This window comes from Apium graveolens, chromosome 11 (assembly GCF_009905375.1).
Source record: "Apium graveolens cultivar Ventura chromosome 11, ASM990537v1, whole genome shotgun sequence".
Taxonomy (NCBI): Eukaryota; Viridiplantae; Streptophyta; class Magnoliopsida; order Apiales; family Apiaceae; genus Apium; species Apium graveolens.
The window spans coordinates 45745198-45817286 of NC_133657.1; the positions used below are offsets into that span (position 1 = coordinate 45745198).

Consider the following 72089-nt stretch of genomic DNA (forward strand, 5'->3'; position numbering starts at 1 on the left):
TCTAGATTTAATTCTGGATAATTAGAAGTTAAAATATTCACATTTTCATCAGAAGTAAACATCCAAATATTAATATCAGTTACCAAATAATTCACCAAAATTCACATAAAAATCACATAATAATTATTTATTGATAAAAATAATTACATAATATTTCCCAGGCGTTACATTCTTTCCCCCTTAAAAGGATTCTGTCCTCAGAATCATGCTAGAGAACAGACACTGCTATATTTCGAGTATCTACTTAAAACTTCTCAGGACTCACTACTTTAATCACGTTTCAACGGTCTCCTACTATCATCAGATTTATCAGTTGTTCATGCAACTCCTAACTCAATCTTTTATTTCATATATTTGAAGCTAAATTACTCTTCATAGTCATACACACATAAATGCCTTATGGACTCATTACACCTGTGGCAACAAGACCAACTCATTCACAATCGTTCTATCTATCTCATTATTTCAAAGGACCAACTTAATATACACTAACCTTCTTTTCTTTCCGATTCTAGTAGTTTCCTGTTCATGAAATTTCTATTTTCACTAACTGTTCTACTTTACGTTTCATGTCTCCCTTTGTTCGGGTAGTCTGGCATATGATTAATTCTAATCGTATTCGAAAATCTTTAATCGGTCTCTTGCATTTTCTATTTGTCTGCACCCGATGTCCTGAGCTCATGACATCTGATGTTTCGAAATGTTCTACATTTATGCAAAACTGAAAAGGAAAATCTCGGTAATTGCATCTACTCACCATTTGGTAGCATAATTCTATTTCTTTTCAATTACTATCAAGTAGATTCATCAAGCGAGGATCCCTTACTATCTGAAAGAAAGTACATTAATTTGGAACGGAATGAATTCAAAACCCGGTCTCTTGGTACTAATACTCATTTTGTTGTCATATCAAATTAGATATCAATACGAACTTTGATGCTCACAACGTCCCAAACTGAAGTCAACATCAATCATCTGTATTAATACCACCTTTGATATCCAACAACAAAGTAAGTATCAGCATAACCCAGAAGGCGGATCAAAACTTATGCTTCAATTCCTAACTTTTCCAATACTTTTAACCATTTCCGAACAATCTTAATGGTGTTTACTCTTTTCTGTCTATGTGAACATCTGTTTCTAAATGGATCTTTCCTGTTTGGTATTTACCCACACACTGGAACTCATAATGAATTATAATCAGAATTCATATCTTTGAGGCTGAGAATACAGCTGCTATTTTCCAACTCTTTGCAAGCATATCTTCAGGCGTTCAACTTGGTCTTCCTTAGTCCTTGAATCAGCGAGGATGTTATCAATAAATACAATCACACTATCCCAATACTCCTGGTATATTGTGTCCACTTAATCTTCAAATTTAAGATTTCTGATAATTGATGCGTAACTTCATACCTCCATTCTCTTTTCTATGACCGCTTTTGTGCACAATGCACGGTACCCTTTATTTCATTATTCTTTCATTCCACATTTCTGAAGTTTTCCTTCACTTATTATTTTATCCCTATTGAGTTAGACGATACAGGGCTTTTGACACCAGCTTGACTCTGTGCAGTAACCGACGAGAAATTCTTACCTCATTCCCTGAGGTACCCTTGGTAAATCATTTGTTCGATCCTCCGGGACTTTACTTTAATTTTAAAGAATTCCGACATGAGATTCATTACAACGTTCTTTTCTAGTAGTTCTCCATCAATACCTTTGTGTAATCATCCCTGCTTACACGCATTTTTGGAACGAACTCCTATTTCCAACTATCGACATTCCATCTCATTCTCCTAAAAGTTCTGGCACAACCGACGTTCCCAACTTGCATATTTTCTGGATTATTTTATAAAATTTCTTTATCATCCTTTTGATTCCACTTCTTGTCTTGATTAGTTCTTCATTTTCGTTATTTATTATCTCTCTTAAACATAACAAATTTCTTTTTCTTAGTAATACTACTCTGTTTATTATTAGATAAGTCATTCCTGCAGTTTCCACTGGAATGAAGGCTTTTATTTATACTATTTAAATTCTTACTAACAAAATTGCCGAATTTCCTCGGTAGTTATTTCCTTAGCTTTGCTTGACGTATCACAGATTGTGCGTTTGACTTCTCTTCATTGACCATCATCTCTTTTTCCTGAGTTCACATGCGGACTTTATCCATCTCCGTCTTACCTTAAATGCTTGAATTTGTGAGCTTTCCATTATTCTACGACCACTTCCATTCAATCGCCATTCAAAAGAAGTGTACATTCAAATCTTTCATTAATTCGTCATTCAATATGGGTATACATTTAAGTTCTTCCTGGAACGCTATTGCAGATGATATAATCCCTTTGCTTTATCTTGAATCTTCAGATCTTAAAATATTCTTCTGAATCAAACCTTGCACCTGATTACAGTAACATCACGTTAATTAAACTAAGCCTTCAATTTACGTTAACGCCATTACTTTTTCTCAAATTTCTATATCTTTCATTTCGGATCTGGAAATTATGTTAGAGCTTGACTCAATCTAATTGGAATCGATCTCCATTTAACTAACCATTAATTGGTAAAGTGGATCAATCAACTCCTTTAAATGGTCACTTAAACCAAGTGTTGACTAGCTAACTGGAATCAAAGACCAATTACATAAAGTCAGTTTGGTCATAAAAATTTTCTCAAGAACCGAGATTGCAATTATCTGGAACGCTGACGAGAATGACGATATACTTCTTTGTTCTTAACTATAGGGTAATTTCTGAAAATTTGGGCAGCACTTCCCCTACACCATTGACTACCAGTCGGACTCAAGCCGACACCATTAATCAACCAAGTCATCCACAATCATATACATCCACTTCCATCAACCAAATCATCAATTCTCACAATTCACCTTTGATCAGCATCTAACTAGTATAGCATATCTCTTTTTAATTGGGATTGGATCTGAAACCCACAATGATTAATAGAGCCATACCTTTCTCAAATTTTTTTTTTTTTTTTTTTAGAATATTACGAATTGTTCTTAATGAATTTAAGGTTTGATTTCATGATTCTGTTAATTTATTTCTGACCATTATTAATCGGTTTATCTTTTAATAACTGCGCATGGTCTCCATTATTACCATCACAATCTGGTAGAAACTCAATCGTTAGATTATTATTTCTTGAAAAGTTTCACAATCGAGTCACCATTGCTTCATCTCTATTTATGGCTTCACATCGAACTTCCGTTACTGACCCGGGTATGAGCATTGGATTCATCATCCCTTACTTACGCAAATTAGAAAATTTTACAGTTTCTTGAAGAACACGTTCGAAGTTTGATTACATTTAAGATTTCTTCCATCTTGAGTCTTCACAAACAGTATCTTCCAGCGACGAAGGGATGTTTCACATCGTAATTACATGTCTGAGTCATTGTTCGGAATTTCCTTGATCTTTGATTATCGTCCCGATACTTGTTTGCAGCGTCTGACGCACATAACTTTGCTTCCTTATTTTGTAATTAATGTACGATTCACTAACCATTCATTTCGCGTCGAAATCCTCTAGTTTGAAGTGCATTATTTATCAACTTACAATCATATTCTCCCTTGACACGTAATTCTACCTGTTGCACTGACTATTCTATTTCTTTTGGAATCATCAAAGAACAGACTCGATGCAAGAGGAGAGTTTGTAAACATGATTTTGATTGAAAAACGGAATAAGGAATAACAATGCGACAACTGATTGAAGGAAGAAAAATGAGTGAAGGATGAGACAACCATATTCATACTCAAGATGGCCAGTCTTTCATACTATATGGCATACAGCACATGATTAGGTGGCGTCCCACCCGACTTTTCGTCATTTCGACAAAACGTCATATCACAACACTGTTGTCTCAATCAGAAATCAATAGTTTGAGAAGAGAAACAATTCAGAAAGGATACAAGGATGTTCTTTCATTTTTGCCTCATATAATTTATCAACAGAAGAAGCTCCTACATATTCAAAAATCAAGAAAACATATACTGTCGTATTAGAAGAAAGAATGTCAATGCTGATCACCTCCACGCTTCACTTACGTATGCCTTTAGGATCATGCGGATACAGGTTAACGATTCAAGTCACATCATTGCTTCGGAATGCTTCCTGGAATTGCCTTCACATCAATTACTTCAATAATTTAATCTTAATCGCGTCGTTCTGAAGTTAAAATCACGGCTTCAGATTTCATCTATGACGTGTAAAATATCCGTCGATCACGCAATGCCTCAATTCCGTCGATAGAATATGATTCCTCTTTCACCATCTAGAAGATTCTGCCATTTCCTTCAATCATCCTTCATTCGTTCAATTCACGAATCTTGTTAAATTTTAGTAATCTTATAAAGTGGGGAAATAATATTTTAATACGTTGATTCAATTATTGATTTTATTAAACAACGTTTACTTTCATTCTTCACAGCAACCTTAAACCTTCTTCCTGCTGATGGGTCTACTTGGCCCTTTGAATAACAACACTGAGTCTAATTCCATTCTTCTTTTTAGATCATTTTCTCTTTATAATAACAAGAACATAAGTAGTAGTTTGACAAATCATTTGTAAAACTCATTTCATGCAAAAATCTTCTGAAAGTTGATTAAGAAAATCTTTTCCGAAATCTCATTTTTAAAGTTTTGGAAATCAATTATTTTGGTCGTCATTACTATATACATTACTTGCTATTTTTATGGTTTACCACTAAAATATCTAATTGAAAGAATGTTCATATAAAGGTCCTTCTACTTCGGTACGCCTTCTATACTTTTCCTTCTATTCGCATTTCTTAGTCGATGAAACCTCATTTACCGTTGTATATCATTTTATTCATAGATCGACCCCAATGCTAACGCCTGTCCTGGTCTTTCATATTCTTGTCATCGTCCTTGACGTTATGCTTACAACCACGCATGCAATTCGAGGTTCTGTCTATAGATAAGGGCGCACCTTCTTGCTAGTCTTACCTCCATCTAGTAAGGTAGATATTATTCCTTGCGCAGTTCCCGATAAGTGATAAGAATCTTCTCGCAATGGTGATGCCTTCAAAACGTGCAACGTTGGTTCTTCATCAGCTTCCATTCACTGGTTGCCTCCGACGATAAGCTTTCCTTCTACCTAATTCTAAGTTAAATCATGCCATCACTCACCTAGTTTCCCTTACACAAATGCTTACGAGATCACCCGCATTTCCTTCAAACCACATGAAAAGTAGGGTAACATACCCAGTCTTCGTCGATTCCTTATTATTGTATGATCTGAGGTTTCAATGTACCTATAATGTTGTGATATTTGCCTTAAACTTTTTCATCAATCCTATCTTACCAACTCCTTATCGGATCTGCTAACCCTAATTCGCACTCAACTCAATTTATCCTGAATATGTCTAGGGTCTTTCCTATCCTGTACGACCTATCATTCCTATCTTACTCTAACCTATTCTTATTTCAGTGACCAATAACCTGCGGCTCTGATACCAAACTGTAACGCCCCAAATCCGGGGTCAAGATTTGGTGTTACTGAACCATTATTACATAAAGTAAAGAAATAAATAAATAACCCCTTGAGTCCGGATCTTTTACAGGTCATGGTATGAAACAAGAATCTAACCTTCTACAACTCACTTCAACTATAATACAAGTATATATACCTTTGAACTAATGCTCTTGTCACATTCTTCTAACACCTTCAACCTCTCGCAACGGAAACTTCTCTAACTTCTGCAGTCTATCAAAGCTATTCACTTTAATCCTTATCTGTTTCTGGCAGAAATAAGAATTGACAAAGCAAGAGTAAGCCAAAAATGCTCAGCAAGTATATAATTTGAGTTTCAAACATTAATTTCAAAGAAAACTTCCAGACAAAATCTCTGAAATATTTTGAAGGGCGAAACACGAAATCATTTAAAGGATATATCTCGTTATCTTAAAATCAATTTGATTTGCATTGCTATGAATCACTTAGGACATAATGACATTTTTGTAAGAACTTTAGAGATCGCGTGTTTTCAAAATAGTTTCTGGTATCATTTCATAATTGAGTAGTGAATGCAATAACTATTCGTAAAACGACGTTCAAGAAATTCCTAACTATTTAGTATCCATCATTATCGACTAAGTTTCCATAGACTTAGCCTGCTAAACCAGCCTGATAAGGACGGGTTGAATAATTAAGAAGATCTCAATTCATTCAAGATCCTAATTATCACTGAGCAACTAATGCTGCAGCAATAATCCGAACCTCGAATATATTTAGAAACATTGTAATTTCCCGAAACTGAGTGCTAAGAAAGAATAACTTTAAACCATAATCATATTTTATTTCAAGAGGGAATGCCATTAATGGCGAACAACAATAAATTGGACTGAACACTAGAAACCAACATATGCACTATAACCTGCTGATCAGTCAGGAGATAGTGCGGATCTATACCCAACTGCATAGACCCAACCAACATATGGGGCACCCAGGCAACTATGGCCTAAAGGGGTCCGGTCCATCTCCGGCCCATAGGATCCAGCTCATCACTGGTCCTCATAATAATCGTCCAGCCCGTAGAGTATTTTGATATCAAATCATTTTGATTTCAAAACATCCCAAATCAGGGTTCGCAAATAACCCGAACGAATGGGTATTTGTGAAAGAGAGCAATCGAATTATAGGAACAATAATGAAAAGAACTGGCATAATAAGAGTAATTGCAGCGAAATATAAAACAGTTAACTATTCTGAACTTAGAATAGGAGCGAATAAATATTTGCAGTATTTAAGGAGAAAGGTTAGGAGTACTTGCAGTATTTTAAAAGAAAGTTCGGGAATACTTGCCTTAATAAGCTTTAACCGCTATTGACTTTGGTTCGACTTTGATCGTTTGGCTTTATCGTCAAACTACTATCCTAATCTGGATACGATCCCAACATTCAGACCCTTCTGTTGGAACCTCATTGATCTCGACGTCTAATCACTAGATCGTTCCTAGTCCGATGTCACGTCTCGGGTCTTCCGTCTAAACCTACAGGGTTAAAATATCCTAATTCAGATAACCGTTTAAGCTTAACATCAAATCACTATTCTGTCCTACCCGTACGATTTCATAACAGAATTCATATTTATATGTATTATCGAAATACACATAGCAATTATGGTTCGCATCTTCGAAAATCGGTTCGGTATTTAATTTCGGAAAATACGTATGTTTGTCGTTTTGAAAAATAGGGTAATCGATTATTCACAAAATATCTTATCACAGCACGCAAGTCAGTTTCATAAAGTTCAATTATATCCTTGTTCGACATTTTCCGATAACTACAGGTTACGTTTCCGTATTTTCGGAATTAATTTTCCCGAAAATCGGGCAGTGTTTCCTCTATTTATCGGCATGCCCGTCGAATCATTTCGACTTCAAATCACAACCACAACACAATCCACAAAACAATCCCAACCACCGATTTGAATTCATTTATTATATACTGTTATTCGTAGTTTATTTTTCATTTCGTTTAAAAATTTATTTCTCAAATTAATTTTATTTCATTCATAAATGTAGGACTCAGATTAAAATCATCACGGTCCACCGTCGGCTCGCCTAAGCTCATCGCCGACGGCGATAAAATTCGCGGGTTTTCGTTTATTACGGACGTCCAACAAGAATTCCATCGATTGATTATTAAGAATTTTCCGCACGAATTTATTTTATTTCACGAATCATTAATCAATTTTTTTCCTGCAGAAAATCATTAAAATTAATAAAATAATTCCATTTTACAATCGGGAAAACAAAGCAGGCCAAAAACAGAATTCGATAGCACAGAGACACGCGCATATGCGCTGTAACAGGACCCACAACCAGCTGCAACGCCGGAAAAATTCAGCGGCAACTGGAAGCAGGCGACAACGAGTACGGCCGGATATAAAACAAACCGGAAATCATACACCGCAAAGATTCACATACACGCAACATACACATATATTCGTATGTACATAAATATATACCGAGAAACAGAAATCAAGCCAAGGCAATCGCCGGAGACGAGCTAGAGGAACAGGACTCAGGCGGCAACAGACTCGCCGGGAAAGAAGACCAACAGGAAAAACAAAAACCGAAGGAGGAAGGAGAATAAAGAGAGAGAGAGATTTGAGAGGCGAGGAAGAGAGATAATAGAGGAAAATTGAAGAGAACGAGAGAGATTGATCGGGTGAGCTGAAAGAAAAACGGGTTGAACCCGGTTAAATAATCTGCCCCCCCCTTTTGTTCCCTTTTTTTTTTAATATTTTATTACGATAGTTCTGACTTTGGACACCGAAATTTCAAAATTTAATGAGCGTTTAACGGGTAAAATCAGTTAAAGATTCTCGGAAATAATTTTTAGAATCTCGGAATAATTAGAGGTTATCAAAATAAAGTTTCCATAATTTCTAAATCATTTTTGAAACGCAAATCAGACCCGCGTTTTATGATTTAACGAACAGGCGGGCTGTTAAATAAAAACCAGAAAATTGTCGGAATAGTTTTAAAATTCTTGAAATATTTAAGAGTTAATAAAATAAAATTTTCATGATTTTTGAAACATCTCGAAATTAGATATTGATTTTACAATTAAATGGAGTCGGAAAATCATTTAAAGATAATTAATAAATAAAATATTGATTTCTAAATTTTATAAACTCCTAAAAATAATAAATAAAATTATAAAACAATAAAAATAATTTTAAAAACAATTTTAGCATTTTTAAGAATAAATATTCAATAAAATCACTTTAAAATAAATTAAATTCATACAGCTCGATAATTAATTATAAAAGTAATCTTCGCGTTCAACAAATCACAACCAATAAATAATACAGCAACACATAGTTGATAGAACCATCACATATCTTATTTGTTTAATAATTCGATAGGTATATTAACATATCAGATCCGAAAATAGGTTACTTAGCCGCTAAGTTACTGAAAAGACGATACGATTTTAATACCAGATTTGAATAATTATCAAAACAGAGCTTCCTATAAAATACTTTGTACGAAATTAAGGTAATAATGTCTCGCCTTTTGAGAATATGGATTCTTATCGATATATAAAATGATTCGCGTATTAGAAATTTCACACCGGGACTCATACAGGTCAAACCGTACCCCGGATCAAGAAAGTCAAAACATAAAAAGTGTTCAGAATTATCAGATTAGGTTAGGAAGGAGTTTTCGGAAGAGTTTCGTGTTGTAAAAACGCAAAAACGATTGAAGTGGGACAATTTCTGATTCTAAAAATAAATTTATAATTATGTAAGAATAATCATTATTAATTCTATAAATCCTTATAAAATCATATGATTATTCAAAAATTACCAGAAAAATACCAAAATTATCTAGATTTAATTCTGGATAATTAGAAGTTAAAATATTCACATTTTCATCAGAAGTAAACATCCAAATATTAATATCAGTTACCAAATAATTCACCAAAATTCACATAAAAATCACATAATAATTATTTATTGATAAAAATAATTACATAATATTTCCCAGGCGTTACAAAGATGACAGAAGAATCTAAGACAACCTCTGACATAGCTCAAGTTGTTCAAAGTGAAGAAGTTCAGAACTTAACAAATCCTGAAGAAATTTCAGAACATCAAGCTACAGATGAAACTGCAAATCCTGACCAATTGATCAAGACATCAACCTTTGACACTGCTCAAGTTGACAAAGAAAACATAACATTAAAAGACAAGAAGAAGCTGCTATGGAACAAGTCTATTCCAGTTAAGCCTAAGACACATCAGATGTTGAATCAACTTGCAGCATTTGGGGTAAAAGCCAAGCAAGTTAGAGACACTTCTGGATTAGGTTCTGACAGAGAGAAATTCCAGACTGGGATAGAAGTTGATATTAGAGATCCATTCATATTATCTGATAAGCCATTTGAAGAGATCAAACAAAAGCACCTTGACAAAGTGTTTTCTGCTCAAGTAGTGATGGATACTCATGATGAAGATGAAGTAAAAGAGATATTGATCCTATTTCTGAATGATGGCAAAACTTATAGATTATTTAAATCTGATGTGCTGAAGAAATATGTCAAAGAGCTCCAATACATTCATTATCTACTGGAGGTAAATTCTGATATTACCAGGAAGTGGTCAGAATATATTCTAAAGATAATAAGAGATTTACTCAGAATTTCTAGTACAAGAATGATAGAGTATACTTCAATGATGACTGGGGATGATGGAAGAGAAATTCCTATGAGGAAGAATTCTGCTAAGGTAGAAGTAATTCTGAAAGGAAGATTTTACACATCCAAGGGTAATCAGACTGAGAGATGGACTTGAAAGAAATCCAATTTCAGCACTCAGAGCTGCCATATATCAGATTGGTGATTCTGAAGATGAAGAACTATAGCAAGTCAAAGCTCAGTTACTTGAAGTTCAAAGAAATGCAGAGACCAAGCTGGTATCAGACTTTGTAAGGAATCATTTTGGATTCGGGTTGATTCAGTGAAATTGGTAAAAGTTGCATGTACTGTAAGTTATATTTAGTTGTGCATATAAACTCTCACTGCATTTGTACTTAAATGTTTTTGACATCATCAAATCTATAAACTTGTATATTTTTATAATTCACAAGTTGGATGAGATTGTTAGATATATTTGTGATGTCATGTCTAATCTGATTTGTTTAGTTTCAGAACTTAATATCAGAACTTAACTGGAAATCAGAACTTACTGAAGACAGGAAGTTATCAGAACTTAAGCCATTAGGACCTACATCAGAACTTAAGTGCGGATACACTTCAGGGATGAAAATCGGCTGATCTACAAGAGAGGATCTGAATTAAACAAAAGAAGATATGCTTGGAGAGTTGGACAGCTAAAGGACTACAATAGATAATCTATGATTGATGTATTTTAGGATACATAACATATCATATCAATTAGGAGATGTCTTGTAACTGTGTATTGTATAAACACAGATAAGGGTTTACACTATATGTGTTATCATTAACGAGAATATTATTCTTTATAATCCTAGCAGCTCTTAGTGATATCATACACCACTAAGAGAGTAGATTAAACCTACTGTAACAGAGTTTGATATATTGAATAAACTTGTTTTCTGTTACATACTTGTGTTCATAATCGAATTGATTGTAGATACTATATTCAACCCCCTTCTATAGTATCATTGAGGCCTAACAAAGGACTTAGATGCTCCTGATTCAAATAAAACTTTAACAGGTACGGAGTTGAGAGAAAGCGTACCTGCAACTACATCTGAATCCTGAGCATTGGACCTCCTGGTCATCCTGAAGGTTCGGGCTCTAGCTGTGCTGGATGCTGGTCTTTGGAATACAACACTTTGAGTAGTCGTTCCACAGTTCCTCGCAATGTGTCCAACCTTCCCACAGTTATAGCAAGTAACTCCTGGAATTTCTGACTTGCATTCTGACACATAATGACCTTTATGACCGCATTTGAAACATTGAACATTCTCTTTACACTGGCCACTATGTCTTTTGCCACATAACTTACAATCTATCACTGACTTGACTGACTGGGTTGGAGTGGAAGCAACTGAGGTAGTACTAGGCCTAGCCTGAGAGAAACTCTGTCTTCTGAATCTTTTATTCCTATTTTGGCCAAATCGCTTCTGAAACCTCTGATTGGATCCTCCTTGGTCCGTCTCATCGGTAGCACCTTCAGACTTTCTCTACTTATCACCATTTTCTTTGGCAGTCAACTTCTGATCACTTTCGTTTACTAGAGCGGTCTGAACTACAGAGGGATATGTCTTGAGTTGCAAAGCTACAACTCCACTACGGATTTCGGGCTTCAATCTCTGCTGGAACCTCTTTGCTTTCAAAGCTTCAGTATTCACATACCCGGGTACCAATCAGGCCAATTCCGTAAACTTGGCCTCATATCCTGCAACACTCTTTTCACCCTGCTTCAATTCTAGAAACTCAACCTCCAGCTGATTTTGCAAACATTCCGGAAAATACTTTTCCAAAAATAACTCTATAAACCTGGTCTAAGAAACGAGACCTTCTTCTTCCAAAACACGAATGGGCTCCTACCAATAATTTGCATCACCCTTAAGAAATAACTCGCATAGTCTAATTTGAGATTATTACTTACTTGAGTGAGGGTAAAGGCTTTTTCCATCTCCTTTAACCAAATTCTAGCAGCAACTAGGTCCACTTCGCCCTTAAACTCAGGGGGTTTAACCGACTAAAAGGATTTAAAACTAACAGTTTGGTTCACCTCTCTTTGTTGAGGTTGTTACTGAATCTGTAGCTACTGTTGTTGGATTTGTTGATGTTGTTGTATGAATTCCTGTTGTTGTTGCTGCTGTTGCAGAAATTGTTGTTGCTGCTGCTGAAATTGTTCTTGCTGCTGAGCCATTTGATTAGACTGTTGGCGCAGCAAATCCAGCAACTCATCCATGACTGGGGCCCCAAAAGATTCTCTATTAGAGGAATTGGAGGGGTTATTTTTCTTTGGCGGCATTCTCCTGAAATACAACAAATGGTTTTAGTTTAAAAATTGCCCCCGGGTAGCAACATTTTATGTGTCAATAGAATGCTGGCACAATAAAATATTCCCAGCCTCATTTAATTGGGGTGCATCCATAATGAATAGTTAAATTTGACAAAATTAGCAACAAATACAACAATAAAGGTGACAACAATAATAACAGTGCAATATTAATAACTTGAGTCAATTACATGTCCAAATTTTGGTTGTCATAGCAGCTGCCGACTACTATCGTAACATACTAGCTGAACTCACATGATCGTGCTCGTTCTCGCTAGAGGTATAACTAGAAACCTCTATCTTCCATTTCCAATAGTACATATATACCAGAGAGACACACTAAGGATCAGGGCAGTTCCAAGAAAACCTCAATAGATGCCAAGGTTACGCCTTCGAACCCTCGACTGGACTCTTAAGTTTACTCCTCTATATGAGTTGCTGACTCACACCTCTAAACACAAATTCTACACCTTTCTGACTCTATTCCTAACCTAAATCAGGGACTTAAACATGTATCTTTGATACCAAGTTGTGACGGTCTCAACCCCGGTGTTAGGAGTTGACGTCACAAACAACAACAAATCAAAATATAATACAACCAACTCATTCTTATTTAATATAAACACAACCCCTTACCAATAACTTTTCCAGGTTCAAGTATGATATAGGTTATACGATTAATACAAACCAACTTGTTTAAAACATCCTGACACAACTAACTCTTTAAAGCAACTCACATACCACTCCTGGTCTGACATAACTATCTCAGAGGAGCCCGATACAGGAGGAACTAGAATCTGGCCCTGCCTATGACAAAAGGGTCTCCTAGGAATCTGCAATACAAAATATTTTGCAAGAGTGAGCGATCAATCGCACAACAGTACCACTATATGAATAACAGATAAAACAGTTAATCATAAACAGTTATTGGAACAAAAATCAGAACTTGCAAATACAAGTAAAGTAATTATAAACAAGATATCAATCACTAGCATGCTCTATAAAACAATTACATCAGTTGTGTGCTGTGTAAATATGAAAGTCCAATTTTAGCATGCTATTTTATTTTTTAATTCATCTGTTCCTTTACAAGAACCACAAACCATATGTCCCGTTACGGGGACCACAAAACCACAATCAGACATATATATTGGATGTTATTTAGGGATGGTTGATCAAGCCTCCACACAAGTTATCCAGGATAGCTGGCCGGGCTATCACAATTTTTTTCTAGAAAAGCTGATCGGGCTTTCACACAATTTATACCGGATCTGCAGAGACTAGCTAGGTCTCTAATAAGTTACGCTGGACTAATCGGTGAACATAAGGTGCGCAACCGACTTAGCCAGTTACGACCGTTATCCAATATCTGATTCGTTTTATCCAGTTTTCAAAACCACTCTTGCCTATCTCTTTTTAAAATAATTCTCTTACAACACACTTTCCAAAACCCTTCCAATTTTATTCATAATTTAGAGAAAGGCATTTTCAGACGTTACTTTTCCCTAAATCATAAGTTAGGAAAACATTTTTAAATACAGGGGATACGTAACTTAAAATGTTATGTCCCACAAAGCAATTTAAATTAATAGTTATTCATATATTAATGAACCATAAAAAATATGGTCAGGGGTACTTGCCTTAATACGCTTTAACAACTATTATTGGCTGGCTTTGAACTGACTTGTATGGTCGGGCTTTCAATTGGGACCTACGGAACCGAAACATCCTAAATTAGACAACCAAATATGTTAGACATATCCTCGCTACATCCTACTCGTACGTTATCGAAACCCGACACGTAATTATACTTATTATTGTAATACATGTAACAATTAGGGTTCACGTTCTCGAAAGTCAGTTTGGTTTTTATTCTTGGAAAATACATATACCCATTTTTGTTGGAAATTAGAGTAGTTGATTGTTTACAAAATATCTTATCACAACACGTAATTTAAGTCCGTATAATATAACTATATTTTCAATTGACGTTCCCGATAATTATAAGAGACGTTCCCGTATTCCCGTAAATAATTTTTCGGAAATCGGGCAGAGTCTTTTATTTATCGGACTACCTGTCGAAACATAATCGAAGTCACAATCAACAATCACAACCCAAACCAATTTCATAACCCGAACGTCAAACGACTTTTAAAATAAATAAATATTTTCATTTTGAAAATAATTTGATGAACTAAATTAATATTTTAAAATTTTAGGACTCAGAATAATTCATCACCCTCCAGCGGCAATAACATGAGTCAAGCGGCAATAACAGAACAGGGGCGGCACAGAAGGTCACATGCAACACAATAATCCAAATCATACACACATATATACACAGATATGTATATATATACTGCAAACCGAAGCCACCAAGCAAACCGGTGGCAACTCACCGGAATAAAACAGGGAACTAAAATGTAACACAGAGAGAAAAGGGAAACCACAGGTGAATGAGGAAGAGAGATTGGGAATAGGAGAGTGAGGGATTACAGAGAGATTCGAGACAGAGAGATCAAAGAGAATCGAAAGACTTAGAGAGAAGAGACGCGCGCGCGAGAGAGAGAGGCGGTAGAGAGATTGATGCTGGAGAGATAAGGAGAGAAAAGGGATAAAACCTTATCTGATTTAATTTCGTTATTAACCCAATACCCGATTTTATTATATTGCAATAGGTATTTTACTTAACAACTTAAGGGTAAAAATAATTCCAAAATTTACCAAAATAACTTTAAAATTCCCAAAATAATTTAAAACTAAAAGTAATAAATTTTAAAAATTTTAAATCATTTCTGGAACGCGCATCAGATTTTGAGTCAAAGTGCCTATACTCCCGTGTCAGTATAGTCCCCTTGTTCTTCTAAATAGTAGTTATTTTCTGACACTTGACTTCCAAAGTGTCCCAATTTTTTTTTGGCATTTTTACATCTAATAACTCTGTTAGACATAACACTTTCAAGAATGTTGTGAAGAATATGTCTCACTTTTGCATCTTTCATAATAAATGAAAGACCTTCAGGAGTATAGTCCTTCTTATCCTTATCAACTATCTTTTATTCTTCTACAGCAACAACAACAACTACCTTCATTGGCCTTTGTGGGCCATCATATATCTTGCTCATTTATTCAGGTTCTGTTGCTTCCAGACACATGGCCATCTTCATCTTCCATATTGGATATTCATGAATCTTCGGGATTGGAACTTTGATAGCCTCATGTATGCTCATATTGTTATTGATGGGTTGATTGGCTGGTGGAGGAGGTGGGGGATTCGGTTGAGCTTCTTTATCTACTATTATATATTGATTTTAGATCTTAAATTGTTTGTATATCAATAACAAGCTCTGATACCGATTGTTAGGTCCTTATTACAATTGTAGAGGGGGGTGAATACAGTTTATGCATATAAATCAAATTAAGCACTCAACAGTATAAACAGTTTTCTATTTATTAATAAAAACTGCTTACAAACTAATCTCTTAAAGGATGAACAGATATCCTCGAGAGCTGCTAGGTTACATAAAAGATCTTGAAAGAATTGGAATCGTGCAAATTTTTAAGATTATACATGTTTCGTGTTTGATGGGTTGTTGAGTATTATGTATGTGTCATAATGTAAAGTATTTGTTTGAATAACTGAGGTAAGTAACTACTCGTTGCTCTGTCTTACTTATTTCTTTACGTGTTATGTATGTAATTTTTTGTTACTCTGTATTATTTGTTTGCCTACATATTTTGTAAGTGACTATCCGTTCCTCTGTATATTTTGAAACATAAATTATCTGTTTAATTACGTAAGTGAAACTTTATTGTTCCGTATGTATTGTGTAACGTGCTTTCTTATGTGTGATTAGATGTTCTCCGATATTTGTTTAGTATTATAAGTATGATACGAATATGTGAATAATAAGATAATGAATTTTTGGAAATCCCAATCTTAGTCATGTATAAGAATTAGAACCCAATCACTAGGTAGTGTAATACATAGAACTTAGAACTAGTTTTTGCACATTTCGGAACACATCTATACTTTGTCAAGCTTCGGCTTCACTTGATGAAGGACGTAAAGTAGCCCCCATCGAATAAGAATAAGAACCCGGTCACTTGGGAAGTGTGGTATAAAGTATAAATGCTGATCATTGACAAAATGTGGCATAATGTGTGATTTAGTAATGTGGGATTTAAGAAAATAATTTGATTATAAGAATTTGATTATTGAATAAGAAAAAGAATTTTGATTATGTGGATTACAAATGTGTCGTGTGCTTCGCTTTGATAATTGTTATAGATTATATTGTGTACATCTATGTTCATCTTATATCAAATATTTGTGTGGTTTTATGTGATCTCTACATGTATTTTATGTTTAAAATATATTTTTGAAATAAGTTTAAAAATATTATTTTGAACCGTTGGACGGTAGTTGCTTGTTGGGTTTCGGCGCTCATTCTTTTAATATTTCAGGTTTCGGTTAAGAGTTCGAGTTGGATAGTATCGAATTAGAGGATCTTAGGTTTAGAGTAGAGTGGCTTTTGGACTTCCGCTAACTGTGCTTTTATAATAATCATATTTGTAATAGAATTTGGATTAATTATTGTAATGTATTGTAGTTTTGATTTTAGAGTTAATAGTCCGAAAGTGCGGGCGATTACAGTAGTGAAACAAATCTAATATTGCAACATAAAAAATAAGAGCATTAATTCAAACGAATCCAATCAAATTTAGAAATAGAGTTACAAATCCAAACAACCAAAAACTGTCAAGTAAATCCCAAACTAAGCACAAGTGTAAAGTAAGAGCAAAGATATAACTAAAAGACAAAATAAAACAAAGTATCAAATCAATAAGAGAAAAACAACCATTCATATTACCTAATAATAACAAAAGTAATTTCAAAATTAAAATAAATTTGCAACCACCGAAACTGAGTAAATCCAAAATCAAACTGATCCATTCCAATCAAATCCAATCCAAACCAACTTTAAATCCAATTTGAAACAAAAACCGAACCAATGCCTTACTCAAATTAAACAAACAAATTTTAAATTGAATCTCGCGAAGGGCTAATGCGTCTATAACACCAAATAAACTAAAACAATCACGCGAATGGTCAACGTGCCTAAAACACCCAATAAACTAATATAATCTCTTTTTTTTATTGTAGGTAACCCGCAGCCGCTACCCTTCGGGTGTGCACTGGGTAAACCCTACGGGCTCACGCAATAGCCTGCAAACCACGTGAACCAAGGTAAACCGCATTTAAGCGACAGGCTCTGACTCAGCAACCATAATCATAAATTCTCCTCCCGTGGATTCGAACCTGTGACCAAGAGGATAGTTTTCCTCTCTTTAACCAACTGAGCCAACCCTTGCGGGCAACTAATATAATCTTATGTAGGGCCAATGTGCCTATATTACCAAATAAACTAAAAAATTTATGCGAAGAGCCAATGTGTCTAGAACACTAAATTAACTAAAAAATCACTCGTACGCTCAATATGTCAAAGGCACCAGATAAGAAAAAAATAAAAGGCGGAAAAATATTTACAAATATGCATAGGGCTCAACCAAAGAAAATACTGATTCGGATAAGAAGACAAAAAGAAATAATAATCAAAATACATGTTTAAACCTAACATAATATCGATTGACTATCCATCAACTTATCACAGATGGAACTATATCTTCACGATGAAGTGCAGGGAAAGGTAAAAATAGGCTTTTATCGTAATATAACTTATTATCTATTATAATTTAAGAATGATTTCATAACTAACAAACAAACCGTAATAAAGCAAAATGTATAACAAAATAACCGAACTATCCGACGATAACAATATTATAGCGGGCAGGTACTTCATCAGTTGTTGGCCGTATCACCGATGTAGTAGTAATATGCTAAATCGGCTTCTTGGGGTTAACATAGATATTATGCATGAGTCAGATACTTGAGGATTATTAATGAGTATTTAAAGTTTACATATCGCTGTCCTTAATTTACCTTTCTCAACTATGTTTGTTTCTTATACACAGTCCAAGTAGTCCAGCGCTTCGGCCGGCTGCACTTGTTTTTTCCTCCAAATAATGGTACAACCACCAAGTGTGTTCTCATTCAAATTTGATGTCGACACAACAATTTACTATCATAGATGGGACCTCACCTTACTATTGCAACTCAGCGTTTGATAAGGATTGCATTGCAACCATTGCACAAATTAACATAGATGTGAGATGTCACTTGTCCAAGTAACATCCCAAGTAACCAAAAAGAGGGAGCTGTTTTAATGATTCCTTCAATCTTACAACCGACAATAAGACAAGCAATTGAATCATATATCTTATCGCCCCTCCCTCTAGTTTACTCGGTTATCTATAAATTCTGAGTCCAGTTAAGCAGCATTGCAAAACACACCTCACACCGCTAATACTTAATTTTTAGCTTACAGAAAAAATGGTCAAAGTTCAAGTCATCTCTAGTGAAAACATTAAACCATCTTTCCCAACACCACAACACCTGAGAACCTTTAAGCTTTCTTTGCTGGATCAGCTCATTCCAGCACCTTATGCTCCAATTGTAGTGTTTTATCCCAACAACGACGGTGCTCGTCATTCTGATGTTCAACAAAGATTAGTACTTCTCAAGGAATCATTATCTGGGACCTTAACAAGGTTTTACCCCTTAGCTGGAGTAATACAAGATGAACTTTCCATCAATTGTAACGATCAAGGAGCTTATTTTGCATTTGCTGAGGTTAAATCTCTGCTGTCTGATTTTCTAAACAATCTCAATCTGCAATCAATACAACATTTCCTTCCATGTGAAAACAGTTTTGACGGGTCAGCTATAGGAGCCCGTGTGACAAACATTCAAGTGAATGTTTTTCAGTGTGGTGGCATTGCCATTGGCTTATGCATTTCACACAAGATATTTGATGGAGCTGCATTGAGCGGCTTCTTAAAATGCTGGGCTGCAACAGCTTCTGGATCTGGCAACGCTGTTTACCCTGATTTCATTGCTCCTTCCATCTTTCCGGCTGATGATTTATGGCTCCGAGACACATCAATGGTGGTCTGGGGTTCATTGTTTAAGAAAGGCAAGTGTGCTACAAGGAGACTAGTGTTCAATCCCTCATCCATAGCCACCCTCAAGGCCGATGCTAGTGGCTTAAATTTAAAATATCCCACTCGCGTAGAAGTAGTATCTGCTTTCATATGGAAATGTGCTATGGCTGCTACAGAAAAGAAGTGTGGCTCTAAAAGGCCTTCATTTCTTACTCACGTAGTTAACCTACGAAAAAGAATTGCACCAACTCTATCTGATTTTTCTCTTGGAAACTTAATCTGGATAGCCAGTGCAAAATGCAAAGCAACGTGTGAGCAGCTAAGACTTGATGGTTTGGTAAATGAAGTAAGAAGAGGAATACATAAAATCAACGGTGACTTTGTGAAGAAAATGAGAGGTGACAATGGCCCTGCAGTTATGAGTAAGTCACTTCAAGAGATTGGCAATTTCGGGTCAAAAACAGGAGTGGATTATTATGGATTTACAAGCTGGTGCAAAATGGGTTTTTATGAGGCTGATTTTGGGTGGGGAAAGCCTGTTTGGGCAAGTAGTGTTGGCTTGAATAGTGAGGTGTTTATGAATCTAATTATTCTGATGGACACAAAATGTGGCGAGGGAATCGAAGCATGGGTGACATTGGATGAGCAAGAAATGAGGATCTTGGAGCAAGATTTAACCCTTCTTTCATTGGCTTCTTGGGATCCAAGCCCTACTAGCGACTAGTTTTTTCTTTTTCCCGAGTTTTATTAACAGTCAAGCATATCGAAACAGGTTATAAATCTGTGACCAGAATATGTACACAGCGTATAGGATTCAAGCAATTGCAGCATGTCTTTTGATCAAGAGTTGTGTTATGATACTGAAATGTGTACGGTAAATTTGTATAATTCTCTGTGCATAGCTTTTTCTGATTCCTTGTACTTGCTCCTTTCCTTTCAATCTATCCGTACTTATCTATCATGTTCTATATGAATTTTTGTGTTCAAATTTACACAATTTTGACCGAAAATTTCAGAATATATAATTAAAAAAATTAAAAAAACTATATCTTTAAAAAATACGTATAAATTTATTTTATTTCTGTACATTTTAGTTTTTGAAAATAATGAAAAGTCAAACAGTATAAATTAGAATGAAAGGAGTGTAATTTTATCATTTATCTACTTTGATTATGATTTAAGGTTGTTACTTCAGAAATGAAAGATCAGATTAAGAATTTTGTGTTATAAAATTCTAGGATCAAATTTTGTTAAAGCACTTGGAAAGGTGTTCTCGTCAACGCGTTTTGTTACCGACTGTGTAAAAAATTCAATGTCAGTCCTACAAGATGATCAATATTTTGTTAATAACTTTTCTGAATTCATTAACTTACAGATTTTAGACTATATAAAATTTCACATACATATTACTTTTTAGTTTTGCATTTCAATGACCAAAATAAAAATTCACCATTTATCTAACTAAATTTTGTTGTTAAAGCACTCAAGCCCTAAGTAAAAAATTATCAATACGTTAAGTTTTACAAAGCTTAAATGTCACATGTAATGACATGCATCCCAACCAGGATTCAACCGAACTCTACGGTGAGTGAGGAATAACCCTACAGTTTGGTTGAATCAAGAAACAAGTTAACTCTCAGTTAAAGTTTAACCCAATTCTAGGGTGAGTCAGACTCACGGAAGGAACCCGAGTCCAACCCAATATAGGAATAAGTCAACCTCTTAATTAGGGACGAATTTGGATGGACTAGTCGGGCTCATAAGAGGAGCCAGGGTCCAGTCCAATCCAGGAATAAGCCAATCTCTCAGTTAGGGCCCAACCTAGCTCTAGGGAGAGACTGGCTCAAACCTTCATCCGGTGTTATTTTGCAAACACCCAACGGCAGCTAAACCACAAGAAGGGGCCAAGAGCGGCGGCGGAACGACCAGACCGTGGATTGGAGTTATCATTTGGCGTGAGAAGTAAGGGTGGCTCCATCCTTGGATCTCGGTGCCCCTGGGCTCATTTTCATCAGCAAACTCTGAAAAAAGTCTTTTCTATAATATGTAAGAATTCAAGCAAACCATCTATGTCGTTTCTATGAATGCTCTTGATTTAAGGCACATTTGTGTGTACTTTTTGTTTTAAGCCACGTTTGTGTAAGCCTTGTTTGGTTTGTTTTAAGGCACATTTGTGTGAGCTATAGCTAGATTTGTTTATTTATGAACCCAAATTTACTTTACTCTTAAATACTCAGTTGATAGCTAAAACCCAGACTTAGTTGTTATACGACATTGTTGACCCCGCAACTTGTTTATTATTGTGTTGGTTGATATTGATTCATGTTGAAAGCAACAATAGATCTGTTTTGAAAGCTTGTAGTCTTGTGTTAGTTGTTATTTTTGGGGCCTATTTCTCACAAGATCTTATTATTTGTAAAGTCATATTATTGCGTTTTGAATTGTTGAAACCATGGCTAGAAGAGGTAAAGTCCCAGTTGGAAGACCTTCTGCAAGCACACAGAGATATGACTCAGATCCATATCAGGACCCGGATGATAACCAGGATGTACCTCTAGATCAACCACCCGACATCCAGACACCAGAGAGGATAGTCTCACCCACTGATGCCCAGTCTCTAATTGAGCTCAATCTGTACAAATATGACAATTTGCCGGTGGCTGCCGAGTATATGGCCAATATGACCAGTAACGATTTGGTAGAAGCTATCCAGCTCTTCCAAGAACAGCAAATACGGGCCCAAGAGGAGGTAGAGTAAGAGGAAGATTCTGGATGGTCCGGGAGCTCTCACCAACCCCGTCGCTCAGTGTTAGACCGAATTGGAGACCAAGGAAAGAAAGCTCCGAAAGCTCAAAACAAAAACAGAGAAACAAAAGCATCCAAACAAAATAAATTGGAAGAAAGAAGGGAGCTGATCTGTAGAGAATAGGAGGCAAAGCTCAAACTCAAAATTCAAAATAGAATGTAAATAGAAGAAAAAAAAGCTGCTGGCTAGGGCCAGGATCAAATAGACCCGGAGAGACCCCACCCCAGGGATCATTTCTGATGAGGATGACTAGCAGCAAAACCTCAAGGATATGATCTTTGAACACCAATGCAAGGTGGGGAAAGACTCAGGACTAGGGATTGCAGAAACCCCGACCCCTTTTAATCATTCTCTGGAAGAAATACCCAACAGTATGACAATGAAGTCATCTCGACTTATATGAGGCGTTTCCAAGAAGCAATCAATAAAATATCTAACTTGAATGAAAGGGAGGCCTTGAGCATCTTCCGTAGAACTTGGACCCAGAGCAAAACAAATGGTATGTCATAGAGCTAATCAACAAGGAGACCCAAAGCATGGTTGCGGCCTATGCCATGGTCTCCAGGTTCATCGAGGAGACAGATGTGCTCCAAGCTATTAGAATGACCCGAAATATGAGATCTGGGAGCGAGAATTTTGATGACCCACCGAAAGGGGGCTACTATCAAGATAAAAAATTCAAACACAACCAGCAGACTCATTTTGTTCAGAACACTCCTATATCCCATAGACTCGGTCCCAGGACGAAATCTAAAAGTGACCCAGAACCAACTAGAACATCGAGGGAGCCAGACCAAAACCGGATTGGGCTCCAATAAAACGGACCCGGGCAGAAATACTAAAGGAGATTAAAGATAAACCAATTTATTATTCGCTCAATCTAATGCAGACTCCCCCGAAAAGCCGACCCTACAATCGATAATGTGATTATCATGAAATACATGGCCACAAGACAGAGAATTGTCTTTCTCTCAAATACTTTATCGAGGACCAATCAAGAAAGGGAACCTGGGTCAATATATATCCCGGGATAATAAAAAGAAGGAGAAGGGAAAAGGGAAAAGGAAGAGAAATAATGTAGTAAACGTGGTCTTGGGAGGTACTCATGCAAAAATGATTATTTCCTTTAGTAACATCGATTATGAGGGGGTCAATTCTAATTACAACGAAGCATTGGTCGTAACTTTGGATTTTTTTTATAATAAGTAAGGATGGTGTTTGTTGACAGTGGCTCCTCGGTGAATATCCTATTTTAACATATTGTAGATCGCATCTAGCTGGGAAGTGTGTGTTCAAATGAATGTCCGGAGGATCCACTTTATGAATTCCGGAACAACTTGTTCCCGATCCAAGGAACCCTATATTTACTTGTTTTATTTGGAACTTCTCCCAACCAAGTTACTCATGTCATGAAGCAATAACCAAGATGCAAGCAATAACCTCCATTTCCCATTAAAAGATCAAGTTCCCAGCTGGAGTTGGCAAAGTCAAAGGAGACTATGATGTCGCAAAAATATGTTATAGCCAGGGCCTAGTCATGATCGAAACTCACCAGGATAACAAGAGGAAAACAACAATCCTCTAAAAACAGCAAAGTCATAAGAAATATCATTTTCACTCAAAGGAGGGATCCAGAAAAGAGGTCGAAGTTATTGAGTCCAACCCAGACACAGAAATAACTAAGCCAGGTTTAGAAGAACCAAAGCCAAGCAAGCAAGTAATGACAGTGACCGAATCCAACCCGTCTCCAGAATGAATCAGTCCCACTATGCAAACAACAATTCCTGATTTGAACAAGAGCCATGACCATAAAGCAACCAATCCCGGGACAACTGCCTCATGGGAAAACAACAAAAAAAAGACAAGACCCAGGCTCAAAGTTATATGAAAAAAATTCCGAGGCCCGAATCCAGAAAATGATCTCTTTCCAGGACCAAGCAAAGGTTGAGGCTGTAGTCGAGAAAGAAACAAACATGTTTGATGAAAGCAACATGACCAAGAATATATGAATAGAGTATGGGCTCGAAACATTCTTTAAATAAGAGTTGATATTATTGCTCTGTGAGTACGCAGATGATATTTCCTGGAGCCCAAAAGACATCCCCGGGTTACATTATTTCGTAGCCATGCACAGTCTGGACGTGAAACCGGATAGGAAAGTGGTAAAGCAGAAAAGAAGGAGCTTTACTCCAAAAAGGAAAAATGCAATATATGAGGAAGTAGAATAGTTACTCAAGGCTAATATCACGTTGGGAATATGTTGTGAACTTTATGATTACATTAACAAAATATCTTAGTAGATTTAACTTAGTGAAATTTGTAGCACTCGACAGATGATCAAATATAGTCCCGACGGATGATTTAATATAGTCCCGACGGATGATGATTTGACATCCATCGAGTGAGTAGCTTATGTAATAATAAGTAGAGTAGCACATTTCTGTAAACAACTTTGTATAGATTCTGTAGTAGCATATGAGTCATGTTGACTACTGTTAGATATGCAAAATAGGTTGATTAATTGTAAATATGAGATGTCTTGTTATTCTGCATAAGTGAAAAGAAGTCAAGTGTCAAATAGCTACCCGACGGATGATCAACAAAGCTACCTGATAGATCATCAACAAAGTTACCCGACGGATGATCAACAAAGCTACCCGTCGGATGACAAGCATGTACCCGACGGATGATCAATTCAAACATTTGTTGACAGTGACAAGACAGTCACATGCGTTGGATGTTTGCAAAAGGAATGTGGCAACCTGTTTAACAGGAAACTGAGAACAAAGAAGCATTACCATTTCCATGCAAGTTATGAAGATTTTCAAAGATGCTGGAATAGAGTAGTGAAGCAGCATGGAGTTTGACTTGATATATTTTGTTTTATTATCCTGTCTTATTACCATGTAAACTTGGTGATATATAAACCAAGTGTAGCTAGTGAAACAAATAACTAAGTAAACACTTTTAGAAGAGAAATAGAAAAAGCTGTAACAGTTAAGAATTTCTCTATAGTTTGTTTGTACATTTGTAAAAGCAGCTGTGAGCCAATTTGAGCTTCACAGAGTTCTCAAATTGATATATATATATATATATATCTGGTGGATACTTTCAAATCCACCAGAAAGTTTTAAAGACTTGTGTTTTTATTACTTTGTGTTTGATTTACTTAATTCATTATTCCGCATTCTGTAAATCAAAACACTTATATATATTTTGATTTAGAACATTTTTGTAATTCATAAAAAGTTACTAGAATTACATTCAACCCCCTTCTATAATTCTTGTTGCATTGTTAGGGACTAACAATTGGTATCAGAGCGAGCTCTTGAAGTATAAAGAGTGTAGAGATAAAAAAACAACAAAATGAACAAGAAAGATGTTGGAGTCAAGATTCCTTTTCTGGACAAAGATAATTACCACCACTGGAAGGTAAAGATGCATCTTCATTTACTTTCTCAAGATGAGGCCTATATGGATTGCATAGTTAACCTACTCTATCTGATTTTTCTCTTACTCACGTAGTTAACCTACGAAAAAGAATTGCACCAACTCTATCTGATTTTTCTCTTGGAAACTTAATCTGGATAGCCAGTGCAAAATGCAAAGCAACGTGTGAGCAGCTAAGACTTGATGGTTTGGTAAATGAAGTAAGAAGAGGAATACATAAAATCAACGGTGACTTTGTGAAGAAAATGAGAGGTGACAATGGCCCTGCAGTTATGAGTAAGTCACTTCAAGAGATTGGCAATTTCGGGTCAAAAACAGGAGTGGATTATTATGGATTTACAAGCTGGTGCAAAATGGGTTTTTATGAGGCTGATTTTGGGTGGGGAAAGCCTGTTTGGGCAAGTAGTGTTGGCTTGAATAGTGAGGTGTTTATGAATCTAATTATTCTGATGGACACAAAATGTGGCGAGGGAATCGAAGCATGAGTGACATTGGATGAGCAAGAAATGAGGATCTTGGAGCAAGATTTAACCCTTCTTTCATTGGCTTCTTGGGATCCAAGCCCTACTAGCGACTAGTTTTTTCTTTTTCCCGAGTTTTATTAACAGTCAAGCATATCGAAACAGGTTATAAATCTGTGACCAGAATATGTACACAGCGTATAGGATTCAAGCAATTGCAGCATGTCTTTTGATCAAGAGTTGTGTTATGATACTGAAATGTGTACGGTAAATTTGTATAATTCTCTGTGCATAGCTTTTTCTGATTCCTTGTACTTGCTCCTTTCCTTTCAATCTATCCGTACTTATCTATCATGTTCTATATGAATTTTTGTGTTCAAATTTACACAATTTTGACCGAAAATTTCAGAATATATAATTAAAAAAATTAAAAAAACTATATCTTTAAAAAATACGTATAAATTTATTTTATTTCTGTACATTTTAGTTTTTGAAAATAATGAAAAGTCAAACAGTATAAATTAGAATGAAAGGAGTGTAATTTTATCATTTATCTACTTTGATTATGATTTAAGGTTGTTACTTCAGAAATGAAAGATCAGATTAAGAATTTTGTGTTATAAAATTCTAGGATCAAATTTTGTTAAAGCACTTGGAAAGGTGTTCTCGTCAACGCGTTTTGTTACCGACTGTGTAAAAAATTCAATGTCAGTCCTACAAGATGATCAATATTTTGTTAATAACTTTTCTGAATTCATTAACTTACAGATTTTAGACTATATAAAATTTCACATACATATTACTTTTTAGTTTTGCATTTCAATGACCAAAATAAAAATTCACCATTTATCTAACTAAATTTTGTTGTTAAAGCACTCAAGCCCTAAGTAAAAAATTATCAATACGTTAAGTTTTACAAAGCTTAAATGTCACATGTAATGACATGCATCCCAACCAGGATTCAACCGAACTCTACGGTGAGTGAGGAATAACCCTACAGTTTGGTTGAATCAAGAAACAAGTTAACTCTCAGTTAAAGTTTAACCCAATTCTAGGGTGAGTCAGACTCACGGAAGGAACCCGAGTCCAACCCAATATAGGAATAAGTCAACCTCTTAATTAGGGACGAATTTGGATGGACTAGTCGGGCTCATAAGAGGAGCCAGGGTCCAGTCCAATCCAGGAATAAGCCAATCTCTCAGTTAGGGCCCAACCTAGCTCTAGGGAGAGACTGGCTCAAACCTTCATCCGGTGTTATTTTGCAAACACCCAACGGCAGCTAAACCACAAGAAGGGGCCAAGAGCGGCGGCGGAACGACCAGACCGTGGATTGGAGTTATCATTTGGCGTGAGAAGTAAGGGTGGCTCCATCCTTGGATCTCGGTGCCCCTGGGCTCATTTTCATCAGCAAACTCTGAAAAAAGTCTTTTCTATAATATGTAAGAATTCAAGCAAACCATCTATGTCGTTTCTATGAATGCTCTTGATTTAAGGCACATTTGTGTGTACTTTTTGTTTTAAGCCACGTTTGTGTAAGCCTTGTTTGGTTTGTTTTAAGGCACATTTGTGTGAGCTATAGCTAGATTTGTTTATTTATGAACCCAAATTTACTTTACTCTTAAATACTCAGTTGATAGCTAAAACCCAGACTTAGTTGTTATACGACATTGTTGACCCCGCAACTTGTTTATTATTGTGTTGGTTGATATTGATTCATGTTGAAAGCAACAATAGATCTGTTTTGAAAGCTTGTAGTCTTGTGTTAGTTGTTATTTTTGGGGCCTATTCCTCACAAGATCTTATTATTTGTAAAGTCATATTATTGCGTTTTGAATTGTTGAAACCATGGCTAGAAGAGGTAAAGTCCCAGTTGGAAGACCTTCTGCAAGCACACAGAGATATGACTCAGATCCATATCAGGACCCGGATGATAACCAGGATGTACCTCTAGATCAACCACCCGACATCCAGACACCAGAGAGGATAGTCTCACCCACTGATGCCCAGTCTCTAATTGAGCTCAATCTGTACAAATATGACAATTTGCCGGTGGCTGCCGAGTATATGGCCAATATGACCAGTAACGATTTGGTAGAAGCTATCCAGCTCTTCCAAGAACAGCAAATACGGGCCCAAGAGGAGGTAGAGTAAGAGGAAGATTCTGGATGGTCCGGGAGCTCTCACCAACCCCGTCGCTCAGTGTTAGACCGAATTGGAGACCAAGGAAAGAAAGCTCCGAAAGCTCAAAACAAAAACAGAGAAACAAAAGCATCCAAACAAAATAAATTGGAAGAAAGAAGGGAGCTGATCTGTAGAGAATAGGAGGCAAAGCTCAAACTCAAAATTCAAAATAGAATGTAAATAGAAGAAAAAAAAGCTGCTGGCTAGGGCCAGGATCAAATAGACCCGGAGAGACCCCACCCCAGGGATCATTTCTGATGAGGATGACTAGCAGCAAAACCTCAAGGATATGATCTTTGAACACCAATGCAAGGTGGGGAAAGACTCAGGACTAGGGATTGCAGAAACCCCGACCCCTTTTAATCATTCTCTGGAAGATATACCCAACAGTATGACAATGAAGTCATCTCGACTTATATGAGGCGTTTCCAAGAAGCAATCAATAAAATATCTAACTTGAATGAAAGGGAGGCCTTGAGCATCTTCCGTAGAACTTGGACCCAGAGCAAAACAAATGGTATGTCATAGAGCTAATCAACAAGGAGACCCAAAGCATGGTTGCGGCCTATGCCATGGTCTCCAGGTTCATCGAGGAGACAGATGTGCTCCAAGCTATTAGAATGACCCGAAATATGAGATCTGGGAGCGAGAATTTTGATGACCCACCGAAAGGGGGCTACTATCAAGATAAAAAATTCAAACACAACCAGCAGACTCATTTTGTTCAGAACACTCCTATATCCCATAGACTCGGTCCCAGGACGAAATCTAAAAGTGACCCAGAACCAACTAGAACATCGAGGGAGCCAGACCAAAACCGGATTGGGCTCCAATAAAACGGACCCGGGCAGAAATACTAAAGGAGATTAAAGATAAACCAATTTATTATTCGCTCAATCTAATGCAGACTCCCCCGAAAAGCCGACCCTACAATCGATAATGTGATTATCATGAAATACATGGCCACAAGACAGAGAATTGTCTCTCTCTCAAATACTTTATCGAGGACCAATCAAGAAAGGGAACCTGGGTCAATATATATCCCGGGATAATAAAAAGAAGGAGAAGGGAAAAGGGAAAAGGAAGAGAAATAATGTAGTAAACGTGGTCTTGGGAGGTACTCATGCAAAAATGATTATTTCCTTTAGTAACATCGATTATGAGGGGGTCAATTCTAATTACAACGAAGCATTGGTCGTAACTTTGGATTTTTTTTATAATATGTAAGGATGGTGTTTGTTGACAGTGGCTCCTCGGTGAATATCCTATTTTAACATATTGTAGATCGTATCTAGCTGGGAAGTGTGTGTTCAAATGAATGTCCGGAGGATCCACTTTATGAATTCCGGAACAACTTGTTCCCGATCCAAGGAACCCTATATTTACTTGTTTTATTTGGAACTTCTCCCAACCAAGTTACTCATGTCATGAAGCAATAACCAAGATGCAAGCAATAACCTCCATTTCCCATTAAAAGATCAAGTTCCCAGCTGGAGTTGGCAAAGTCAAAGGAGACTATGATGTCGCAAAAATATGTTATAGCCAGGGCCTAGTCATGATCGAAACTCACCAGGATAACAAGAGGAAAACAACAATCCTCTAAAAACAGCAAAGTCATAAGAAATATCATTTTCACTCAAAGGAGGGATCCAGAAAAGAGGTCGAAGTTATTGAGTCCAACCCAGACACAGAAATAACTAAGCCAGGTTTAGAAGAACCAAAGCCAAGCAAGCAAGTAATGACAGTGACCGAATCCAACCCGTCTCCAGAATGAATCAGTCCCACTATGCAAACAACAATTCCTGATTTGAACAAGAGCCATGACCATAAAGCAACCAATCCCGGGACAACTGCCTCATGGGAAAACAACAAAAAAAAGACAAGACCCAGGCTCAAAGTTATATGAAAAAAATTCCGAGGCCCGAATCCAGAAAATGATCTCTTTCCAGGACCAAGCAAAGGTTGAGGCTGTAGTCGAGAAAGAAACAAACATGTTTGATGAAAGCAACATGACCAAGAATATATGAATAGAGTATGGGCTCGAAACATTCTTTAAATAAGAGTTGATATTATTGCTCTGTGAGTACGCAGATGATATTTCCTGGAGCCCAAAAGACATCCCCGGGTTACATTATTTCGTAGCCATGCACAGTCTGGACGTGAAACCGGATAGGAAAGTGGTAAAACAGAAAAGAAGGAGCTTTACTCCAAAAAGGAAAAATGCAATATATGAGGAAGTAGAATAGTTACTCAAGGCTAATATCACGTTGGGAATATGTTGTGAACTTTATGATTACATTAACAAAATACCTTAGTAGATTTAACTTAGTGAAATTTGTAGCACTCGACAGATGATCAAATATAGTCCCGACGGATGATTTAATATAGTCCCGACGGATGATGATTTGACATCCATCGAGTGAGTAGCTTATGTAATAATAAGTAGAGTAGCACATTTCTGTAAACAACTTTGTATAGATTCTGTAGTAGCATATGAGTCATGTTGAGATATGCAAAATAGGTTGATTAATTGTAAATATGAGATGTCTTGTTATTCTGCATAAGTGAAAAGAAGTCAAGTGTCAAATAGCTACCCGACGGATGATCAACAAAGCTACCTGATAGATCATCAACAAAGTTACCCGACGGATGATCAACAAAGCTACCCGTCGGATGACAAGCATGTACCCGACGGATGATCAATTCAAACATTTGTTGACAGTGACAAGACAGTCACATGCGTTGGATGTTTGCAAAAGGAATGTGGCAACCTGTTTAACAGGAAACTGAGAACAAAGAAGCATTACCATTTCCATGCAAGTTATGAAGATTTTCAAAGATGCTGGAATAGAGTAGTGAAGCAGCATGGAGTTTGACTTGATATATTTTGTTTTATTATCCTGTCTTATTACCATGTAAACTTGGTGATATATAAACCAAGTGTAGCTAGTGAAACAAATAACTAAGTAAACACTTTTAGAAGAGAAATAGAAAAAGCTGTAACAGTTAAGAATTTCTCTATAGTTTGTTTGTACATTTGTAAAAGCAGCTGTGAGCCAATTTGAGCTTCACAGAGTTCTCAAATTGATATATATATATATATATATATCTGGTGGATACTTTCAAATCCACCAGAAAGTTTTAAAGACTTGTGTTTTTATTACTTTGTGTTTGATTTACTTAATTCATTATTCTGCATTCTGTAAATCAAAACACTTATATATATTTTGATTTAGAACATTTTTGTAATTCATAAAAAGTTACTAGAATTACATTCAACCCCCTTCTATAATTCTTGTTGCATTGTTAGGGACTAACAATTGGTATCAGAGCGAGCTCTTGAAGTATAAAGAGTGTAGAGATAAAAAAACAACAAAATGAACAAGAAAGATGTTGGAGTCAAGATTCCTTTTCTGGACAAAGATAATTACCACCACTGGAAGGTAAAGATGCATCTTCATTTACTTTCTCAAGATGAGGCCTATATGGATTGCATAGAGAGAGGTCCTCATGTACCAATGAGAGCTGCAATTGGAAATGAGCCATCAGTTCCCAAACCAAGGCATAAATGGTCAGATTGATATTGAACAAGTCAGGAAAGACAAGAAGGCCATGAATATCCTATTCAATGGAGTTGATGGTGAGATGTTTGATAACATCATTAACTGCAAGACAACCAAGGAAGTTTGGGACAGCATTCAAATAATTTCTGATGGCACTGAACAAGTTAGAGAAAACAAGATGTAGTTACTAATTCAGCAATATGAGCATTTCCACTGTGAAGAAGGTGAAACTCTCACTAATATTTTTAGTAGATTTGAAAAGCTACTAAATGCTCTGAAGCTGCATGGAAGAGTCTACCAAACCAAAGACTCTAACCTCAAATTCCTGAGATACCTTCTAAAAGAATGGAAACCAATGACAGTCTCATTGAGAAACTCACAAGAATACAAGAAGTTTACACTAGAGAGACTGTATGGCATTCTGAAGACTTATGAGCTTGAAATAGAGCAAGATTAAATGATGGAGAAAGGGAGGAAGAAAGGAGGGTCCATTGCACTGGTTGCTGAGTTAGAGAAAGAGAAGAAGATGAAGATAAAAGTTGTTGAATCTACATCAAAGGTCTGTGAAATCAAGGGCAAAGGGTTGGTAGCTGATAATGAAGATCCATTGAGTCAAGATGACATGGATTATATTGATGAACACTTAGTATTCTTATCCAGAAGGTTTGCCAAGCTCAAGTTCAAAAAGAACTTTGGAGCTACTAAGCCAAATAGAAACATGGTGGATAAATCAAAATTCAAATGTTTCAAATGTGGCTTAGCTGGTCATTTTAGAAATGATTGAAGAAAGTCAAATTCCAAGAAAAAGTTTGAGCATGTTGATTATAAACAGAAGTACTTTGAGTTACTCAAGCAAAAGGAAAGGGCTTTCATAACACAGGAAAATGACTGGGCAGCTATTAGACTAGATGAAGATGAAGATACAAGCTATGTCAACCTAGCCCTGATGGCCAAGTATGATGAGACAGAAACAAGTTCTTCAAGTAATCAGGGAAACAGAAAGAAACTGTGGTATCTGGATAGTAGGTGCTCAAGGCACATGACTGGAGATTCTACCCTGCTCACTGGATTCAAGGAAAGAGCTGGCCCAAGTATTACTTTTGGAGATGACATCAAGGGTTTTACTGTGGGATATGGCTTAATTTCTAAAGACAATGTCATCATTGAAGAGGTTGCCCTAGTGGATGGTCTCAACCATAATCTGTTGAGTATCAGCCAGCTTTGTGATAAGGGCAACACGGTAACATTCAATTCAGTAGCCTGTGTTGTGACAAACAAAAGAAGCAACAAAGTGGTTCTCACTGGAGTGAGAAAAGGAAATGTGTATCTAGATGACTTCAACTCATAAAATGCAGAATCCGTTACTTGTCTTCTCAGTAAAGCAAGCAAGATGAAAGTTGGCTATGGCACAAGAAGCTGTCCCATCTAAACTTCAAGACCATGAATAAGTTTGTCAAGAAAGAACTGGTTAGAGGTATTCCTCAAGTGGAGTTTACAAAAGATGGACTGTGTGATGCTTGCCAAAAAGAAAAGAAAATCAAAGCATCATTCAGAAAGAAGCTTGATTCAACAGTTGAAGAACCTTTACAATTGCTACACATGGATTTGTTTGGACCAGTCAATGTGTTGTCCATCTCAAGGAAAAGATTTTGCCTAGTAATTGTGGATGATTTCTCAAAGTTCTCTTGGGCATATTTCCTAAAGTCTAAAGATGCAGCTAGTGAAATCATCATCAATCACATAAGGCAAGTCAACAATCATCCTGATTTTAAAGTAAGAAGAATCAGGAGTGACAATGGAACTGAGTTCAAGAATTCTGTGATGAGATTATTTTGTGAAGAAACTGGGATTATGCATGAATTTTTTGTAGCAAGAACTCCACAACAAAATGGAGTAGTGGAAAGAAAGAACAGATCCCTTATTGAAGCTACAAGGATAATGCTTGGAGAATCAAAGTTACCAACATATTTTTGGGCTGAAGCTGTGAACATTGCCTGCTACACTCAATATATCTCTTTGGTGAATCAAGCAAAGTGCATGACTCCCTTCCAATTGTTCAAGAACAGGAAACCAACTCTAAATTTTCTTCATGTCTTTGGCTGCAAATGTTATATCTTGAAGAATCAAACTGATCAATATGGGAAGTTTGATGTTAAAGCAGATGAAGATATTTTTGTTGGATATGCTATGGGAAAAGCATATAGAGTCTACAATCTAAGAACAAACATTGTTGTGGAATCAATACATGTTTTGTTTGATAACAAATAGATTGAAGGAGTGCAAGATGGAGATTTCCATGAGAGCCTCAAATTTGAAAATGTGGAGATGGTTAGTGATGACAGTGATGATGAAAGTGATTAAGAAACTACAACTAAGGATAGTGCAGAAAAATCTACAACTAATGAAGCTAATAACTCAACATCCATCGAGTTACGAAATGCTTCATCCGTCGGGAGACAATCTGCATCATCCATCGAGAGACACTCAGCCTCATCCGTCAGAACACAAAGTGCATCATCCGTCGGGTCATTGAGAGAAGCTGAAAATCGAAATAGATCACTCACAGAAAGCTCACCTTTCTCAAATCAAAGATTCACAAACTCAGGGGGAGTTTCTAATAATCAAAACTCAGTCACACATCAAGTTAACAATGAGGCCTCTTCATCTAGAGCAAATCTACCTCAACAGAGAAAATGGACTAGAGATCACCCCTATGAGCTAATTATTGGTGATGCATCTTCTAGATTTCAGACTAGGAAAGCAACTCAAGAAGAATGTCTGTACAGCAGCTTCCTTTCTAAGGAAGAACCAAAGAAGGTAGAAGAAGCTCTGTTGGATCCTGATTGGATTTTAGCTATGCAGGAAGAGCTAAACCAATTTGAAAGGAACAATGTATGGAAGCTGGTACCCAAGCCTAAAGGAAATAATTCAATTGACACCAAGTGGGTATTCAGAAACAAGATGGATGAAAATGGCATAGTTATAAGGAATAAAGCTAGAATGGTTGCTAAGGGCTATTGTCAACAAGATGGAATTGATTTTGATGAAACCTTTGCTCATGTTGCAAGATTAGAAGCCATCAGGATTTTCCTAGCCTATGCAGCTCATGCCAATTTCAAAGTCTATCAAATGGATGTTAAAAGTGCCTTTCTGAATGGGGATTTGGAAGAGGAAGTCTATGTAAGTTAGCCTCCTAGTTTTGAAGATCCAAATCTAGCTGATCATGTATACTATCTTCTGAAAGCACTTTATGGATTGAAGCAAGCACCTAGAGCCTGGTATGACACTTAGTCAAAGTTTCTTTTAGAGAATCATTTCACTAGAGGTACTATGGACAAAACTTTATTCTTTAGAAATGTTAACGGCTCTAGCATACTTGTTCAAATTTATGTAGATGATATTATTTTTGGCTCTACAGATAAAAAACTTTGCAAAAAGTTTGCCAAATTGATGCAAAGTAAGTATGAAATGAGCATGATGGAAGAACTAACTTACTTTCTTGGTTTACAAGTTAAGCAAGTTAGCGATGGAATATTCATTAGTCAAACTAAATACATCTATGATCTTTTAAATAAGTTTGAACTAATGGATTTCACATCTACAAAAACTCCCATGGCCACTGTAACTAAACTTGAATTAAACACTACTGAAAAGTCTGTGGATATTTCAAGCTATAGAGGCATGGTTAGCTCACTTCTATACTTAACCGCTAGTAGACCAGATATAATGGGGCTACATGTCTTTATGCTAGATTTCAAGCTGATCCTAGAGAATCTCACTTAATTTCTATAAAGAGAATTTTCAGATATCTCAAAGGTACACTAAAACTTGGCATTTGGTATCCTAGAGATTCTGGTTTTGATCTAATTGGTTATTCAGATGCAGATTATGCAGGTTGTAGAATTGATAGAAAAAGTAAAACAGGAACCTGTCAATTTCTAGGAAACAAGCTAGTGTCCTAGTTCAGTAAAAACCAAAATTCAGTTTCTACTTCTAAAGCAGAAGCTGAATATATTGCTGCTGGCAGTTGCTGTGCACAGATTTTGTGGATGAAAAACCAATTTCTTGACTATGGTTTGCAAGTGGAAAGAATCCCTATTTTCTGTGATAACACAAGTGCAATTGCCATTACTGGGAATCCAGTACAGCATTAAAGAACAAAGCACATAGACATCAAGCACCATTTCATTAGGGAACATGTGATGAATGGTACTGTGGAACTTCACTTTGTTCGAAGTGAAAAACAGCTTACAGATATATTTACCAAGCCACTGGATGAATCCACCTTTTCAGGGTTGGTAAGTGAGTTAGGTATGCTTAATTATTCTTGAATTATTTCAGATATTTTTGCAAGTTGTAATGCAGCTATAAATTTAATTAATTTTTCTACTTTGGATGAAATTTTGGCTGAGTCAAAATTTGCATCCCGCCGGTTGATCATTATCCATCGAGTCTGATCATCCATCGGAATAGAATATCTAAAAATCAATTATTTTTCTGGGTTATTGTAATAACTCGACGGATAACATGATTTATCCTCATCCGTCGAGTTGTCCAAATCATAGCCGTTAATTCTCTGAACATCATCCATCGAGTTTGCTTAAAGTCTGTAAGTATATTTCGGCGGATGATCGATAGAATTTTGATAGTTTATTTTAATTTAAACGGCTATTTTGGGCTAATTTGATTGGTTCTTTATTATTTTTGTCAGTTTATTTTTGAGAAAGTATAAAAGCAAAATTCATTTTCATTACTTTTCTTTTATCATTCTCAATTCATCTGCTCTAACTTCTTTCTTCCTCAAAAGCAATTACCCTCTCTCTCTCTACAATTTTCAATCTCTAACAATGGCACCAGTCGTCAAAATCATGTCTCAAACTGGATTCATTTATGAGAAGAATAACTTCACAGCTCTAGTGAACAAGGAGATTCAACAGTCTGGTAACTACCACAAGATGATGGATTTTGTGAAAGGCTGTAAAATCAACTATGCTATGCTGGAGTATCCCACTATCTACTGTGAGGTTGTAGAGGAGATATGGACAACTTTAGTGTACAACTCAACTGACAAAACCATCACTTTCATACTTAAAGGTAAGCAATTATGTGTTAATAGTGATATTGTTAAAGCATGCTTTAGAATACCTGATAATACAGTAACTACTCCACACACAGACACTAATATAGTTAATATGCTAAATTCCATGGGCTATGAACTCACTACCTCTAAATTAAGTGAAATTAGAAGGTTGGGTCTTAGAAAAAAATAGAGTTATTTGTGTGATGTGGTTACTAAAGTATTTTATGGTAAGATTAGCAACTTTGATTCTGTTAATATCTCCATGCTTAACATGCTTTACATGCTAGTTACTGATAAGTACTTTAATTTCAGTGATTTAGTCTTGTTTGAGTTAGGGTATAAGTTAGGTGATCTCAATAAGAGAGGTAAAAGTGTGTACTATGCTAGATTTTTCATGATGCTTGCTAACCACCTCATTGAGGATATTGTAATTTAGAAACCAACCAACAAGCTGAATTGTTGGGTTCAAAAAAGAAGAATTATTGCAGATCTAAATAAAGCAGACCATCACAAAGAGGTGCCCCTCTTCTATTTTCCAATAATGGAGGCACCTCAGGTAAGTGAGGTAATTTCTACCGTCTCTACTCTTCCACCCTCACACATTTTTTGCCTTCTAGTATAGCAATGGAATCTGAGTCAATGACCAAACAGATGCCTACCCAAGCTACCAAAGCAAAAGTTTCAAAAATAAAAACAAAGAAAGCCCCCTCTGGTGTCTCTCAAAAGATGTCAGTTGTAAAATCCACTAAACAAAAGGAGGGGAGTGTGAAGGTGTGAAAGAAAGGTGAGGGACAGGGTGAAAATTAAAGAAGCCCTAAGAATAAGGAAGGTGAGCAGAGTGTACCCAAGCCAAGCCACACCACAGTTTCCCAACAAACGGTGGTTGTTAATAAGGACAAAAGCTCAATTCTAGTTTCATCCTCGTAAAATGATGTAACTATTGAAACAAGTTCTCAACCAGGAGCACAAAACAAAAGGGGTAGGGACACAAGTTCACCACAAACTTAAACTAGAAAGAAGAAATCCAAAACCCTTGGGGATGCACAGGGCACACACAGTGCAAACTGGAGCTAAAGACCTAGTCACTGCACCATCTCAAATTCAATTTGATCTGTCTCCAACAAATATGGAGTCACAGCCAAAATCTGTCCAAACTGTAACACCTCAAACACCAAATTCTCCCACACACTCATTGGATGTTGATGATTCATACATCTCAACCAAATTCTCCATCTTTAATTCTTGTGGAGAAGCCAAAAATCCATGCATGTGACCATCATCTTTTAGATAATTTGTTGGCTCACTTGCCATTTCGTTCTGAGACTGTTGAGACATCTGTGCCAAAATTTTCATTAATCTGCACAGAGTCTATAATAGTCTCCACTCCACACTCATTCATTTCTACTCACTCGATATATTGTTCATCCGTCGAGTAGTGATTGTATCCCGACGGATGTGCCTAACAATAGTCATCCGTCAGATAGTCAAATTACTACCCCGATGGATATTTCTCATCCGTCGGGAGTCTCTGCACAACTTCAAAGTTCAACCATAATTACAAGTGCATATAATTTATTAATTGTACAATCACTTTTAGGATTGAGGGAAGGTAGTGATTTGAGTGAGAGTCTGGGTTGCTCCCAGGAAAAAGGAGAGGAAAAGAGTGATCTAATACAGTCCATTTCTTCTGGACTGGAAAAAGTGAGTGAGAGGAGTGCCACCTTAGATGGTAAAGGTGAGGGTGTGAGGGTGGGGAGCCAGGGTGAGACCTTGATACAAGAAAAGAGAGATAATGAGAGAAAAGCAGGTACAGGAGAGATAAGGGTAGATGTCATTGCAAGTGAGTCAATGAATGTCCAGGATGCAGACAAGGAGGGACTATCTCAGCAAAATCAAGCTGTTCTAGATTCTAACTCCTTGGATGCTGAGACATTTACTCACCCTGTTCCAGCATATCAACTTCTAGCTGGACAGGGCAGTGACGATGTAAAAAGAATTCTAAATTTGGTGCACACCACACAGTCTATGCAAAGAGCAAAGGATGCAATCACAGCTTTGCCCTCTATAGCTGGTGACATTAACTATGAGACTGGTGGTTCAGAAGATTTCTTTGGTGGTGAGGATGAAGAAAGTAAAGAAGAGCCATTGGACATAGGGGGGAAGCAGACCCTAGTTCAAGTTCAGGCATACCATCATGGGCCTTCTCCAAGAAATATAATGAACACCATTTCAAGACCACACTCATCCACCTAATCAATCAAACACAGTCTGTACTTCAATCATCCAAGAATGCTAGCACCAAGAAGCTTCTGCAAGCACATCTTGCTTCTCTCCAACTACAGCAAATTCAAGGCTATCAACAAAGTCAAAATGTCACTTCTATCAAAAATGAAGTTGGTCAAATCAAGAAGGACATTTCAGAGAGATTGGAAGCTAGACTTCCAAAAACTACAATGATAGATATTAAAAGACAACTAAGGAAAAACTCTGATCTTGTAACCAAGGTGGATTCCCTGGACAAAAGGATGATTTCTATGAAAGTTTCTCTTACAGCAATTTATCTACACCAAGCACAACAAATAGACCTGCTTCAGAAGCTAGTGGCTGCATAGACTTCCTCCTCTACTCAACTTGCTGATAACAAAAAGGGGGAGAAAGAAAGCTCAATTGTCCCAGTCAGTCAAGAGAGTTCAAGGAGTGGAAGGGAGCAAAAAGTGCTCAATATACAAGTGAGTAAAGCAATTGTTCACAAACCCACCTGCTAAAGATAGCATAGATCTGATTAATGAAGCAACAGCCAATTTGAGAGCATCTGAGAAAAAGCAATTGAGTCCAATCAACTGGGAGAAAATTGATGAGAATATCCAAAAGAAATTTGGTCCAACACATAAGCCAGACAAAACAGTCATTCATCATTCCCAAGTTAGGAAAATTTCTGTGAATGATATGAGCATGAACTATCTGGAAAGAGGCCCAATATCCTGCATAAAATCTCCAAAGGCAGATATAATCATGAAGCCAAAGGTGAACTACTCAAAGTTTTCACACAAGAACCCTTTGGACACAGTGTATGAGACACCAAAGCCAGATGAGAAGAAGGTGTTGTCAAGGTCAATAGCAATTTACAAAGATCCAACTGATTCAGCATTTAAAAGAAGAATTGCCAAGGTTTTCAGAAATGGTAAGGAAATTTGTTTGGTAGATGGACACCCTCAATTTGCTGAAGAAAAAAGGGAAAAAAAGCAAGATTAAAGCAAGAAAAGAAGCAAGCTGCTCTAGATGCTAAAAATCTCAAACAAAAGAAGGAGCAAGCTGCTATCTGGCCAAGATGCAAGCTGTGAAGACCACAAAAGAAATTCCAGAACAATCATCTGAAACTGCTGAATCTAAAGATCAGAAAATGCAAGATGCACCTCAACAGACAAAGAAACCAAGGTATAAAAACAGAATCAAAAAGAAATTGGACTTTAGTGATGAGGAGATGGAAGACTACTTTCCTATTAAGTCTACTATTGCAACTCAGACATCCATGCCCTCTGTGGCACATGAGGAATTCAAGGTGGATCCATTCAAGAACTTCCATGGTGAGCCTATTATTCCAAAGGATGAGCCAATAGACTGGGATAATCTACCAATTCCTGAGCTAAATATTCCTCTATTCAAGAAGCCAAAGAAAACAAAGATAAGAGCAATCAAGAAAGTGAAGCCTTCAACTCTCAGATCCAAGTCCCTAACCAAAGCTCAACCCAAGGTCAATAAGGGATACATAATGTACATCTGTGACATCAAGGAATTCTCTGACCTAAACCTTTATCTGGAGGAACTGGAAGAAATTAGAGGGATTGATGCTTACAAAAATCTACCTGAAAGGCTAGTGTTCAGGTATAAGGGAGGAAAAGAGATCACCTGGCCATTTCACAGGATTCTTCAAGAAAGTCAATATATACTGATAAAAGTCTATTCATCCTTCAAGAAGAACTTTGGATTCAATGTAACTGCTAGGATACTAGTTCCAAAGAAGATTGAAGAACTGAGGAGTGATAGAGCTAAAGATGCACTCCCAAAAACTCTAACTATTCCTTACACAGGAAGTAGAGTGCATCTAAGGCCCTATTGGCTGATGGAATTTATGGATGATAATGGAGTAAGAAGACTCTTCAGATTAGAGGACCAGCTGAGCATCTCTAGCAATGAAACTCTTCTGGAAATGCAAGGAACGCTAGATATCTCAAAATCTGATGAACTTGAATTCCACAAACAGCTCCAAAATCAGATAGAAGAAAGCAACAGGAAGCTTGAGAAGAAATCCAGACAAACACAGTCTGGACGTGAAACCGGATAGGAAAGTGGTAAAGCAGAAAATAAGGAGCTTTACTCCAAAAAGGCAGAATATAATATATGAGGAAGTAGAATAGTTACTCAAGGTTAATATCATGTTGGGAATATGTTGTGAACTTGATGATTACAATAACAAAACACCTTAGTAGATTTAACTTAGTGAAATTTGTAGCACTCAACGGATGATCAAATATAGTCCCGACGGATGATTTAATATAGTCCCGACGGATGATGATTTGACATCCATCGAGTGAGTAGTTTATGTAATAATAAGTAGAGTAGCACATTTCTGCAAACAACTATATATAGATTCTGTAGTAGCATACGAGTCATGTTGACTACTGTTAGATATGCAGAATAGGTTGATTAATTATAAATATGAGATGTATTATAATTCTGCATAAGTGAAAAGAAATCAAGTGTCAAATAGCTACCCGACGGATGATCAACAAAGCTACCCAACGGATGACAAGCATGTACCCGACGGATGATCAATTCAAATATCTGTTGACAGTGACAACACAGTCACATGCGTTGGATGTTTGTAAAAGGAATGTGGCAACCTGTTTAACAGGTTACTGAGAATAAAGAAGCATTACCATTTCCATGCAAGTTATGAAGATTTTCAAAGATGCTGGAATAGAGTAGTGAAGCGGCATGGAGTTTGACTTGATAGATTTTGTTTTATTATCCTGTCTTATTACCATGTAAACTTGGTGATATATAAACCAAGTGTAGCTAGTGAAATAAATAACTAAGCAAACACTTTTAGAAGAGAAATAGAAAAAGCTGTAACTGTTAAGAATTTCTCTATAGTTTGTTTGTTCACTTGTAAAAGCAGCTGTGAGCCAATTTGAGCTTCATAGAGTTCTCAAATCGATATATATATATATATATATATATATATATATATATATATATATATATATATATATATATATAAAGGACGTTATAGGACCAACAAATATTAATAGAAACAGTAGGGAGAGTAATATAGTAAGAAACAGTAGGGAGAGTAATATAGTAAGACTAAGACATGGTATGCATATTATATATAACTATATATAACTAAGTCATGGCAAAACATTAGAATTAACACAAAATATTAAAACATGATATGAACAAGAATAGGATTTGAAATTACTTGGAAACGCTTTTGATTATATAACTGAAAGCAATCTGCTAGTCTTTGTGTTATAATTTGAGAAAACTTGAGAATAAACTTCGGAAATATGAACTGCTATCACTGGTACAAGATGTGTATATTATCTGCTCTCTAATTTTAAGTCCTATTCTTGTTCATATCATGTTTTAATATTTTTTGTTAATTTTTATGTTTTGCCATGACTTAGTTATATATAGTTATATATAATATGCATACCATGTCTTAGTCTTACTATATTACTCTCCCTACTGTTTCTTACTATATTACTCTCCCTACTGTTTATATTAATATTTGTTGGTCCTATAACGTCCTTTTGGTATCAGAGCCAGAAGGGAGTTGTAATCCTATTGCCTACTGTTTCTCTGTTCTTAGTTCTTAACTTTTGTAGCTAAGCCCTTGCCGAGTCGTTTTGCCTAGCTTATCGGTTATAAGTCCATAGGAGGCAGTAAACCCGTTTTCTCTAGGATTGTAAGCAAAAGCTTAGTCTATGTCTTTTTTGAACCTAGAACATGGATTCTGTATTCTGCAGAACTACATCTCTTTCAAACTCTTCCACTAGTACGTCTGACTCAAGAAATATTACACATAGTGAAGAAACTAACGTCGAAAACCTCCAAAAAGCAATAGAGCGTTGGGACATCCCAAAAATCCAAAAAAGCCAAATTTATGATACAAAATGGTATAGTTCAAGTTCTTCCATCAAAACCGAAGAAAGGGACATACACCTATCAAAATCATTCGAAACAATTCACCTTCTCACCAAAAGTTCCCTAGAAAACTAGCAAAATCATACAATTACATCCATATTGGTCTAGTCCAAGTAGGAATTAAGCCCTTAACCAAAGAAGGATTAGACACCTCAATATTAGCCATTTTAAGAGATGCTAGATTCCTTGAGTTCAATGACTCTCTGTTAAGTTCCATAGAATCAAGTCTATGTAACGGACCCATCTCTTTTAGTTGCTATCCAAATTTATCCATTTCTCTTAAAGACAGGAATGTTATCCATAGCATGACACTCCAAGTTAAAACTCACAACTATAAAATGTTAGAAGGATCAATTCCGGTTGCTTTAATCTTCCGAATTCATTACAAAGTAATAATATCCATTGGTGATGATGGGCATAAAAATGCTTTCGTCAAAGGAGAAACCGTCCTTCTTCAAACTGACCTTTCAAGGTCTAACACAGTCATTCCTCGATCCATAAAATGGCATGACATTTCCCTTCCCACTGAATGGGTTTTAAAAGGAGTAGCTCGCCCTAGATTACCGGAAAGATTAGAACCAAACACACAAATACACCAAGTTCACCAAGATGACAATGGAAGAGTCACTCTTTCATTTTATCGATCATCCCGAGCCCCTTTTATTAGTTCCCGATATTCTGATGCTTCCTCAAGAACCTTAAATTTAGGAAGGATTTCTCAAATCCCTTCTATCATCAACACTTCCTCAAGACCAAGATACTCTACATCAGATATACCCAATACCTCTCTGAGTGGTGTGGATTATTCTTCCAATATAAACAAAGTCAATTACCACCAAATCAAAACACAATTTCCCCTTCATCGCCAACATCCCCAACCTTTTCTGCTATAACTGAGAATATGGGAATGCCAAGTGAGCTAAATGTGATTGAAATAGAATTTCAAATCAATAAAACTTTTCTTCGTAACGAGTTCTACTCTCCCCAAAATACTGAAAAAAGAAATTGGGTTTTTACCAACTTCAAAGAACAAAAAACACAACTTCAAGAAATTTATTATGAATTTCTCAACCAAAACAAAATCCAGATGTTATTCTTTGATTGGTTGGAAATTTACTCCTCTGACCAATACTTATTCTTCCCATTCACAAATTACCTAAACCCCATCACTCGAAGCATGAGCCAAAAACAGAAACAATGGGAAACAAGTAGCGGAACTATAGAATCACACCACCCACCTTTTAGAAATGTCACACTAACAGTTCATAGTGAAAAAATCGAGGCACACCCCATCAAGAGACCAGATGATGACATACTAAAAAATACTAGGAATAAAATCTTTTGCTGTTAATTACACAAACACCCACCTAAATAGCATAGGAAGTCAACTAAACCGAATAGAAGACCGAATTCAAAAAACAATAGATTTCCCAAAAAGTATTAATAACCAAGAACCCATCTTTAAGCCATACCAAGTTTCTAGACAAAGCCAACAACAAATTCAAACAAACAGACCAGAATTCGTTAAAGCCATCAAAGACCATCTTAGCATACTTGAAATTAGAGAGCAGATAATATACACATCTTGTACCAGTGATAGCAGTTCATATCTCCCTTAATGTGTTCAATATCAAAATCAAAAATGCTTAATAATGCTTGCCATCTGGCAAAAATGTGTTTTGATGCAATATTTTGGACATCTTTTTGTAAAACCTCTTTTGCAGATTTACAATCGACTCTAAGGAGAAATTTTTGATTTAATAAATCACTCTGAAATTTCGTAATACATAAAACAATTAAAAGTATTTCCTTTTTTATAGTATAATAATTTCTTTGACAATCATTCCAATGTGCAGATGTAAACTGGACTATTTGTTCTTTACCATTGACTACTTGTTTTAGTATACCGCCGTATCCTAACTCAGAAGCATCTGTTTCAACTACCTTAGAAGCATTTGGATCAGCAAGGTGTAGACAAGGGATTTCTAGAACTTGAGCTTTGATTTGTCGAACAATTTCAGTATGTTCAGATGACCAAGGGACGGGGTTAGTTTTAAGGCGGTCATGTAAGGGTTTGGCTATCCTATTGATGTTTGGATAGAAGTCTAGGACATAGTTGAGACTTCCTAAAAACCTTTGGAGTTGGGTTTTATCTGTGATTTTATCAGGAAATTTTGTTGCAAATGTTAGGGCTCTTTCAATTGGTGTAACTGTCCCTTTTGATATGTAGTGGCCAAGAAATCTTATACGAGTTTGAAATAGGGAAATCTTGGACTTTGATATGACTAAACCATTTTTCCTAGATACATGGCAGAAAGTTTTAAGGTGTTTGAAATGTTGTTCAATAGATTCTGAAAAAACTAGAACATCATCAATATATACTATACAGAATGTAAAATAGTCATTGAATATGTCATTCATAATTCTTTGGAATTCGCTAGGGGCAGTTTTGATTCCAAATGGAAGGACATTCCATTCATACTGTCCGAATGGGACCGTAAAAGCGGTTTTATATCTATCTTTTGGGTGGATTTGAATCTGCCAAAATCCTGATTTTAAATCAAATTTGGATAATATTACCGAAGATCTTAATTTTTGTAAAAGGTCTTTTTTATTAGATATAGGGTATCGTACCCATCTTAAGGCTTTATTTAGAGGCTTATAATTTATAACTAGCCTTGGTGTCCCTCTCTCAATTTCAGCATTTTTGTTTACATAGAAAGCTGCACAGGACCACGGGGATCTGGATTTTGATATGATTCCTTTGGATTCGAGATCAGTGATTTCTTTTCTGCAATGTTGTTCTAGGTCGGAGTTCATTTGGATAGGTCTCGCTTTTGTTAGTGTTTCTTTCTCATCAAAATCTTTTTCATAAGGTAAATCAATCATATGTTGTTTTCTATGCCAAAATGCATTTGGTAGGTCAGAACAGAATTCCACTTCTATTTGTTTTAGTAATTTTAAGATTTTTTCTTTGATAAAGCGGTCTTGTAACTGCTTCTCAATCTTGTGAGAGGAAAGGTCTTGTTTTAAATGGCATAATTGTATCTGTTTGCCTTGTATTAAGGCATTTATCTCGTTATTATATATAGAATAAGCCTTTATTATATTGAGGTTCCTTGTTTTGGGTTTTTCAAGAAATGGGAAGGTAAGTTTGGTGTCATGGGTTTTGAAAGTAATACCTTCGTAGGTGATAGTATAGGGGGTTATTAAATTGAAGAAAGGTGTACCTAATATGACAAGATGGTGTATGCCTTTAACTAGGAGAAAAGATGTCTTAATTTGGAAGGTTTTATTATTGATAGAGGCATCAACCTTACTAACTACATTGAGGTTTGAGTTATTAGCGGCGGTTAATTTTTCGTTGGTATGTTGATGAAATCTTTTTGGTATTATTTCTTCTTTAATGCAATTCAAATCTGCTCCTGTATCGAATAAGGCAATGGTATCTAAGATAAAGTCATTTGAGAAGACAACCTTGACTTTTATGAGATATTTTCGGTAGGTAACTTGTCTTAATTCATATAAGAAATCTTCATCTTGTTCAGGAGTATCGTTTAAACTACTTAGTTATTTTTGTTCAGTATTTTGCTCTTCTACTTCACGAACTAGAAGGACATTTAAAGCTTCAGAATCTATCTTCTGTTGTTCTTTAAGGATTTTTAATTCTTCTTTGATTTCTTTGATTTCTTTGTGTAGTTCTTGTATTGTTGGAACGGATTTCTGGTTGGGTTTATATTTTTTTAATATTGTGGTCAAGTCATATGTAGTTTTTGTTGATGGGAGAATAGAAGGTTTTTTTTCTGGTTTGGGTTCAATTGGTCGTTGGAGTAATTTTTCTAAGAGCTCTTTTCTTATTTGGGGATCAGTTATCTTTTCTATAATTTCGAGAGAATGTTCCTCATTTCTGGTGAGGACGTTGATTTGTCTATCTTCAGAGGAGGAATTGTGAGAGGAAGATGAGCTTGTTGCAATCTCATCTATTTGAAGGGGCTCATCATTTCCAGACATTTCAGATGTCTCAGAGTAGGAAGATTCAAGGAGTAAAGCCGAGATTTTGTTGGATAGGCTTTCTTCTATGTTTAACTCTTGTATTTTCCTATTAAGTCTGCAGAATCTAGATATATGTCCCTTTTTTCCGCATTTGTAACAAGTTATATCTTTATTGGTTGGTTTAGTAAATCTATTTTTGTTGAAAGGTTTTTTGTTGTAGGAAGGTTTATTGTTATTATTAAAGGAAGGTTTATTATAGAACGGTTCTGTTGATTTTTTGTATAAATGTTTAGATTTTGTGAAAGACCTTTTCTGATAAGGTCTTTGATATGGCTTGCATTCGCCATCACATTTTATTTTGGAATAGCTTTTGTTGGGATTATAGTCAAACTGTTGACAGAAAGTACCTAATTCCTGCTTTGTTCTTTACATCTCCCATTTGAGATGTCTTTGAAGTTTTAAATCTTGACAAATCTTTAGGCCTTCTCGTTGTGTTTGGCTTATGACTTGGCCATTTGTCAGGTTTTTGTAAGGAATCGGGCTTTCGTGTTCCGTTATTAAAGAAGTTCTAACTCTTTCACCGAGTAAGGTTGGAAGTCCGGCTAAGAATTTTTCCTTCTTAGAGATATAAAACTACTTTCCTTACCAGAGTCATGCTTAGAGAAGACTCGAACCATGCAAATTGGAAGGAAAAATTCTTAGCCGGACTTCCAACCTTACTCGGTGAAAGAGTTAGAACTTTTTTAATAACTGAACACGGAAGCCCGATTCCTTACAAAAACCTGACATATGACCAACTCATAAGCCAAACACAACGAGAAGGCCTAAAGATTTGTCAAGATTTAAAACTTCAAAGACATCTCAAATGGGAGATGAAAAGAACAAAGCAGGAATTAGGTACTTTCTGTCAATAGTTTGACTATAATCCCAACAAAAGCTATTCCAAAACAAAATGTGATGGCGAATGCAAGCCATATCAAAGACCTTATCAGAATAGGTCTTTCACAAAATCTAAACATTTATACAAAAAATCAACAGAACCGTTCTATAATAAACCTTCCTTTAATAATAACAATAAACCTTCCTACAACAAAAAACCTTTCAACAAAAATAGATTTACTAAACCAACCAATAAAGATATAACTTGTTACTAATGCGGAAAAAAGGGACATATATCTAGATTCTGCAGACTTAATAGGAAAATACAAGAGTTAAACATAGAAGAAATCCTATCAAACAAAATCTCGGCTTTACTCCTTGAATCTTCCGACTCTGAGACATCTGAAATGTCTGTAAATGATGAGCCCCTTCAAATAGATGAGATTGCAACAAGCTCATCTTCCTCTCACAATTCCTCCTCTGAAGACAGACAAATTAACGTCCTTTTGGTATATATATATATCTGGTTGATACCTTCAAATCCACCAGAAAGTTTTAAAGACTTGTGCTTTTATTACTTTGTGTTTCATTTACTTAATTCATTATTCCGCATTTTTCAAATCAAAACACTTATATATATTTTGAGTTAGAACATTTTTATAATTCAGAAAAAGTTACTAGAATTACATTCAACCCCCTTCTGTAATTCTTATTGCATTTTTAGGGACTAACATATCATATGTGAAATCAAGTCTCCAGAGTGGCTAGACAATATGGTCATGATAAAGAAGCACAATGACAAATGGAGAATGTGTGTGGACTATACAGATCTGAATAATGCATGCCCAAAAGACCCCTATCATTTGCCAAACATAGAACAACTAATTGATGCCACCTCTAGGCACCTTATGTTAAGCTTCATGGAAGACTTCTCCGGGTACAACCATATCAAAATGAACCAGAAAGACGTTCTTAATGTGGCTTTCATCACTTACAAAGTGGTCTATGCATACATTATGCTACCTTTTGGACTAACGAATACGGGGTCAACCTACCGGAGGGCAATGAACAAAATTTTCTAGGCCCCGCTCGGGAGGAACTTGGAATCCTATATCGATGATATGATTGCAAAATATACAACCATCCTAGGTCACATTACAGACCTCAAAGAATGCTTTAAATATCTAAAGAAGTATGCACTAAAGCTTAATCCGTAGAAATACACCTTTCGGGTGGGACCTGGAAAGTTGCTGGGATTTATGATAAGGTTCCGGGGAATTGAGGTCAATCCTGAAAAAATAAAGCCAATCCAGGAAATGCAAGCCCCGGGACCTAGAAGGATGTGCCGAAGCTAATAGGGTCACTAGTGACACTTAGAAGGTTCGTATCCAAATTAGCCGAAAGGTGCCTAAACTGGAGCCCGGACTACCAAAAAGCTTTTGAAAAAATCAAGGGGTACCTATCCCAACCACCAATCCTGACTAAAGCCCAACCCGCAGAACCCCTATACCTTTACTTTTCTACCGGGGTCCTGAAAGTTGGGGTAGCTCTGATCCGATAAGCGAATGGACAGGAAAGCCCGTCTATTTTGTAAGCCATGTGTTAAAGATGCCGAAACCAGGTATCCAAGTTTGGAGAAATACGCCTTTTCCTGGTTACTGCATCTAAAATGCTCAGATGTTACTTTCAAGGAAGGGAGATCCGGATTATCGTTGATCAACCTTTAAGGAAAATAATTCATAAACCAGATGTCTCGGGAAGACTTGTGAATTGAGTTATTGAACTCAGCCAGTTCAATTTGACTTTCATTCCCAGGACAACTATCAAAGCTCAAGCACTTGCTGATTTTATTATTGAATGTAATTTTCCAGACTTGGAGCCTGACCTAATGGAAATCGAACCCGGGAATGTCCCAACTACCAACAATGAAGCCTGGACCCTAAAGGTTGACGGGTCTTGTTAGGAATATGTTGTAGGTTTGATGATATTTTAACAAAACACCTTAGTAGATTTAATTAAGTGTACTTGTAGCTTTCAATGGATAATCTTACATTGTCATCCATTGAAAGAGTAGCTTATATTTAAATAAGTTTTTGTAGCACATTCTTGTATACTATAATGTCTTAGAGAATTATAAGTTGTAGGATATTCTAAGTCATGTTGACTACTAGAATGATAAACAAAATAGGTCGGCTAATTGTAATTATTTGATGCCTTGTAATTTTGCATAAATGAAATTGAGTCAACTGCTATGGAAATACTTTCAACGGATGATTCTGCAAGGCTTCGACGAATGACCCAAGTTACTCTCAACAGATGATCCAATAGAGACTCGACGGATAATCTACAATGTCTCGACAGATAAAAAATTCAAATAGGAGTTGATAGTGACTTGACAGTCACATGGGTTGATTGTATACAACAGGAATGTGGCAGCTTATTAGAAGGATTTTGAGAACAAAGAAGCATTTCCATTTCCATGCTTACTTGAAGAAACACAAAGATGTTGGATAGAGAAATTAAGAAACATGTGATCAGACTTAGACATTTTGTTTTATTTGTTTATCTTTTTTATATGTAACTTGGTGATATATAAACCAAGAGTAGCAAGTAGATAATTATTGATTGAAAGTACTGAGAAATAGAAAAGGAAAAATCTGTTAAGAATTTCTCTATTCTTACTTTAAAATTTTACTTGTAATCAGCTGTGTGTATTCTTGCATCACAGAGTTCTCAATCAATATATATCTCTGGTGGAAAGATCAATCCACCAGAAAGTTTTTAAATTATTGTGTTTAATTACTTTGTGTTTTCAATACATTTATATTTCATTCTGCAAACTTGCATATTCATACACTGATATACTTTGGTAAATAATTTTCTTAAATTTTAAAATAAACCTAGAATTACATTCAACCCTCCTGTAATTGTATTATTGGATTGTTTTTGGAATATCTATTGGTAACAGAGCAAGCTCTTGACACACTAAGAGTTTAAAGATCAAAATAACTAATAACATGAGTAGGAAGGATGTTGGAGTGGAGATCCATTTTATGGATAAAGATAACTATAACCACTGGAAGGTGAAAATGCGCCTGCGTATTCTCTCTCAAGATAAAAGGTATGTTGATTGTATTGAGAAAGGTCCTCATGTTCCTTGAAGAGCTGATACAGACATTGAAGGAGTTGTAGGAAATAAGCAATGAAATACAAAGCCACAATCAGAAACCCTCAAGATTATAAGGAATTTACTTTAGAAAGACTGTATGGTATTCTAAAAACTGATGAGCTTGAGTTGGAACAAGATGAGCGGTTACAGAAATGAAGGAAGAAGAGAGGATCTATTGCTTTGGTAGCTGAACAAGAGAGAGTGAAAGAGATGAAGGTTGAAGCTATAGAATCTGCACCAAACTTAAGGGTTTGTAAAGGGAAAGGGAAAGGGAAAGGGCTAATGGCTGAGCATGAAGACCATCTTAGTCGGGATGAAATGGAGGACATAGATGAAAAGTTGGCTTTCCTATCAAGAATATTTTCCAAGCTCAAATTTAAAAAGAATTTTGGAGCAACCAAGCCAAAGAGAAACATGGTGGTTAAATCTAAATTCAAATGTTTCAAATGTGGCATGAGTGGTCATTTTTCCAATGAATGGAGAAAGCCTGGTTCTGAGAAAAAGAAGTATGAGCCTGTGGATTACAAAAAGAAGTACTTTGAACTGCTCAAATAAAAGGAAATGGCCTTTCTGACTCAAGATAATGACCAGGCAGCTGATGGGGTAGATGAAGATGAAGAAACTAGCTATGTCAATCTAGCTCTAATGGCCAAATCAGATGAAGCAGAAGTCAGTCACTACTAATCTAGCACACTTTTCTAAAGATGAGTGTAATGATGATATAATGACATGTCAAAAGAATTATATCACTTGCATGTTACACTTAAATCACTCACTAAAGAAAACGCACAAACTAATGAAAATAATATATTTTTAAATGAGAGAAATAATGTGCTAGAAACTCAATTTGTTGAGTTTGAGAAACTGAAGATAGAGTGCAAGATTGCAAAAGATGAATTAACTGAATTCTTGAAGAAATATGAAATTTTAAGAAAGCAGCTTGTGTGAGAGCAAGAGGTAATCAAGACTTGGAAATCATCAAGAAATGTAAGTGCCCAAATTGCTAAGGTTCAAGGTATAGAATCATTATGTGAAGAAGCTTGGAAAAAGAGCGAGGACAAACTGGATTATGAGTTGGTAGAAAGATTATCGACGGATGTGGAATCAACGGATGATAAAGTTTATCCATTAGAAGATAAAAGTAATTATCCATTAAAAAACAAGGATGCTTAACCATTGAAAGAAAAGCCAATTACCCAAGCCAAGCTAGCTAAACTCAATGAGAAATATGGATCAGCTTCCAAGAACTTTGTTATAGGAGAATCAAGTCAAGTCAAGGAGAATAAAAGAGTCAATGTGGAGCATCTGTCAATGAAGCAACCGAATGACAGATTGGAAAAAAACAAGGTCAAGGAAGATTCTAAAAGGAAAAACAACAGGAATGGGAAAGTAGGAACTAACAAATAGAACAACTACACACCTAATAAATTTGCACCTAGAAAAATCTGTGTTAAGTGTAGTAGTGTTAATCACTTGCCTGTCAATTACAAATCTGCTATGCCTGCACCCATGTAAGCACCTCCCTCATTTCACAACATGCCCGCAATGCTTATAAATGTTATACCTGCATAAACTTTGAATGCACAATTTGCTAATATGCCATTTGCACAAAATCCTTACTATGTTGCATTCGATATGCCTCAAATGCAATTTAGTATACCATACTGGAATAACATGTTTCCACATAATATGCCATTTCATGTTAACCAACTCGTGCATGATAATTATGTAATTATGAATGGTTTTCAAAGCTCTACTCTAATGACAAAGGTTGAATCTCAATCACCTAGGTCAAGTGAGGAAAACCCCAAGAAACTTAAAAAGAAGGCTAACCAGGATGGACCCAAGGAAACTGGGGTACCAAAATCAACTTGATTTGATTTTGATTTGTGCATGAAAACAGAAAGAATTTTTGGTATCTGGATAGTAGTTGCTCAAGGCACATGACTGGAGATTCTAACCTGCTCACTGAGTTCAAGGAGAGAGCTGACCCAAGTATTACTTTTGGAGATGACAGCAAAGGGTATATTGTGGGATATGGCTTGATTTCAAAAGAAAATGTCATCATTGAAGAAGTTGCTCTAGTGGAAGGACTCAAACATAACCTTTTGAGTGTCACCAACTATGTGACAAGGGAAACTCTGTAAACTTCAATTCAGAAGCATGCGTTGTTACAAACAATAAGAACAACAAAGTGGTTCTCACGGGAGTGAGAAAAGAAAATATGTATCTAGCTGAATTCAACTCATCCAATGAAAATTCTATTACTTGTCTTTTCAGCAAAGCAAGTCAAGGTGAAAGTTGGCTGCGGTACAAGAACTTCTCTCATCTGAACTTCAAGACTATGAATGAACTAGTCAGGAAAGAGCTAGTAAGAGACATTCCTCAAGTTGAGTTCTTAAAAGATGGATTGTGTGATTCCTGTCAAAAGGGAAAGCAAATAAAGGCATCATTCAAAAAGAAGCTTGAATCTTCAATTGAAGAATCACTACAACTATTGCACATGAACTTATTTGGACCCGTCAATGTGTTGTCAATATCAAAGAAAAGATATTGCCTAGTGATTGTGGATGATTTCTTAAAGTTCAATTGGACATATTTCCTCAAATCTAAAGATGAAGCTAGTGAAATCATTATCAATCATATAAGGAAAGTCAACAATCATCCTGATCTCAAGGTTAGAAGAATCGGGAGTGACAATGTGATAAGTGGATTTTATATCCACTTGGAATGCTTTATTACAAGCTTAAATTGGTGTTTTGGACTCAATATGTTGGTATTTTAATGTGTTTTTGTGTTATTACATTTCAGGTATCAGTTAAATGAAAAAAGGAGCTTTTAAAGGAAATATGATGAAAGTGGTAAGATTTTCAAGCCAAGGGCATTTTCAAGTTGTAGAGAATCTCGTTAGCTTTGCGTGGGCAGTTGAATCGCCTAATTCTGACTAGTAGAACTCAAGTTATAGCCAAAATAAGATTCATCAGAATTTTTCAGAAGCCGCCCACATGGCCGCGTCGTATGCTGATGCGCAGCTGATTTCGCTGAAAAAGCCTTTTTGAGTGGAATTTTGATAATTTTAAGGGTATAGGTCCACTAGGGGCTTATATATACTTAAAAAAGGGTTTTCATCATCCGGGAAGATTGGGAGATCAAGGAGAAGACCTAGAAGCACAAAATAACTCCGAAAAAGAAGATCTTGTTTTCTACTTGTGATTCTTTGAAAATAGTTGTAACTTTGGATGCTCGTTTTCATTCTTGTTGAACCTAGACCTTTTTTTATTCGTACTTTGATTATTATTCAGTTTATTAAGACCTTTTTTTATACCATGCTTTCATTAGAACCCATGATGACGATGAGTTCAATTATGGGCTAATCATTATCATAGGATTCTAGCGGATTTACTTATGGATTTCAATAATTAATTTGTTTTGATATCTTGGTGTGTGGTGATTGATTGATATCCTAGTATTGGTTGTGCTTATTCCTTTTATGTGCGTAGCTAACATATAAGATAGTGTGTTAATCTCTATTGAAGCGACAGTGAATATAGAGGTTTAGAATTTAGCATGCTAGCATAGGTTCATGTATTTGTTATGCATGATTCGTAGGTAATTTTAACCATATTACTTGCCCTATGTAATTACGATAGATAACTTGCGCATTAAACCGTTATATTTTCAATTCTTATAGACATATAAGGACTAAGCATAATTGGTGTCTATTCAACTTCTATCTCTTTTGTGGATGCTTGGTAGTAGGGTATTCGTACAACGAAGGTTGGCCTTTACTAGTTTCGTGTTATCTGATTAGTGTCATCACCATTACATGCTAAGGTTAAGAATAATAAGGCTATTGAATGAAGTATTTAATGAAGTTAGAATTCCATGTTTGTCATATATAGTAATTCAACCTTAATTCTCTTAGTTAATGTTATTTGGTATAATCTCTTAGTTTAATAAAAACCTAACTTTTTTTTTGTCTTAGCATTGAGCGATAACCATACATTGTTGCATAGGTGCATAAATTGAACTTAACCTAAACCAGTCTCTGTGGGAACGCATCTGATTTATATCTTATACTACTTACGAACGCGTATACTTACGTGATTTTTAGCGCGTGTTTTCGCCCTAACAAGTTTTTGGCGCCGCTGCCGGGGACTCGGTGTTAATTTTTAGTTTATGTGCTTGTCATCAGTGGTCGTTAAAGTTCACTTACTCGGACTCTTTTAATCTCACGGTTTATTTGTTTGTGTTTCACGTACTCAGTACAATGGGAGATCCAGCAGTACGAACGAAAACCTTGATGGATTTTTCTCAACCCAAGATCAATGACATTCAATCTAGCATTGTCCGGCGAGCTATCACAGCTAATACCTTTGAGATCAAGCTTGACATAATTCAATGGGTGTAGAATTCAATGCAGTTTGGGGGTTCTCCAACCGAAGATCCCAATATGCACATTAGGGATTTCATTGAGATCTGCGACACCTTCAAGTTCAACGGTGTTTCTGAAGATGCTGTGAAGCTGAGACTGTTCCCATTCTCTCTGAGGGACAAGGCTAAGAGCTGGTTACACTCTCTACAAGATGGTTCGATTACTACTTGGGAAGATCTTGCTCATAAGTTTCTTACTAAATTATTCCCTATGGCGAAGATAGCTACACTCAGGAATACTATTACTCAATCTGCGCAGCAAACGGGAGAATCACTATGTGAAGCTTGGGAGAACTACAAGGAGATGCTTAGGAAGTGTCCTCATCATGGAATTCCTGATTGGATGATCATCAATTATTTTTACAATAGGTTGGGAGCATAGTCCAGACCCATGCTCGATGCAGCATCAGGCGGAGCATTATGGGCAAAGAGCTATAAGGAAGCTTATGATCTAATTGAACTGATGGCTACTAATAAATATCAGTATCCAACCCAGAGATGTCCACAGAGCAAGGTAGCAGGAGTTCTTGAAGTAGATATAGCTACGTCTGTAATAACCCCAATTTTTGGAAATTTTTGAAACCCTTATGAATAGTGTTTTTGCTGAATGAGAAAAATTTTCATGCCACGCTATGTAGGGGTTCTGTTATTGATCTTATGGAATATTATTAGTACTCTATGTGGTATATAAGTGTATGTAAAGATCGTCAGAATCCAATTCCGAACACTTTGATTTTCCCGGAAATCCAATAGATACGGAAAGAATTGAGTATAAGGTAACAGGATAAAAAGGATTTAAATTAAAGGATTATAAGAGAGGATCATAAAAGGAATACAATATATTGAGAAAGGTTAAGGGAACCTAAGTAATAAGATCCCGGGTATGATCCCTCAAACGATAAACGAAAACGAAAGTTAAGCAAACCGTATAACAGATCAGCGGTCATTAGGCAAACGATTAGGAAGTTAATCAAGGGGATTAGTGGGGATGATGTCATCCAACCAATAGAAAGAGGACAAGGAGGGGAGGATGACATCATGAGGATGACACAAGCATGACATGGGAAGGAAGGAGGTGTGGTTGAATGAGAACCACACAAATTCAAGGGCAACAAGGTAATTGACTAAATCAAACACAAAAACAAAGCAACCAAGCCAAGTAAAATCATTTTCATCAAAATCAAAAAGAACCAAGGCTTGTTCTTGAAAAAGCTCTCGGCTTTTTACTATTCAAAAGAGCAAGAAATTCAAAATCAAAGATTCAAGCTTCCTAAATTGGTGAATTAATTCCCTAATCATCTTCATGCTTAGTTAGGGCTATATCATGAGTTTAAGCCATCAATTCCTTCTCCATATTCTCCATTTAATCAAAGAATAAGGCTATGAATAGTGTTTTCAAGTTTTTAACTTGAAGTTTTTCTTGTTTTCCTTGAAGATCCAAGCATTCCTAAGACTTCTCAAAGCTTCTTAAGGCTTCCTAGCTCCTCCCACCACTTCAAGGAAGGTATACCATCTCCAAACCATAGATTCCTATGTATTATAAGATGATTTTGATTAGTAGAATGATATTGTAGCTTGTTGTTGTGATTAGAGTTTGGGAATTGAAATGGTAGTGAAATGGAATGGTAAATGTTGTGGTTTTGATTAAAAGAACTTAAGTATGGTTAAAGTTAAGCTTAGGCATAAGTATGAATGTTAAAATTGAATTGGTTGAGGTTGTTATGATGTGATAAGGATGGATGTTGGTTGTATGTTGGATTTGAGGTTGAATTGGGAGGGTTTTGAATGGTTTAAAATATTGGAAATCGCGTAAACATAGTCGTCGTAACGTCCGATTTTCTTTGGACTGTTTTTGTGCATAGCATTAGGACCCGAGAACCCCCTGCTAGATTATGACCACTGCCATTTTTAGATAGCTCATGTTACGAGCTTCGTTTTGATATATAGTTCATTCGATTCCGATGCACGGTTTAGGAGAAACGACCGTTTCAAGTAACGGCGTTTCGCGAACGAAACTTTTCCCCTCGCCTTACTTTGAAACATAGGTTAAAGACCAAAAAGGGTTAATTAATGCATGAAACATTTATGGTAAGTGTGTTAGGCAGTTGGTAAGACACTCGCGAAGGAATCGCCTTAAAACTCGTAAAGGATTAAATTATTAAAAATGGTGGAGCCGAGGGTACCCGGGTGACTTAAGCAAATCAGTAAGCGCAAAACAAGCGTTAGAGTCTAAGTTAGTTAAAGTATAGAGTTACAAGTGACTGTGGTTTAATTCTAACTTACTTGTTGTTTATAGGTTACCAGACTCGTCCCGAGCCTTTTATCACCCCAAGTCGCTCAGGCAAGTTTTCTACCCGTTATACTGTTGTGGTGATGTATATGTGTATATGCATGATCTTGCGATAAATGCATATTTGTTATTAGCAAATTCTTGCGATATATTGTAGCATGTGATATGGTATATATGCATGCCTGATTTATATTCTTGGTTTATATATCTGTTGGTTCAAATGCTTATAGTTGCATAATACCTATGCTAGAGATAAGCAGTATTTGAGTTTACCCTTAGTATAAGGGATAAAAGGTGAACATATTTCTAAACCGGGAGGCGAGGCTCCCGAGTATAATATATATTTATATATATATATATATATTGATATAGTTTTTAAAACTATTAATCGAAAAAGGTTTATTCGATAACTTTATTTTATTTAATGAATATTATTACGAATATTCATTCGAGGACTTATGACTCCTTTTATTTTATTATTTGAATATTATTTGAATATTCATTCGAGGGCTTATGACTCTTTTATATTATTTATTGAATATTATTTGAATATTCATTCGAGGGCTTATGACTCAGTTTATATTATTTAATGAATATTATTTGAATATTCATTTGAGGATCTATGACTCCGATTATTTGCTGAGATATATATTCTTTATTTTATTAAAGAATAATGTTTCGATAATCAAACTTATTTTCGATTATTCAAATAAAGATAATACTTTCATATAAGTATATCTTTGGTTATTTAATACTCATTTCAAGTATAAGTCTTACAACTTCTACTTCAATTATTTGTATAAAGATTATTCTTTATGGAAATATTATTTAAATAATAATATTCAGACATTTTTTAAATATATTGGGACTGATTTACTTCATTAAATCAGCATTACTCCAAACACTCTTTAAAGTGTTTTCGAGTCTTCAAAATGATTTTTAAAAGTTAGAGCGGATCCCAAAACTCATTTTTATATTTAAGATCTTCCTTTTAAAGGGGATTTAAATACTCGTTCAAAACCTGAGGGATCTGGCTCTATGGTGTATTTTATATTCGCAACAAGTTTGCTGTTTTGATAAATGAATTGATTACTTGCCCAATGTTCGGGAAGTAAGCCCATCTAATTGAGTCGGCATAAGCGACAGGCCGGGGTACGGTCTATCAAAGTGTAAGTGGCTGGGTGGCAGTCCATCAACGCGTGAGTGGCCGGGTAACGGTCTAGCGCGAGGTCCTAATGCGGCCAGGGTGATGACCGGTGAGGAATTCATCCATCTACAGTAGAAAAGGTTACTTATTGGTATCTTTGTCTGATCAGCAAGATATCTGGTTTATGCCAAAATTCTTTTTCCTTTCCAAAATTCATTGGATATTATAACTCTGTTCATACTTTACATAATAGAGATTTTCAGGAAATGTATGAGATATATATATATATATATATATATATATGGATATATATATCAGGACTTAATGAAGTATCTCGTAACTTCATTATTTATAATGATATTTCAAAGATTGAATCTATTCAAGTCTTATCTTGTAGTCTCATCTGGGTGATGAACTTTGAAACTGATTATAACTTGAACGGTGGTAGTTCAAGTAGTATTTGGATATAAAGTATATTGGAGTATCTTGTAACTTCATTTTTTTAAAACTTATATCTAGTAAATGATTATCTTATGCATGACAAAGATTTTCAGAAAAACGTTGAGACAAGGTTAGATATATGAGATCACCTTGCAACGGTATTTTTATACAGTTATACACTGGAACTCTGTGTGTATTATGCATGGAAGAGGACTTCCAATATTTTGAAAAGTATATATGTATATATATATACTGAATATTTTGCGACTTCATCGCATTAAGATATCAACTTGGTTCATTTCTTTTGACCAAGACTTTCATGAGTACTATGAGAAGGCTCATATATTGTTAATCATTATACATATTATTTTGGTGGGCGTGCTGCTCACCCTTGCTTTCTTCTTTCATCACACAACATCAGATAGATAAGATGAACCGGACCAAGCTCCTGATTCGCAAGAGGTTAGGAGACGTTCCGCAGTTTTCTAGAAGCACTGATGCCGCCGTAGCTGAGGTAGGAACTACCAATAGGCTAGGCTTTCAACTTCTGATGTACCAGATTTATGTATATTTATGAATTGTAATAATGGCAAAGAAATGTAAATTTAGTCAGAAAACCTTTTAAGGTGTATTGGCAGATAATTGTGGAATATAAGGACTTGTGATTATTTTTTTGGATGTTCATCTCTGAGACTATAACGTGTGGTGTGTGTGTTTATTGTGGGGTCACAGTGCAGAGTAGTTGAGTAATTATTAAGATTGGATGTTATTAAGGGAAATGGAACTCGTGACGACCCGGATCCCCGACCCCGGATCTGGGGGTGTTACAGAAATGGTATCAGAGCTAAGCGTTATAAACCTCAGAGATGATGTGACGTTAAGATAATAAGTTCACTAAGATAATAAGAACTCTTGCCAAGTTCATAGTCAGGCTACCTAACGTAGTACTGACAGTTAAAACCCTTATGGGAACCCTTATAAATATCATGATAGAAGCGTAGTTCGTTATCGTATATGGTAGCGGGACTCTGAACCCTGAGGTTGAGGAGCAACAACGCGATGATTTTTTATTAGTTATTGGAGATCAAATTGTGAATCCGATGGAGTACCCTAATGAGGGACCGGATGAGGTTCAGATAGAGAATATTGCGGTTGAGGATGTTATTCCGGAAAGGATTGTGGCTGAAGAGGATCTCATGGAGGATCCTGATGAGAATGAAGAGAGGACCGCTGAGGAACTGATGACCGTAGTCAGGGCGACTACCAGAGCAAGAATGGCCGCAAGGGTGGCACTAGAGGATGAAGAGTTACCAAGGGCATAAAGGTTAATGAGGGCAGAAGGAGTGGGGCCTTTCACGACACCAATTATACCAGTATCAGACCCTCTTCCAGAGGCTCCTGTAGACACCCATGAGGTTCCACCAATTCCTGTTCCCTCCCCTGTACAGAGCCCAGCACATACTGAGGAAATGCCACCTTTATCCCCTGAAGCATTGTCACCTGATACCGTGCTTGGTTATCCATTTGGATCTCCTGGGTCTGCACCACCTGCACCCCATGGACTGCTAGATGCTACCACTCAGGCTTCTCTTATCGCCAATTATTATATGACTTTGGGTGGCCTGTCTGAGGCCCGTAATGTTAGGAGTGATCTGTTGGATCGACTTACTGCACCAAGGATTGAGGGCGGGATACTTCCGGCAGGATTAGCGTATAGCATGGAAAGGATTGAGGCTACCACCCGTGTTACAGCTAGAGGCCATCTTGAGGGTCAGGTTGATCCGGCTCTACTTGCGACTATCTTAGACCTCATCACCTCTGTGATGGAGCAGGTTAGGGATGTCGTGCGTGCTCGCATCTCTTAATCCATGGTAGTGTGTAGAGCCAGAGCAATCAAACAAGGGTTTTATGTAGCACCGCTTTTGGAGGATTAGCCTAAGTTATGAATGATTAGTTTTAATGATGAGATGACTATCTACGGTAGTACTTTTGGAATAGGAGCGATAAGTTCAAATGATGTAATCCTCTTTAATATGTTCAGTTGTTGTACCCTCGAACAAATGGTTATGTATATATTCGTTAATTTCAGTTCAGGTCAGTTTGTTTGTGATAAATCACATTCTTAATTGCTCTATTAACACTTAAGAGAGTGTCATGAAGTTTATCGAACTTAAGAATTCATAATTTGCAATCGTGCAAGGACTAAACGAGGGGAAGACTTAAGCAAAGTAAGTAAGACAAATATCCGGAGATTCTCAAAATTTTCCAAGTAATATGCCCCCACAAGGAAAAAGATTAAGCGCAAACCTGGAACGTGATAATCAGGGAGGTTGCAATTAAGATATAAAGAACCCGGAATATAATAAAGTGGAAAATGAAGATTTTAAATTAAAAGATGACTCCAATTATGGGGAGTAGGAAGAAATATTTAGACTAAGAAAGCAAAAGTCGAGCGAGATAAGGAGACCCGAGACGGTACTCCTATACGGAAATTCATGAACCTGTCTAAACAGAACTTATATTTTATTCCCAACCACCACCTTGAGGAAACAATGTGGTGTGAAATTCTTTCAGGACCTCTAAGTCGCTAAGCTCTCAGAGTTCCAAGGAACAAGCTGGCCCAATCGAGGCAAGAGCCTGGCTAAAGGAAATATAGGAATCATTTGAGATTCTAAATGATTGACGAATCTCAAAAGGACTGTTTTTGTCACTTACCCTCCTAAGAGAGAGACCACCCGCTGGTGAAAGACCAAGGAAGGCACGGAGCAAGAGATTATAATAAACTGATTTAAGTCCAGTCAATTGTTTTCGGGAAAGTAATTCCCAAAGATAAGGAGATAGTGTAAAAGTTTTAGAGTCAGAATAAAGGCAGACGAGTATGATAAATTATGAATTTAAGTTGTAAAAGTTGTCAAGATTCGTTCTGAGGACACGAATCCAGAATGACGGGATGTTTGAAATCAATGCTTATGTTGTGTTAGTTCATGAAATAATGATAAGAGAAAGGAATATAAAGGCAATAGAGTTTGAGGAATGATAAGGAAGTTGGGTATGAGGAAACCCTAAAGACTCGTAGTAATAGAAATAGAAAAGTATGTAATCGTCAGGATGAGGGTGATTCACCATGAGTTAAAATTGATGGTTGAGGGTAAAAGAGATACATATATATTATCCCCTGTAAGTTGGGAGGATTCGAAGAAACCTTGAGATAGTTCGAAGGATAAATAATGAGACGCGGATAGACTGAGGAGACAAGAAAGTAAGAAATTAAGAAAATTGGATGAAGGAAGTGACCTTCAAGAATGTGAAGTGTAAGACCGGTGGCTTGATATCCAGGAAGGGAGACGCCAGGTATGAAAGATATCCCAACATTGAGATGACTGTTGAGATAAACAACAAAAGTAAATAAGGATTTATTAAGAAGAAGTTCACGTTGAACACGACCAATATCTTCCAGATCATCCATGTGATCATTACCAAATCAGGAAAGAAAAGCGGATAACCATTTTTATCTTTTGGAGGCCATGTGGATTGACCTTAACTTGAATAAGGATGCTATTGTGAAATTCGGTATAGACTATTGAGGTGGAAATGATTGAATAAGATACCCTTATCAGGGATATATGACTTTATTTATCCATGGAAGGATGCTTGTACCTTTTTAAAGGTGGAATTAAGGATAGAACATCGGTAACTTAAAACGAATCCTAGGGGAATGCATAAAGGTTGGCATTTCACCCTTAATAGGGATAGTATGAGTTTTGACAGTATGAATTGGAAAGGATTAAGGTAATAATAACCTTTAAGGATCAGTGGAGAAATTTTTCAGAAGTATATAGACAATGGTTCTAGTATTAGTAAATGGTATTTTGATATGCCCTGTATATAGGGAATACAGGAGGAACGATTGAAGGATAACCTTAGAGGTTTTACAAGGAGAAAGGAAATATTCGAAATTCTCAAGAATAAAAATGTTGATAAAGGAAATATGACATAATTATAATGATGCCAAGTGGGGCACGTGTTAAACCACGAGAAAGTATGGATCGAACCAGTAAAGGTCGAAATTATTCAGGGCAATTAGGACTTAAGATAAAAGATGTTCTAAGTATGATTGAGAGTCAGTCGTGACAGTGATTAACCTCTAAAGACTGAGGCAATAACTTATGGAAAAATGGTGATATTTTTTTTTTCTCATCAGATTTTAAGGAATACATCTTCACAAAAGCAGTGATTGAAATAAGGTAGAAAATTTATTTGGAGGTGGTTAAAATGACATTGACTATAAGGAAATTTTAATATCAGGAAAGGCCAAAGAGGTGGCCGACACTTTAAAGGTAAGAGGATAATTATAGGCGCTTGTGCCAGAGGAATACAGTGATGATGGTTAAAACTGTGAAGGTTGTATTATGGTTTGGAAGATTGACATTCCTTCTGATGACTGTGCAATACCCAACCATAATAGTAGTTGGTAAAAGTTTAATTCATGTAATCGCCATGAACGGGCTATCTATCTTAGGAGGTCCTATCTTGGGATAAGCCAGGACCATGTTTCCAAAAGGACTAGACGAACCTTTGAGTTAAGTCTTCTATTTAAGGCATATGATTAAGAATGGTATTAACCTGCTATCATTGCTTTGATTGAAACTCTTCTGCAATTTTATCTGCTTCATGTCATGAAAGTACGTCAGAGTTTGGAGTGTTCTTCATGAATTGTGATTGGTGGTTATGTTAACTCCTTAGGAGAATTAGATATGATATGAATGGACTCCGTATGGTTAGCTATTAAAACTTCATGGAAAGCGAATGACTACAGTAGGTCAACGGTGGGCCATAGTAATGCAGCAATGATTCTGTGAGTAATGAGCTGATTACAACCGTGAGAGTTGTATTGGAATGGATGTTGAGATTGAGTACCACTAAACGGGTCGTGGTAGTGTATAAGTTATCATTGATAGACTAATTAAGTAGAGTATCTACCTATTGAATATTTATTCCCTCTTATGAAAAGAGAGTCGTATTACTATATGAGAAAGGTTGCGGTGCAAGCATAGAACTCTAGTAACGGTGATGTCTAAAATGAGATCCCAGGTTCGATTTTCAAAATCCAGGGAGTTTCAAAGGTGATTGTGTATAAGCTCGAGGAAGAGCATGGGTCCATAGAATGATGGACGGAATAGAAATATTTAGGCATGGGAAATACGATGCTATAATACTTGATGCTGATATAAATACGTATATGTTTTGTTCTCCTATGACAAACCTCTATAGTTCAGAGGTAGGTTCCAAGCCAGATATTTTGTGGCAGTATATTTTTTTTATATATACAATTCTCTTCAGTTCGTTCTTTTCTCTTCTTTTCATTTCATGTAAGTTGAGAAGAACAACCCTTCCAGAAGGGGAGGTATTGCCGAATGACTGTCTATTTGTGTGATAGAAGCCTAGTAGGATACCAACTATTGTTTAATTGCTTGTCAAGTACTAAAGGCTGGCCACCTTCTGTACTAACTATGCGTGATAACAAGTGTTCATGATCATAGTGATCTCTCAATAAATTCTTTTACTTCTATATGAAGGATTAAGCTTTCGAAAATAGAAACAGCTGAAAAAGGAGTAGTAAAGTTATGGTGGTATTCAGAATGGGAACACATTCGTAATACTAAGGTTGACGTGGTTATTAAAAGGTTATAGAACGCTAACGAGCAAAAGTATAACCAGTATAATATTAGGAACGGAAGGTAGTAGCGATTACGAACTCGAAAAGAATGGGTATTGAGAAGCAGAAGCTCTAATGCTAAAAGCTATAATGAGAGTCTATGCAATAGACTTGAAAGAAATTGGAATGATCACTTAACACGGATTGAGTTTTCTTACGACAATAGATCATTTGTCATTATCGAGATGTCGCCTTATGAGATCCTTGAGGGAAGACAATGTCGATCTCCCTTATGTTAGGATGAAGTTGTAGAGCGCAAGATGCTCAGATCCGCAGTAGTCCAAAGGACCAAGGATATGATAGATCTAATCAGAGGACGGCTGGTAGTAGCCCAAGATGGACATGACATGAAAGGACAAAGAGTATGAAATAGGGGACCTAGTAATGTTATAGGTATCCCTTGGAAAGGATTGATGAGGTTCGGAAAGAAAGGAAAGCTAAGTCTACAATTTGTTGGACCCTTGGATATATTAAGACGTTTGGGAAGTTAGCATATGAGCTAGCCCTAACCCCGAACATGTAGCAGGTCGTAACGTGTTTCACGTATCAATGTTAAGGAAGTGTAATTCAGATGCCAGATAAATAGAGGCATATGAGCGCATAGATATGCAACCCGACGTAACCTATATGGAGCAACCAGGAAGGGTTATAGAGTTAAAAGGAACAAGTGCTTAGGAGAAGGATTATCAAACTAGGCAGAGTTGGTGGTAGGACCACAATGTCAAAAATTGACTAGAGAGTTAGAAGGCACAATGCTAGAAAAGCATCCCCAACTGTTTTCTATCTGATTCCGGGACGGAATCCTTTTAAGGAGGGGAGACTGTAATAACCCCAATTTTTGGAAATTTTTGAAACCCTTATGAATAGTGTTTTTGCTGAATGAGAAAAATTTTCATGCCACGCTATGTAGGGGTTCTGTTATTGATCTTATGGAATATTATTAGTACTCTATGTGGTATATAAGTGTATGTAAAGATCGTCAGAATCCAATTCCGAACACTTTGATTTTCCCGGAAATCCAATAGATACGGAAAGAATTGAGTATAAGGTAACAGGATAAAAAGGATTTAAATTAAAGGATTATAAGAGAGGATCATAAAAGGAATACAATATATTGAGAAAGGTTAAGGGAACCTAAGTAATAAGATCCCGGGTATGATCCCTCAAACGATAAACGAAAACGAAAGTTAAGCGAACCGTATAACAGATCAGCGGTCATTAGGCAAACGATTAGGAAGTTAATCAAGGGGATTAGTGGGGATGATGTCATCCAACCAATAGAAAGAGGACAAGGAGGGGAGGATGACATCATGAGGATAACACAAGCATGACATGGGAAGGAAGGAGGTGTGGTTGAATGAGAACCACACAAATTCAAGGGCAACAAGGTAATTGACTAAATCAAACACAAAAACAAAGCAACCAAGCCAAGTAAAATCATTTTCATCAAAATCAAAAAGAACCAAGGCTTGTTCTTGAAGAAGCTCTCGGCTTTTTACTATTCAAAAGAGCAAGAAATTCAAAATCAAAGATCCAAGCTTCCTAAATTGGTGAGTTAATTCCCTAATCATCTTCATGCTTAGTTAGGGCTATATCATGAGTTTAAGCCATCAATTCCTTCTCCATCTTCTCCATTTAATCAAAGAAGAAGGCTATAAATAGTGTTTTCAAGTTTTTAACTTGAAGTTTTTCTTGTTTTCCTTGAAGATCCAAGCATTCCTAAGACTTCTCAAAGCTTCTTAAGGCTTCCTAGCTCCTCCCACCACTTCAAGGAAGGTATACCATCTCCAAACCCTAGATTCCTATGTATTATAAGATGATTTTGATTAGTAGAATGATATTGTAGCTTGTTGTTGTGATTAGAGTTTGGGAATTGAAATGGTAGTGAAATGGAATGGTAAATGTTGTGGTTTTGATTAAAAGAACTTAAGTATGGTTAAAGTTAAGCTTAGGCATAAGTATGAATGTTAAAATTGAATTGGTTGAGGTTGTTATGATGTGATAAGGATGGATGTTGGTTGTATGTTGGATTTGAGGTTGAATTGGGAGGGTTTTGAATGGTTTAAAATATTGGAAATCGCGTAAACATAGCCGTCGTAACGTCCGATTTTCTTTGGACTGTTTTTGTGCATATTATTAGGACCCGAGAACCCCTGCTAGATTATGACCACTGCCATGTTTAGATAGCTCATGTTACGAGCTTCGTTTTGATATATAGTTCGTTCGATTCCGATGCACGGTTTAGGAGAAACGACCGTTTCAAGTAACGGCGTTTCGCGAACGAAACTTTTCCCCTCGCCTTACTTTGAAACATAGGTTAAAGACCAAAAAGGGTTAATTAATGCATGAAACATTTATGGTAAGTGTGTTAGGCAGTTGGTAAGACACTCGCTAAGGAATCGCCTTAAAACTCGTAAAGGATTAAATTATTAAAAATGGTGGAGCCGAGGGTACCCGGGTGACTTAAGCAAATCAGTAAGCGCAAAACAAGCGTTAGAGTCTAAGTTAGTTAAAGTATAGAGTTACAAGTGACTTTGGTTTAATTCCAACTTACTTGTTGTTTATAGGTTACCAGACTCGTCCCGAGCCTTTTATCACCCCAAGTCGCTCAGGCAAGTTTTCTACCTGTTATACTGTTGTGGTGATGTATATGTGTATATGCATGATCTTGCGATAAATGCATATTTGTTATTAGCAAATTCTTGCGATATATTGTAGCATGTGAAATGGTATATATGCATGCCTGATTTATATTCTTGGTTTATATATCTGTTGGTTCAAATGCTTATAGTTGCATAATACCTATGCTAGAGATAAGCGGTATTTGAGTTTACCCTTAGTATAAGGGATAAAAGGTGAACATATTTCTAAACCGGGAGGGAGGCTCCCGAGTATAATATATATTTATATATATATATATTGATATAGTTTTTAAAACTATTAATCGAATAAGGTTTATTCGATAACTTTATTTTATTTAATGAATATTATTACGAATATTCATTTGAGGACTTATGACTCCTTTTATTTTATTATTTCAATATTATTTGAATATTCATTCGAGGGCTTATGACTCTTTTATATTATTTATTGAATATTATTTGAATATTCATTCGAGGGCTTATGACTCAGTTTATATTATTTAATGAATATTATTTGAATATTCATTTGAGGATCTATGACTCTGATTATTTGCTGAGATATATTCTTTATTTTATTAAAGAATAATGTTTCGATAATCAAACTTATTTTCGATTATTCAAATAAAGATAGTACTTTCATATAAGTATATCTTTGGTTATTTAATACTCATTTCAAGTATAAGTCTTACAACTTCTACTTCAATTATTTGTATAAAGATTATTCTTTATGGGAATATTATTTAAATAATAATATTCAGACATTTTCTAAATATATTGGGACTGATTTACTTCATTAAATCAGCATTACTCCAAACACTCTTTAAAGTGTTTTCGAGTCTTCAAAATGATTTTTAAAAGTTAGAGCGGATCCCAAAACTCATTTTTATATTTAAGATCTTCCTTTTAAAGGGGATTTAAATACTCGTTCAAAACCTGAGGGATCCGGCTCTATGGTGTATTTTATATTCGCAACAAGGTTGCTGTTTTGATAAATGAATTGATTACTTGCCCAATGTTCGGGAAGTAAGCCCATCTAATTGAGTCGGCATAAGCGACAGGCCGGGGTACGGTCTATCAAAGTGTAAGTGGCTGGGTGGCAGTCCATCAACGCGTGAGTGGCCGGGTAACGGTCTAGCGCGAGGTCCTAATGCGGCCAGGGTGATGACCGGTGAGGAATTCGTCCATCTACAGTAGAAAAGGTTACTTATTGGTATCTTTGCCTGATCAGCAAGATATCTGGTTTATGCCAAAATTCTTTTTCCTTTCCAAAATTCATTGGATATTATAACTCTGTTCATACTTTACATAATAGAGATTTTCAGGAAATGTATGAGATATATATATATATATATATATGGATATATATATCAGGACTTAATGAAGTATCTCGTAACTTCATTATTTATAATGATATTTCAAAGATTGAATCTATTCAAGTCTTATCTTGTAGTCTCATCTGGGTGATGAACTTTGAAACTGATTATAACTTGAACGGTGGTAGTTCAAGTAGTATTTGGATATAAAGTATATTGGAGTATCTTGTAACTTCATTTTTTTTAAACTTATATCTAGTAAATAATTATCTTATGCATGACAAAGATTTTCAGAAAAACGTTGAGACAAGGTTAGATATATGAGATCACCTTGCAACGGTATTTTTATACAGTTATACACTGGAACTCTGTGTGTATTATGCATGGAAGAGGACTTCCAATATTTTGAAAAGTATATATGTATATATATATACTGAATATTTTGCGACTTCATCGCATTAAGATATCAACTTGGTTCATTTCTTTTGACCAAGACTTTCATGAGTACTATGAGAAGGCTCATATATTGTTAATCATTATACATATTATTTTGGTGGGCGTGCTGCTCACCCTTGCTTTCTTCTTTCATCACACAACATCAGATAGATAAGATGAACCGGACCAAGCTCCCGATTCGCAAGAGGTTAGGAGACATTCCGCAGTTTTCTAGAAGCACTGATGCCGCCGTAGCTGAGGTAGGAACTACCAATAGGCTAGGCTTTCAACTTCTGATGTACCAGATTTATGTATATTTATGAATTGTAATAATGGCAAAGAAATGTAAATTTAGTCAGAAAACCTTTTAAGGTGTATTGGCAGATAATTGTGGAATATAAGGACTTGTGATTATTTTTTTGGATGTTCATCTCTGAGACTATAACGTGTGGTGTGTGTGTTTATTGTGGGGTCACAGTGCAGAGTAGTTGAGTAATTATTAAGATTGGATGTTATTAAGGGAAATGGAACTCGTGACGACCCGGATCCCCGACCCCGAATCTGGGGGTGTTACAACGTCTATCACTGCTCAACTAAAGGCGTTGTCTATGAAGATCGATTCTCTGGCTAACTATGGTGTTAAGCAGATAATTAGTGTTTGTGAGCTGTATGCAGGTCCGCATGTGACGGAGCAATGCGCTATATCAAGTGACTCAGCTCAGTTTGTGAGCAACTTTTAGAGATCGCAGCAACCAGTTCCAGACACTTATCATCCTGACTACGGGAATCATCCTAACTTCAGCTGGAGCAACAATCAGAATGTGATACAACAGCCGTTCCGGCAGTTTGGAAATAAGCTATTTAACCCTCCTGGTTTTCAGCAACAAATTACAACAAAACAACAAACTCATGGTGCATGTATATCTTCGAATGAAAAATCTGAATTGGAGGAGTTGTGACTTATCTGCAAAAACCAGCCTCTTATATGCCAAAGCCGGGTTGTTTCTATCAAGACTCTGGAGAACCAAATAGGGCAAATTGCTAATGCCTTATTGAATCGACCACCATGAATGCTTCCTAGTGATACAGATATAAATCTAGGCAAGAGGGAAGTTGAAGAACAGGTGAACGCCATCACATTGAGGTCTGGAAAGGTCGCAAGCCCCCAAATTCAGCAAGACGAAGAGCCTGAAAAATCTTAAGTTTCATAAAATGCAGTTGTGGCTGAAAAAGAAGTGTAGAAGGAAGCAGAGGTGGAACCAAGGAAGACTACTGTGGAACACACTCCTCCTAAGGTTAATACAGGGGAGAAACAGATCTATCCTCCACCTCATTTTCCTAAGAGGCTGCAGAAGAAAAAGCTGGATAAGCAGTTTGAGAAGTTTTTGGAGGTGTTCAAGAAACTTCATATCAACATACCTTTCGCTGAAGCTCTTGAACAAATGGCTAGCTATGCGAGGTTTATGAAAGGTATTCTCTCTCAAAAAGTGAAACTCAATGACTTAGAGACCGTTGCTCTAATGGAGGAATACAGTGCTGTGCTGCAACAGAAGTTACCTCCGAAGCTTAAAGATCCTGAAAGCTTCACTATTCCTTGCACCATCGGAAACTTGTCGTTAGACAAGTGTTTATGTGATTTAGGAGCTAGCATCAATCTGATGCCCTTATCTATCTTCAAGAAGCTTGGTCTTCCTGATTCGAAACCAAAATACATGTCATTGCAACTAGCTGACCGTTCCATCGCTTATCCACGAGGTATAGTGGAGGATATCTTGGTCAAGGTGGATAAACTCATCTTCCCTGCTGACTTTATAATTCTTAATTTGGAGGAAGATAAGAAGATTCCCATTATCTTGGGAAGACCATTCTTGGCTGCAGGATAAACTATGATTGATGTACAGAAAGGAGAGCTTATGATGAAGGTTCATGATCAGAAGGTCACTTTTAATGTGTTCAAGGCAATAAAGTTACCCACAGCTAAAGAGGAGTGCTTTAAAGTAGAGTGGGTAGACTCTGTCGTTAATTCGGAACTTGAGCAATTGCCAAAGTCAGTGACCTTAGAGAGATCCTTAATGGGGAAATCAGTTATTGATGACAAGGAAGGAGCAGAGCAACTGTAGCTTTTGAATGCACTTCCGTGGAAGAGGAAGTTGGATATGCCATTCGATTCTCTTGGGTTAGCAGAGCTGAAAATTTCTCGGGAGCGTCTCGAGCCATCTATTGAAGATGTTTCCACACTTGAGCTTCACCCACTACCA

At 36.3% G+C, this 72089-nt stretch overlaps 2 protein-coding genes and 1 non-coding gene across 3 annotated transcripts; 2 read left to right on the plus strand and 1 right to left on the minus strand.

The window, feature by feature from the left end:
- The first annotated feature begins 18902 nt into the window (after window positions 1-18902).
- On the plus strand, window positions 18903-20579 carry LOC141696844 (epi-neemfruitin B 7-O-acetyltransferse L7AT-like). Its single transcript, XM_074500968.1, has one exon. It carries the CDS (start codon window positions 19011-19013, stop codon window positions 20343-20345), a length of 1335 nt encoding a protein of 444 aa, XP_074357069.1. The 5' UTR covers window positions 18903-19010; the 3' UTR covers window positions 20346-20579.
- Window positions 20580-22963: 2384 nt separating this feature from the next.
- On the plus strand, window positions 22964-26362 carry LOC141695482 (limonoid 7-O-acetyltransferse-like). The gene is made up of 2 exons (XM_074499724.1): window positions 22964-23162; window positions 25953-26362. Exons 1-2 carry the CDS (start codon window positions 22964-22966, stop codon window positions 26360-26362), a joined length of 609 nt encoding a protein of 202 aa, XP_074355825.1.
- Window positions 26363-56073: 29711 nt separating this feature from the next.
- On the minus strand, window positions 56074-56180 carry LOC141699227 (small nucleolar RNA R71). The gene has a single exon (XR_012565704.1). It is a non-coding gene; the product is annotated as a small nucleolar RNA R71 (small nucleolar RNA).
- Window positions 56181-72089: the final 15909 nt, after the last annotated feature.

Excerpts from the sequence above, each read along its gene's own strand:
- LOC141696844 (XM_074500968.1), top strand. The coding sequence starts at position 19,011 with ATGGTCAAAGTTCAAGTCATCTCTAGTGAAAACATTAAACCATCTTTC.
- LOC141695482 (XM_074499724.1), top strand. The coding sequence starts at position 22,964 with ATGGTTGCGGCCTATGCCATGGTCTCCAGGTTCATCGAGGAGACAGAT. Across the intron at positions 23,163-25,952 it reads TCCTATATCCCATAGACTCG|TTAACCTACGAAAAAGAATT; the intron begins GTCCCAGGACGA and ends TTACTCACGTAG.